Below are 60,948 nucleotides of genomic sequence, written 5' to 3'. Positions count from 1 at the left end.
GTTTCTCCTTCCATCCCAATACCCTCTCCCACACCCTTTTTTTGATTTTTGCAAATACCCCCCTTTTAGATTTATTAATGATGGATGGAAAATCTAGATATTTCTCCAACTTTGCCACCACACGCACTCGTAAAATAGCTGTCATCCTTTCCCTCACTCTTACCTCCACATTTGAACAAAAATCTTTGAACTTTTAAAAATTAACCACCTGCTCTGAGGCTCGTTCATATTGACTAGAATTTGTTTAAGCGTAGGAATCACCCCTTCTGGCGCCTGTAGAAATAGCAAAGAGTCGTCAACAAATAACAGATTGGATATCCTTTGGGCCAAATGCGCCACTGCCACACGAATCTCCCCTCGTCACTCCGCCACTTGTAAATCATATTGAATGCATCGTCACACATAATAGGTAAAGAGATAGAGGATCCTTATGGCTAATCCCTATACGAGGCTCAAATTCCCAAATTGTTCCCCATTCAACATAAAAGATAATGACACCAATGAGAAACACATCCTAATAAGATAAATGAACTCCGTTTGGGACACCAGCCTCTGACATAGTAATTCTAGGAAAGACCACTCATCTATATGTCAAGTTTTAACGCAACATTTCAATTTTTTCCCACCTTTTTTTTCATTCTTTTCAAAGAATGATTAATTTCTTGCCCCACCAAAATATCCGTGATTAACCGTCCACACGTAATTCCAGATTAAAATGGAAAAATTATGCTATTTGATGCCTCCTCAAGATTTACCTTCGGAGTCCAAGAGCAAGGAGGTGGGGCCTGAACCTAATGGCCCAACAGGTATAGCCCAATCGGCTCATGAGTTAGGCCCTTTACCTCATAAAGCCACAATATGTCTAATAGTCTGGCAGACCCAAGAAGAAAACCTATTTCAACAAATCTAGTCATCATACAGTAGGACGACCATGTCATACAGGTGGTTGGCACGTTAGGATACGTCATAGTAAAAAATCTCCAAATAACTCCAACATGCCTTACTGGAATTGACTTTTTTGTCAGCAATTAGCTGCATTCCTATATACCCATGCAGGTTGGACAATGCTTAGTCAAACAATCATATCTTTGTCTAGATAAGTCCAAATCCTATAATTATTCTTTTATTACAAAGCCAACACATGCAGCTATCTAATGGGACCAGATTTGCAGCAACCAACACTTAGAGCTTACTTTACGGATACTTATAAATTAAGACATGGTGTGATTTTGGTAACACAAGCTATCATATTCAAACTTTCATTTTCTTTCATTTTTCTATGTTATTTCCAACATACTTTGACACTTCATACAATTTTATTCACTTTCACAATATTTTCAACCATTGTTCTTACTTTGATTCAAGTTTTCCACTTATTTCTTTAGTTATAACTTTACCGACTTAAGTATTGAAGTGTTAATATTTATTTTGCAGGACTAATTCTCCACTAATTTTAAAATTTTGTGAAAATCCTTCTACCATGATGGTGTTGCTGAATGTTTTCAATCTTTTGCAATCATTTTACACACCAAAGCTGATCGTTCTAATTTGTATAACTGCACCAAATATATGCAATCTATAGAATATTTTCCGACAAGTACTACACGGAAAATGAAATGAATTATACACTAAAGCGAAATAAAAGATCTTATTTTCCAAGGCACGTGTACCAGAAAAAGTGTCTCATCACAATTAGATACAGCTAAAATAGTTTAATTATTCAACACTAGCAACCTACTAAAACACATTAATCCGAAGATTTGAATCTCAATATTAACAACTATGATCTAAACATTTATCATAATTTTTTAATTACGACTAAAAATGTTGATCTTGTTAAAAGAAACACCAATATTCATCATGACATCGTGACCCATTTTCGTTATTCATATAATGAGATCTTGACCAATTCTTTTTGAGATCGTGATCAATTTTCATTATTCAAAATTACTCATCATGAGATATATTCTGACCGATTTTCATCACTAATATTTGTTCTTAAAATATAATAATTATTCATTGATCATTATTTAGATTATAATCTTTTCTTAATCATAATAATTAATACTCACATCATATTATAATTTGGCAAAATCGTCCTCCCATCTGAGCATACTGCTAAGTATTAACGGACATTAAAAAACAAACCTTATTTTCCCAGGCAAAAGAGTTTAAAGACAACTAGAGAAAAGAGGTTCAACATGGTCCAGATCGAATCAAAAGCAGTCAATACGAATCGAACAAAGAAAAAAAGAAAAAGTAAAAATGTAACTAGTGTGCTATATTATACAATCACCACCAAAGTAAAAGCCGTTGTTGATAGAACATCATCATCCGTACATCATGTTACAAGAAAACATTAAAAAAAAAAAAAAACAGCCGGCCAGATTAGATCAGTCAAAAAGCACACAGTTCCCTAATCAATGCTTCTTCACTAATACGCTTCTTGCTCCCCCTGCACCACACATATCAATGACTTCTCATTAATATAAAATTAGTAAAGAAATTATTTTCTCTATTTTCTTTAGTTGTGTATATAATCAATATACTGTCTGTCAGAATTAGTTATCAAATTTCTATCGAGGTTAATGCAATTTTAAACTCCCTAATATTATAAATAATCAATTATTTTTCTACGAAAAGAATTTACCCTCTTATATTTTTAAAACAAAATAATTTATCTTTTAAAATAAAAAAATACATTTTAAAAATATAAAAAAATAAATTATTGTATTTTAAATCAAATTTCTAAAATAGACACAACGTAAAAAAAAAAAAAAAATACTCTACATATTTAATCACATAAACATCATAAAACATAAAATTAAACGTGTCGGCGACTATTTCAAAAAAATCTCGCAAAATCGAGAATTAAATAGGACGAATTTTTTAATTCTAAGATTATTTAAAAAATTATCTTGAAGCCTGAACACAATATTGGGCATGTAAAATACCTTCTTGGTGGAGATGAAATCGACGAACTTGTTTTTGCCTTTGGAGTTGGGGGATTTCTGCAAATGTGGTCCTCCGTATTTCTTGATCAGCTTTTCTCTGACGAATTTTTCGTAAATGAAAGCAGCGCCTCTGAACTGAGGCAGCACCAACCACGCAACGAATGCTAGCTTCACATCGTACCATATGGGGATCCTGCAAATCATCAATGCCAAATACCGACACATTATCACTTTTCAGATAAGAAATAACGATTTTAGTACATTTTTAATTTCTTTATTAAAGGTGGAAACGTACCATTCCAAGAGGGGTTGGAGCAGCATCTCCATTAGAGTGAGAAAGGAATACAAAATCCAATACGCCAGCCACTGTTCGTCATCTAATTTTGAGGTGCTTTCTATAGCCACCACCGATGCATACCTGCCGTACCAAAACCCAAATTAATTATGGACAAAAAACTATTAAAAGAAGAATAATTCAATATTAATATCATTATTTTGATAAGTCGTCTTGCCGTCAACTATTTTTTTTTTCTTTAAGTGGATAATAATAAAATTTTGGTCTGGATTTATGTCGTGTTAAACCCATTTAAAATTTTTAATACTAAAAACTTATTTAATATTAATATTTTAGCACATGATATATATATATACATGTATAAATACAACAGATCTTTAAGTGAAAATGTTAGTAATTGAACATAAAAGAGTAATATGACCATTTAAAGTTAAAAAACAGAAAAAAAGAAAAAACAATCAGACCCATGATCGAATTTCTGAAAATTTAAGGAATTTTGCTGTCTTTTTTATTCATTTATTTTTTCTCAATAAGTTAAATGTAATTAACCCCGTATCAAATATTTGGACCGTGGCCAGTGAGCCAAAATGATGTACTACTTTAATTTTTTTAAAAAAATGGACAAATTTCAAATGATTGGTGGATAGAAGAATAACTTACAATGGATAGAGAAGCATCACTCCTGGCCTGCAAGAACACAAACAAACATGTCCAATTAGTGACGCGGAGAGAGAGAGAGAGAGAGGGAGAGAGAAGAAGAAGAAGAAGTTACCCGGCCATAGAGTGAAGGTAGGTAATCAAAGTCCAAAAACGGCCCATTCTTGCAAATATTAATCAGGTCGAGCGATCTGACCAACACACACACACACAAAGAAGAAAAGTAGTTGAAGGAATATCAGAAATTTGAACAGAAGTAGTGCAGATAGTGATTGCTTTGATTTGTACACTTTGCTTAAATAGCGTTTGGGTTTCAGGACAACCGAATACTGATGGGACGCAGCTTTCTTGTGATGTTCTTTATAGTGTTAGAAACGAGGACACGTGGCGAGATGGGTCGGTGGCATCAGATTCTGCCCTAAACGTGGCGAACTAGGTTTAGCACCGTCCAGATCAGTACTCTGTTTCTTTCTTTCCCATCAAAAGAAAACCCTTAATTTCTTTAATCATATTAATCTCTCATCTATATCTTGATTCTAGTTTCTATGAGACATCAAGCAATTGCTTTTGTACTTTCTCCCAGACACAAGCCACGTGTTGCAGGTTTCCACGCACTAAGGTCGGTGACACGTAGCCTCTCTTTGAGCTACCCAAGTTATTACATAAACAAAGAAAGACGAAAGAATTGATGGTATGTCATCTAATTGCTGGGCTCTGCCAATTGTAGTTTATGTACAGAGAGTTAATGACATTAAGTGAACGTAGGGGGCGGCGACCCACCCATTCTAGCATTGTACAGGTGAAGGATCCAGCATTGCATGTTCATATTATTTAATTGTATTATACCGACACATATATGATGTATATTTTTACTTGGCTTAAATATATTTGTTATTTTGTAATTTTACTACTTTATCGTTTTTATTTTTTTAGAATTATAAATTTTTTTGGTAATTTGTTCACTCTTCAAAATTTTAATCTTTTTGATGCTAAATTTTACGAATAAATTTATGTGCATCAGGTGGTTTATTTAAATTGTAATTTTTATTCTAATTGGTTTATTTTTATTTGGACAATGTCTACATAATCCGACACCAAAAGAACTAAAATGAAAAAATAATAAAAAGTTACAGGACTCTTTTGCAACTTCAGAAAGATAAAGGATTGAAATACTAAAATTGAGAGGTGAATAAGATTTGTTCCGACAACTTCTGCAAAATTCAGTTTCGAATGGATCAAATTTGCGACATTTCAAAAGGTTATAGGACTATTTTGCAACCCTAAAAATAAAGGATAAAATACCAAACTGCCAAAACTATTGCATCAAAAATATATTTAAGCCTTTTTTACTTTTAAGGTAAATTACGATGAGTTTTTTGAGGTTTAATATAATTACAAATATGCCTTATTATTTAAAAGAATTATAAAGTTCTTATGCTTTTTGGTGAAATTATGCAATCCATAGAAGTCTTGAATTGTCATCTTATTATAAAAAAATCGTGGGTGGAAAGTTTTGAAAACTAAAAAAAATACAAATATTTTGAATATAATTTATAGTCCACAATTAATGGGCTAGACTTTTTATTAGACGATAATTAGAATCATGTAGGTACCGATAATTTTTGAGATAACAAGAAACTGTTTGTAATTATTTTAAATCTAAAAAACACTACAATTAATTTACTATTTACTTTAACTTATAGTTTGATTTATCTAATTATTTTTATTTTATATATATATCAATCACATATTGATCTAATTAACACTAATACATAATACAAAAGTGTAATCAGGATCAATGAGATATATGCACACGGAACGACTCTCAAAATGAAACCCGAAATAAAATGTCTCATCTTTTGTTATTTTTGATAGTGATCAATGTATTTATAGACTGTTAATCAAATCGAATCTACCAATCTCATAATTATAAGTTCACATCATTTTGAAGAAAATGTAAGAACGAATATTGATTCTTTTTATTTTTTTTCTACACTTATATATAATATATAGTTTATAAAAAATTAAATGAAATTGCAATTCTCTTCCACGTACATAAAACGAAAGAAGGATATGATCTTGTAGGTTTTTCTATTAATTACGATTTGTAGGCTATACTTTTCTCCTTCTTTCAACTTCGAGGAAAGTTGAATGTAGACATCTACACATGTAATCTACACATTCAACATTAATATCATCAAAGTCAACTTGCAAGGTAACTAAGGGGCTGGCTTAATTCCAACCATGAACGTCTCTCGTACTGGCCCTCACACCTTAGATCATTTGACATCTAGGCCGTTAGACTCAAGGGCCTGCCCTAGATGCTTTAAATTAAATTAAAGCTGTGAGACGATATCGGATCATTGGAAAGTCAATGTAATTTACTTTGTTCTCATAATGACTATTTTATTAAGTTAGGCCTCATTTATTTTGTAAGATAAGATTAAAGTGTTATAAATTAATGGATGATAAATTTGAAATATGTAGTGATATAATCGTCTCACCCACACCCCTAACAATCGATCATCTTAAATGAAGGACAATCCCAAGAGGCTAGAGTCCCACATATATTGTTGTTTCCATTGTGACAGGGGGCATACAACAGAAGAATGTTATCACCTCCAAAACGAAATAGAAAAACTGATCTAGCGGGGACACTTGAAGGAATATGTCAACCATAATCTATAAGGACGCCAATTTGACTGCGTGCCAAATATGCCACCTCAAAACTTACTACCAGGAAGATTCAAGGAGTCTATAGCCGGCATACCCCCTATCACTCTAGAAGAGCTACTCATGCAGTTACAAAACTATATTAGGATCGAGGAGTCCAATATTTTAGACACTTCTCTTGGTGGCAAGAGGCAGGCGGAGAGGATGAAAAAGAGCTAAAGCAGAAAGAAGAGTGCAAACACTTAGCGCTGACACGGTTCACTTATTCCACCCCCCCTGAATGCATCCAGAAGTAAAATATTAGTTGTGGTGGAGCAACAATGAAAGACAATCCCAAGAGGCTAGAGTCCCACATATATTGTTGTTTCCATTGTGACAGGGGTCATACAACAGAAGAATGTTATCACCTCCAAAACGAGATAGAAAAACTGATCTAGCGGGGACACTTGAAGGAATATGTCAACCATAATCTATAAGGACGCCAATTTGACTGCATGCCAAATATTCCACCTCAAAACTTACTACCGGGAAGATTCAAGGAATCTATAGCCGGCAAACCCCCTATCACTCTAGAAGTGCTACTCATGCAGTTACAAAACTATATTAGGATCGAGGAGTCCAATGTTTCAAACACTTCTCTTGGCGGCAAGAGGCAGGCGGAGAGGAGGAAAAAGAGCTAAAGCAGAAGGAAGAGTGCAAACACTTAGCGCTGACACGGTTCACTTATTACACCCCCCTGAATGCATCCAAAAGTAAAATATTAGTTGTGGCGGAGCAACAATGAAAGACAATCCCAAGAGGCTAGAGTCCCACATATATTGTTGTTTCCATTGTGACAGGGGGCATACAACAGAAGAATGTTATCACCTCCAAAACGAGATAGAAAAATTGATCTAGCGGGGACACTTGAAGGAATATGTTAACCATAATCTATAATGACGCCAATTTGACTGTGTGCCAAATATGCCACCTCAAGAGCTAACACCAAATCCAACTCCTCATGATGATAATCTTTTCACATATAATGTTACTTACATAATGTTAGTTTTTCAATTATTGCAATGTATTTCCTCGGATTTATTACATCACATAACATTGTTGAGGGAAAATTGGAGAACGAAATTAAATGAAAAAGACCTTTGCAGATAAGAAATAAATAATAAATTACAATGGATTTTTTGAGTTTTGCTATAATTATAAATATTTATTTATTTTTGAAAAAATTATCAACACCTTCTCAAAATCACAAGGGGTATTTGTACTTTCATGATAGTATTTGTAACTTTTTAAAAAACGAAAATATATTTGTAATTTTTCAAAAAATAAGAAGATATTTATAATTATATAAATTTCAAAAGAGCCCATTTTTTGAATTTTGCTATAATTATAATATTTATTTATTTTTGAAAAAATTATCAACACCCTCTCAAAATCATAAAAAGGGGCATTTGTTAGTATATTTGTAACTTTTCAGAAAATGATAATATATCTTTAATTTTTAAAAAATAAAAAAATATTTATAATTATAATAAATTTCAAAAGCCCTTATAATTTATGGGAAAAATAAAATGGTTGACAACAATTGAAATGAGAGGGTAAATAATGAGAAAATTGTCGCAGCATTCTCGAATACTGTAGTGCATTTTCGGCGGAATAAAAGGTTAATTACTAATCGGTTGAGCACAATTGGAGATGCGGGGTATCGATCCCCGTACCTCTCGCATGCTAAGCGAGCGCTCTACCATCTGAGCTACATCCCCATTTGTGTGTTGAATAGATTTCTGAAGGTTTTCACATTCTTTTTCTTTACTTAAGTTTACTAATATTTTCTATTTTATTGAAGCTCATAAGTTCATTTTGTATATCAATAGCGATAATTATATTTGCATGCAAATAAATACTCATATGCTATTTTTATTTTAATTAAGAATAAATTAAATAAAAGTGAATAAATTTAATTTGTCAGTGTAGGTAATTCCATGAAATTAATTTTTTATAGGGATGTGATTTGAGTAGTTAATTCAATATCATTAATTGGGAAATATGTTTGTTAGTCTTTCATTTCATTTTTATTTTTTAGTGGCAAATATGTACTTTTAATTTTCCTTAGGTTTTCGTATGAAATGAGAATGTGTTTAGATTAGATAATAAGAAATTATGTTTTATATTAAACTGCAGTGTCAATATAATATATTTTTAATAAAAATAAGTACAAATAAGCATCTATACTAATATATAAGAGAAGGTCTTTTTATCTGACAAAGGTCGATTATGACACCGCGTAATCAGTTTTATTGTTGTGCAGATAATGCCTTGAAGTTTCTTTTTCCTTTGTTGCTTTCTTTCTTTTATTCTTTTTATGAAAATGTGATGTGTTGGTGTATATATCTTTTCTTATTCATAGTATACTTTAAAATATAAAATATTATTTATTATATACACGCAGGGACAACTTGCCACAATGACTAGTAATATATAATGATAATAAGCATTTTTTGGCATTATAACAATTTGGTGCAGTAGTATCCAAACTACCACTTTGAGCCTAAAAATCCTCTTTGATAATAGTACTAGCAGTACGGCACATGGTTCTTACGTGCATATAATAAATAATTATTTACGCTTTAAAATATATTATAAATAAGAATAAGATATATAAACCAACACATTATATTTAAAAAATAAATAAATTAAATAAAACTAATTTAGGGATATTATCGACAAAAAAAAATAGTATGGGTGAAATTTTCATTTTAGTATAAATCATACCGATGAGAAGAATTTGAATAGGTGTGGTTGAAAATACAAAAGGACGTTTTTGATAATTTAAAAAAGTAGTGTTGTGATATAAATAATCGTTATTTGTGTGTGAAAATTGAGTTTTTTTTTTTTATTAGTATAGATAAATAACAATATAACGGTGTACGTAGATCGAAATATTGGAGAAAGATTAAAAAGAAAAGTTAGAGAAAAGAAAGAATGTAGGAGGAAAAATTGCAACGAGAAAAAAAGAAAGAAATTCTTGGTCAGAGCACAAAGCAATCCTACCAATATTCAGTTATCAGTATGACCTTTTTTATTTCAAAAATTAATATTTTGTATTATATATATATTATTTATGTACTATATTCTTTTAATATAATACAAGTTATTTAAATTTTAGGGTAAATTACAACGGTCTTCTTGAAGTTTGGCATAATTATGAATACTCCCTCGTTGTTTGATAAATTAATAATACCCCCATAATTTTAACGGCCGTCTAACAATCAATGCAGTCTCTGTTAGGTTTCATTCGGTTTTTGTGGTAAACTGACCATAATGTCCTAATGGATCAAGAATTATAATTTTATTTATTTTTTTAATTTTTTTAATTTTTTTATTGACTAAGTGAATAATTATTTTGAATCTTTTCATCCACCCCATCCAATTTTTATAATATTTTATTTATTTTTAAATAAAATAAAAAAATATAGTAAGAGTTAGTTGACAATTTCATACCTCCATTCAAAACTTACATAATTTCATCAAGAATCAAGGGATATTTATAATTTTTAAAACAACAAAAAAGTATTCATAATTATGTCATTTCAAAAGGATTAGATGTAATTTACCCTAAATTTTATATGCATAGCATGTAATATGCAAATTGGATATACGGACAATTCGAATTCTCTATTCAAATTAAATTACCTTTTAATTCAGCTTCACACATAAAACATTGATGGAGCATAACTAATAGAATTTAAGAAAATAATAATTAAAGATCTTGTCTTCGATTCTCAAACAACTCGATGTTAGACAAAATAAGTAATTTTATTCGGCCAAAATGCTTTTTTAATCCTATAAAATAAAGATAATTTTTTTTGTATCATAATTATGGTTGGTGTCGCTTTCAGTCCCATAAAATTCATAATCACATATTTTTAGTTCCAAAAAATCATGTGCTTTGTGGTTTGAGGCTAAAAGGTGTTATTTGAGACTAAAAAGGAGTAATTTAGAGTTTTATGCGACTAAAATCATCACCTGCCATAGTTGTGGTACCAAAAACATTCTACCCTTACTTTATGGGACTAAAAATATATTTACCTTAATTTTGTTCTTTAATGAACTGCTACAAACATATGTAGATATCTGAAAGAAGTTTAGGATCTTGTCAGACCGAACCTAATAATATAAAAAGTATAATATACTTATTATGTGATTGGTGTACAATTCAAGAAAAATAAATAATCACATGACAAGTGCTATACACTAGTTACTATGCGATTGATTTGATTTGATCAATCCTAATTTAGATAAGAATTTTCCAAAAAAGAATACTAGCCTATGTTAACAGGCCTCCAAACAAGCTAAATTTTTAGGAGTAAAAATTATTTTGGTACCCGAGTTTCAGTGTTATCATCAAATTGATACATGAGGTTTTCTAAACGATGTAACGAATACGCGAGTTTATTAATAAATATCAAATTGATACATGAGTTTTTGCACTTGAATTTATACTTGAGTTTCTCCATAATTATTGAATAAATACCTATGTCTATTTTAAAATATTTTGTAATATAGCTTCAATTTTTTTTTCTTTTATTTGAATCAAAATCAGTCCTAAGTATTTATTTATTTATCATGGTACATTGTATGACTATATAAATAACATCATTTTATTATAATAATAAAAATATTAGTAAATAGTAATATATAAATATTTTGTTCTTTACTCATACAAAAAATTTAAAATACACTTCATGAGAGCCACTAATTTTATAAATAAAAAGCTACAATTTTGAAACTAAAAAAATATAAAATATATGTTAATTTTGATTACTTTAAAGTTACACTATGTAGGAAAAATAGTAGAATAATATAATTTTATTATTATAAAAAAATACAAAATATTAAATAATTAGATTGAGAAGTGTAAAAATTCATAATTTAAAATAATAAACAAAAATAAAGTCATCTTGATAAGGTAGATAGTTATTAAAAAAATAGAAGAATAGATATAGGAGATGAGATTTTATGTTTAATGTATAAAAATTAGAACTTAAGGAAAAAACTGGTAAAATTATTTTTTTTATATTTTCTTTTTCTTAAAATATTTATTTTCTTAAATTATAATATTTTAGAAATTAAATCCAAAAAATTACTTTTTGCTTAAAGTGTCTTTAACTTTTATTTTTAAAAACATCACTTCCTACCCAATCTACTAAATATTAATTTTAATTATTGAATAAATATTATTATATACTAAACTAATTCATGGGTTATTATCATTTAAATTATTATAATAGTATATTTTATTTAATCATAGGACTATGTTGTGCTATAAATAAATAGATATATATAAAAAAATAAGTTAGATTAAACATGTAATATTTGTCATTATAAAATGTCCTAAATAGAGATGTGAATCTATTTGATTTTTATGTAAAAACTTAGGTACCAATTGGGGTACTTATAAAAACTCATGTATCAATTCAATATTATGAAAAAACTCGAGTATCAATTATATTATTTACAAAAACTCATATATGAATTTATCAACAACACTAAAACTCGAGTACAAAAATAATTTTTACTCAATTTTTTAGGTTATCTCATAAAAGTATAAAACTCGACATGAAAATACTCTAACTGTCTAACATACAATGAATAATCTGGAAAAATGTGAGGTCCAAACACCTAATAATTAATATAAAGGACCTAGATTTAATTACTAGTTAAACTATTTCCAATCCTATATATTTCAAATGAAATAATTGGATCAATACACAAATTAAAACACATTGAGACAATTATTCTAGTATCCCCACATTTAATTAATAAATGAAAAAATTACAAATTTAATCATATAACTATACGGCGATAATTTTAGCCATATACGAATCTACTTTGACAATTTTATTCTGTAATTTTAAAAATTCGCACATTGAAGAACAAAAAAATACCAAAATTTGCTAAATTGATCTGAAAAGTACATGTGACATGCACTTTCCAACGTAATTAGGTGCAGATATTAATTTGCTAATCTCGATCATTTTGATCCTCAATATGCAGAATTCGAACAAAATACTCAAAATAAATTCGTGTAAAACTAAAATTATCATTTTTTCGTACTTACAGAATAAACAAATTCCAATTTTGGCCTTAATACAGTGACAGATATAGATATCATCATAAACATAAAATAGAAGCGGATAAATAGACACTCGTATTTACATATACACACAATTATAATTTTCATACACTTCCCCAATAATTCAATTTACTAAACCGCACAAGTCTCTCTACTTTTCCGTGTAAGCCAGTGAATGCAGAGGTCTCCCAGTTTCTTCCCCACACCAACAAAAAAGTGGTTCAACTGCAAATACCCCTTTTCCCTCCTTTCCACACGTTTGGACAATAACATTAGCTTTCCCATTACTTCCATTTCGACACACAACTTCTCGACGTGCCTAATCTTTCCAACAAGTAGATCACCTACTAAGCTATCTTTGAATGTTTATTACACATTTTTTTTGCACACTAGTCCATCAAAGTTCGGCAGCAAGAATCGGTGATCGATCATGGCCCTCATGCAAAATGCTGCCCTCCATTTCCCCAAAGACTTGTGTCATGCAGAAAGAAACGACGATTTTGTGGCTACGTTCGTGCGTGTCGGTGGCACGAGGAGGCGGGCGGGCGTGAAGATGAAGGCGAGCTCCAAGACTAATGTCGACACGGTTAATGGGAAGAAAGTGAACGGGGTTCACGTCGACGGCCGGATCCCGTTTTTGGATCAAAGGAGTGCTGATTTGTTAAAGGATGGGGAGAGTGTTTATGGCAGTGTGGAGCCGAATCATGAGTATTTGCTGGGTAGGTTTGTGGAGGATCGGTTTGTGTACAGGCAGTCCTTTGTTATTAGGTCTTACGAGATTGGACCTGATAAAACTGCCACAATGGAAACCCTCATGAATCTCCTCCAGGTTGGTTTTCTTTTGTTTTTCTTGGTTGCTTCGTTTTTCAAACACTTATTAGTGTGTCTGCGTGCGTTACAAGAAATATGAATTCTTATAATGATAAATTATTATGTTCAAAAATAAAAAAATATGTTAAATATTAATTAATTATAACTGCACAACGGCAATTAGCGCTTTATATGAGCCAAAAATAATAGTGGTAGCTAAAAATAATGGTAAATACTCTGGCTATAGCTGAAAAGGGAAAATTACAATTTTAGTCTTGTAGAAATTCTTTTTTGTAATTTGAAAATATTCTCACATTGAAGACAGAATTGAAAGAAATGTTCTAGCCAATTTCGACAAATTTTGGACACTTTTGTCTTTATTGTGTGAAATCTTTAAAATTTCAGGACAAAATTCTCAAAAAAAATTCGAACTAAAATTACAGCACTAATTATAAGTTTTACTGGCTAAAAAGCGATGAGAATTATTGATTAACTGTAACAAAAACTTAAATTTTCATAATAATTTTGATTGACTGTGATACACAGTATTAATTTATTATAATTTTTAAATTATAATTATTTATAATGTAAGAAAAGTTGACTGTTTTTGTAGCATTAATTAGTTGAATCTTGATTTCAAGATTTGGACATGAATAAATAAAGATGGTGCAGGAGACAGCTTTGAACCATGTGGCGAGTGCAGGGGTGGCTGGAAACGGGTTCGGAGCAACCCGTGAGATGAGCATCAGAAAACTTATTTGGGTTGTCACTAGGATACACGTCCAAGTCGAGAAATACAGCTCTTGGTATTTTTCTCTTTCCTCATGCTTCAATTTTCCTCACAGTTTTACATTCTTAAACAGGGAGATAAATTACTCTATTTTTCAAAATATATAAAAAATAAAAAAAATAAATTAATGTTTTTCTTCTATAAGGGATAATTTGATCATTTTCTATGATAGGTGGTAAATTGTATTAAACTCATCATAAAAATAACGCTAAAGACTTTTCCGTTTTTTTTTTTAGTGTTTGGGTGGGGGAGTTAAATAAGGCTAAATTGGATTGAAGTTGTTGAGACTATTAAAACAATTTACCCCTATGTGATATTAAAAATAAGCACATGACCCCCCTATGAAAAAGATATAGCAATTTACCCCTTCTATACAGGGAGATAAATTGTTTCATTTTAAAAAACATAGGGAGGTAAATTATTGTATTTTAAAAAATATAGGGAGGTAAATCTCTATTTGTTTTTTCCATAAGGGGGTAATATACTCATTTGCGATATCACAAGGGGTTGTTTGTATTTTTTTTTCTATTTAAAACCGTAGCCCAAATCAATTTGACAAAACTGAATCAATTATATGGTAAGTGTAATTTAGAAAGAATAACCAATCACATATATTGACAAACTCTATGTACTAAATTAGGTCCAAACTCATAGCATTTAAGTATAAACAATTTGACAAAATTTAAATTAAAGTTATCATATTATTAAATTCTTTTGCTTATGCATAGTAAAGCTTCAAGTTATATATAATGCAGAGAAATTTTGTTTGCAGGGGAGATGTTGTGGAGATAGACACTTGGGTGGATGCAGCCGGTAAAAACGGAATGCGTCGGGACTGGATCATTCGAGACTACAACACTCAGAAAATCATAACAAGAGCGACCAGGTTCAGTTCCTTTTATTAAGAAAAAATTAAGTAGCAATTTAGATTCAAATACACGAATACTACTATTCTGCTATTTGTAAAATGTACCTCAAGAGCGTTTGTATAATATTTTGCTCTTCGATAGGGGTGTACTTGTAACTATAACTAAAATCTCTATGAGTGTACTTGTAATTTTTAAAAAGTATAGGGTCTAATTAAATTGCATTGACGACCCCAGGGATTGGGTCTAATTACACAATCACACCCGCTACCGGCCTTTGCAAAATTTTAAGTACACCATTTGAAGGGGTGCTAATGTAATTTATATCAGGGGATGAATTTGAAAAAAATTGTCCCCGCATAAAATGTCTCAATGGGTGTACTTATAATTTTGCTAAAAAATATAGAGTATTTGTGTAATTAGACCCAACTTGAAGGGTCTTGATGTAATTTAAGAATAAATTACACTAATAACCTTTAAGTTGGGTCTAATTACACAATTACTGCCCCAACCTCTTTGAAAAGTTACAACCTTTGAAGGGATGCCAATGTAACTTAGCTTAGGATGTACTTGTAAAATTTTATCTCTAAATAGAGAGTATAATTGTAATTACAAATATAATTATAAAAAAATATACTTATAATTTTATAAAAAATATAATATATATATATATATATATATATTGAGATTTAACCTTAAGCCGTGTTGATATAATTTACTCTAAAATTTTTTACTGTGCAGTACATGGGTGATTATGAATAGAGAAACAAGAAGGCTAAGTAAAATCCCAGAGGAAGTGAAAAACGAAGTGCAGCCATTTTACCTCAACAGAGCCGCAATTGCAACAGAAAACACTGATAGTGAGAAGATCGAAAAGCTCACTGATGAAACTGCTGAGATTATCCGAACTGGATTGGCTGTAAGTTCATCTAAGTATTTATTTTATTTTTTCCATAGTATAATATTTCTTGATATCTAATTAATAATGAAAAAAATCTGAAATGTTCATATAATTATTGCAGCCGCGGTGGAGCGATATGGATGCCAATCAACATGTAAATAATGTCAAATACATTGGATGGCTTTTGGAGGTACATTATTTCAGTACTATTAATTAATTTATTTATTTCTCAATTATGAAAATTTTCAACTCACCTGGAGAAATATCACTTATCTTTATAATTAATTATCGTAAAAAATCGTGACAATACTAATTAATTATAATTGCACAATAACTATTAGATGTTGTTCTGCAAGAATATCAAAACATTAACTACAGTTGAAAGCTAATTGCAAATGTTTTAACCATATGTAATGCCGTAGCAAACATCGATTGGTCGTGGTCAAAACTTTTAAATTTTCACATCGATTTTATTTGACCGTGGTGAATAATACTCATTCGCCATAACTTTTAAATCCTAGTGATTTATAGTTTAGGGAATTATGAAGAAAAAATGATTAATCGGTAACTTTATATTGCTTTCATCGAAATAGGCCAGAATGCTGATGTTACTTCTCGGCCAACTTTGAAAATTCCGATCAATTTTGTCCTAGAAACACGAAATAAAAAGGGTGAAAGCCTATTTTACAACCCTAATAACTTACACTTGTAAAATGGCAAAATGCAATTAAATCTTTATATACCTATCCACTTTAATGAGAAATGAAGTTGTGGATGTATTTGTGTGCAGAGTGTGCCTATAAATGTCCTGGAAGACTACAACATGACAAGGTTAACATTAGAGTACAGACGTGAATGCCGTCAGTCGAACGTGCTGGAATCCTTAACCAGCATGAAAGCCAAAACAGGTGAAGAAGAAGACAAGCAATTTACTGAGAAAAGTGGCGCAGAGGATTTAGAATGCACACATTTGCTGCGCATGGAAGCAGATCAGGCGGAGATCGTCCGAGCAAGATCGGTGTGGCAAATCAAGCAACATGATAATCAGATGACCTGATCTCATTCCTTTCGATGGGTTTTAGAGTCTTTTCTTCTGCTAAATAATTGATGAATATATGTTTATTTTGAGTTTATGTATGCTCAAGTGATTGATTTTTTTTGTTTTTTTGTATCATTTATTCATATTTTTATGTTCTTTTCAAGATTGTGTTTGGTTGTGTATATAGTTGGGATGATGTAGAGTAGGACATCTTAAATCTATTTATTTGTAGATAGATTTTGAGTTGGAATCCCAACAACGTGTGAGTTGTTGCTTTACTTTAATAGTGGTGATCTGTCTAAGTACCTTAATAGAGGTTGTTTATTAGTTATAGATATTTGATACTGATGGTTATAGTTGTTAGTGATTGATATCACGATGTAATTATAATCAATTTTACTTAAAATAATAATGTTTTTGTATTTCTTGAGAAAAGCTTTATTATACGACTCAAACAATGTTTGATTTTTTATATCTTATTTTTCTCGATGCAATTTCGTCGTAATTAGCCGGAATAATTTAAGAATGCTCCCCGTGTGTCGGGACAAAAACCTAAGATGTACATTAACTAGTGTCCCTACAGAAAGGAGCTGGCGGGATTGGGTTTTCAAGTAAGCTTGGAGGGTAGCAACTAGCAACACAACCAAAGAGTTTGTTGCACCAGAATCTTTGACATAGATACTTCCCACAGACGACATTCTTTAATGCTGAAATAAGGAATAGCTCTCTTTTTCAGTCTAGGGGGATTTGCTTATTGGGACAACAACTCAGTATCCACAACTGGAGTGCACTGGCTTCCGAGGCCTCTATGTCGAATCAAGAGGGTGTTTGTGGATCTTAGGTACTGATCGTTCGATGGGCTCTAAACAGTTCACCCGAACAGTGAACTGTTCAGGTCCCCCAACCCTTCACAATTCCAACATAGAAGATCATATGATTCCCTAGCCAGCAATTGGGGATGGTGGGGTAGACGTTTGAGAGCACATGCTTTGTTGCAAAAACAATTAACAAGTCCACATATGTATAATCATAATGCTAATGAGGAGTCTAAATTCACATCATAATGCTATTCAAGTCAACGAATTTTGAGAGGCAATGAACAATGCTTCTACCAATAAAATGTTTTGCTTATGACTCTAAACTCTACAACGCACTCACTCCATTCATTCAACTAACCACTACTAATCCAATGATATTGAATAAACCATAATACATTTAAATTAAATATATGTATTATTTGTCACTGAACTCTTAATTGGTACGTCTCATACTACATTCACTAAAACTCAGACAATAATATATATATATATATATATATATATAAAATTAAGGGGTGAATAGCAATTTATCCTCATGTGATACTGAAAATGAGCACATTACCCTTTTTCATGAAAAATATAGCAATTTTAACCCCCCTTTATTTTTTAAAATGAAGCAATTTACCTCCTTATACAGGGAGGTAAATTGCTTCATTTTAGAAATCGTAGAAAGATAAATTGTTGTATTTTAAAAATACAGAGAGGTAAATCATTATTTTTTTTTTCATAAGGGGATAATTTACTGATTTGCAATATCACAAGGGGTTGCTTGCATTTTTCCCTTAAATTAATTAGTAACGTTATTAAGATCATTACTAGTTATATATATATTAAGTGAAAAATAATTTTTATATTATTATTATTATAATAACTTTAATAGTTTCAAGAGTGATAAAAGTTGTACACAAAATTGACAATATGAATAATTAATGACAAAAAATGTGTACATTTATCACTATAAACAACTATTGAGACATATATATATATATATATATAATGACAATGTAGTGAAAATAAGTACAATGGTCATTGTATTTATATGGTTACTTAATTGTCATTATAAATATATCACTAATTGTTTGTAATGATAATTTTATGTATAATTTGTATCATTAAATTAATAAAACAAAAATTATTTATCTTTTAATATATATTTTTAGTAATAATTTTATGATTATCATTTAAAATTTTATTACTAATATTATCTTTATTAACAATAACTCAATTCAATAAAATTAATGCAGTATAGACCATGAATTATTAATAGAATAATTTTACACTGCTAAACCTCTCCGAGTACGGTCTCTACTTTTTCTTTTTATCTTCATGTCATTCATTATATCACTCCATCTTCAAATTCAAATACTAAATATATTGATAATTTAAATCAATAAATATATTTAAACAAGATAAAAAAAATATAAAAAACCACTATAATAATAAAAATACATTCATATTTATAAAAGAGTAAATTACATTTTGATATTCGAACTATACCCATTTTTACACTCTGCCATCAAAATTTTATTTAATATCAACTTACCATCTCAACTTTGCAAAATTTGCATTTTGCCATATATGACCTTTTTTTTTTTGTTTATTTTTCTATCGAAGAAATATCACATGTTGTGTATATATAAAAAATGTCAAATCACATAACCGTTAAATATCACATATGCACTATATGCGATGTTTTTCTACATAAATGACAAAGTGCAAAATTTCATAAAATTGGGACAATAAATTAACCCAAAAAAAAAAGAATAATGATCAAAATATAAAAATAGTTATAATTCAGAAATTAATTCTTAATGAAATTCAAATTCCCAATATTTTAATTGTGATATGAGATCTCACCGATGAAGCCAAGTTGTAATTAACATCTGGTACCTACTTGTTCCCCTTTGTAGTTATACTTGCAAGTAAAATATTCGTAAGAATCAAAGGAATTGATGCGACTGTGGAACAGAAAATTTCCCACTTCATGTATTATAATATTCCTACATTTCTCCACGTAACCACTCTTTTCTAAATTCCAGTTTATTTAGTATAAGTCTACGTAACTCAGATTCTAGCAGACCCACGTTGTAATAACACTAGATACTTATGTAGTTTCATGATTATTAAAAAAAAAAAAAAAGGAAAAAATTATTATTTGTTAGTATACTAAAAGTTATACGAAATCCTAATGAGACATAAAAAAATTGTTGAGCTTTTAGAGCTCCCTTTTGTAATTGTTTTTATTAATAAAATTTACCATATACCCAAAAATCTCAAAAATTTTCTTTCCAAATTCTGTTTTCTTTGTCTAAAAATCCTGTAAAAATATTCCCCACCATATAAACACATGTAAGAAATTCCCAGTTTATTTATTTGAAAGAGAATCATACGTATGAATTATATAAGTATTTAATGCAATATTTTACTATACAATTAATAATAAAATTTACAATAAAAAATGCAATCCGACACACACTGGACCAGGCAAAGAGCAAAGCTGTAGACCACAAAACTAAAATATTATATATACCATACCTTAGTATATATCATACTATTATTATCCATAGTATATGACAAAGATTATTATATAAGATTAAAAAAAAAAACTAAAATCAGTACAAAATTCTACAACTCTTCTGTAGATTTATACTACCCACCACAGACAATCCCACATGTAAATCACACACCAAGACCAGAAGGGCTCTCTGGGACACCTTGATTTACCCATTGTGCCCCTCACCTTCCTCCAAATTTACATTACACTACATGCGTTGGGGTTCTCATCGCTGAAGATCTGTGGAGGATAAGCATTCATCTCTTGGATGAACCTCTGAGGGTACAACTGGTAATTCTGTGGGTAGTAATAGTAGAACTCGTTCTTTCTCACCTCCAGCTTCGGGTCCTCCGCCTCTGCCTCCGCTTTAGCCGGTGGCTCTCCGCCGCTTCCGCCACCGGCGTCACCGCCGGCTTCCTTGTTTTCTTTGGCGGGTTCTTCTTCCCCTTTCTTGGCTGCTACCTTATCGCCTTCGTCGGCTTTCTTCTCTTCCTCTTTCCCTTTCTCCTCTTTCTTCTCGGGCTCGACTTTGATAATCGCCGCGTGTTTGCCGGTTCTCTTGTACACGTACTCGGCGAGTTTCTCAGGCTCGAACACGCCTTTGACATTCACCTGTGAGCTCTTGAGGTCCGGCTCCGCACTCTCAACCCCTATCATCGAAACAAGTGTTAGTGCGTTAAATGCGATTTGACCATGTTTTTGAAAAGAGTATTCAAACAGAATCTTGAGGATTTTGCAATATTATATTCAAAGCATGAAGAATGTACAGATTGTCACAGGCTGAGAACACAGAATTATAAAAAGCGCTTTTAGAGATGCAAAAGAGATGGAAAACAATCGTCTTTGCAGATACAGCTGAAAAGGGAAAATAATGGCATAAAGAGCATAGCAATTATATCAAAACAAAAGACCATAAAACTCGCCAGCTTCATTTCATTTCAAGTAAACAAAAAAGGCGCAGAAAAGAAAGGAGGATAAAAAATCATACCTTTCATTCTCTGAATGCGCCTTTTGATTTCTTGAGCACAAGCTTCACAATGCATGTACACTCCCAACACCACAGTAATCACAGGAGGCTGCAACAAGAACAAGAAAACACAAATTCCATCACGTTTAATTCAATCCCTCCACATCTCCGGAGCGAAACCCCATTCAAACGAAAAATCAAAACCCTCATACAACACCAAAAACACAGCCACAGTGGTCAGGCTTGCGAATCAACCAGTGTATTGGCCGGCTTACAAGGCCGTAAAAGCCTCAAGACTCCATCCTAAAAATGCCAATCGCTAGGGGGAGGAGCCCTCGGGCTTATTCGGCCAACTTGGGACGTTTATATACATCAAACAATACTGGACAAAAGAAATAACAAACCTCCTCTTTTTTCTCTTCAGGTTTGACCTCCTCCTTTTCTTCAGGTTTCTCTTCAGGCGGAGGTTTTGGGATTGGAGAGATGAGTTCGACTTGGCGGTGGCTCTTTCTCTGAACCCTCTCATATACCTTCACTGGATCTGCTTTCTCGCCTTTCACCACCACTTTACTCGCCCGGCAATCTGTTATCACATCCTCCACTCCTGAAAATCACCCAGAATTAAATAAAAAGGAAAAATCCATATGCTCACATGCAAAAGTGGTACATATCAAGAACTGGGCCGTCAGTTGAAAGAATCTTTTTTCTTTTCCAAAAAAATTAGAATAAAAAAAATAGTTTAATTAAATAAAGACAAAATAAGATACAAAAACCCCAGGAAGAAAAACGAGTTGTATGAATCTAATTTTTGTTACCTGGAAAGCCTTTGAGGCATCGCCGGACTTTTCTAGCGCAGCCCTCACAATGCATGAAAACTCTGAGAACGATTTCTTGCGGCGGAGGAGGCGGCGGCGGTGACTCCTGCTGCTCTCCCTTAGGCTCCTCAGATTTCTTCTCCTCTTTCTTCCCATCTTCGGCCGGCTTCTCAGCCTTGGCGGCAGCTTCCTTCTTCTCCCCCTCCGCCGCCGCCTTATTCGCTTCCTCCGGTTTCTTTTCCTCCGCCGGTTTCTTTTCTTCCTGCACAAAAAACACAGATAAATCACCAAGAAATCACAAAAAACTGAAGAGAAATCGCAGATATACAGAGAGAGAGAGAGAATAGACCTCTCCCATCTGTTCTCAGACTCCCCCTTCCTCTAGTGGTGAAACGAGAGCAAGAGATAAAATAGATAACTCAGACGAACTCGTGAAGACACACAGATACACCCTCACTGCGTGTATTTTTCTCGACTCACTCACACACAAGTGAATATGCAGTCAAATGTTGTCTTCTTAGTAGTAATAGAGGGGCGGGGGGGGGGGGGGGTTGGGTGCTTATCAGATCTAGAGGCGGGCAGTGAATAGAGGCGTCATCACACACAGTGACGTGGCTGCTATATAGTAGGTGGCACGTGCAACTGGAGGCGTGTGTTGGCGGAAGAGCGCTTTCTTGCATACGACGCCGTTCGGGTAACGATTTCTGTGCAGAAGAATAATAGTCTTTGGGGATAACTATTTTTGGTACTGTGTGCGGATACTTTCTCTCCTGACTTACCTGCTGAATGCGTTTTCTAGTCTATATCCAGAAAAATAAAATCCCAAATTACTTTTACTGTTTGACTTTTTATGCTTTAATATTTAATAGGAAAATAATAATTATATATATATATATTCATATTTTACAAAATTTTTCATTTTTAGGAAATTATTAGTAAATTAAATTGAGACAAACTACATTTGAATTGACGGGTTTTAATTTGAGCAAATAATTTCAAATGACTCTGTATCTGAAAATTTTGAAATTAATTTAAGTTTAGAATAACAGTGTTTTCAGCCTGATTTTTAATTTTGAGGTTTTACAAATAATTTTGATTTGTTCGTGTCCCATCGAATATTTAAGTATTTATCTCACTTTTATGTAAGTTTATTGCATTTTATCTTATAATTTTTTATTATATTGATTTATTAATAGTTATCGTTTCTATTAAAGGAAAAAAATATTCTGAGTCAAAGAATTTGAAATTCTTTTGACCTGGTATTACCTAATTGGAACCCTTAAATTTAAATCTACAAAATTTCAATCTTATAGTAATAAATCTATCAAATATCTGAACTTTTATTTTTGAATTTTATTTTATAATAATGTATCGGATTTTAAATTTATTTAATATGGCCTCATTTGAAATCTTTACTCAATCCAGACTAATTATTTCCTGAAATTCAAATCCTTTTATTTGAATGTAGTCAAAACAAATACAAAAAGTCAATTATAATAATTTAAAATACATAATTTTAAATCTATCGATCCAAATACAATCTGAACAGTAAAATTTGAGGAGAAAGAAATTGGTATTTTTTTTTTTTTTACTCTAAGTAAAATTCTAGTAATAATTGAGGAGAGAAATAAATAGTGGAGCCTGACATGGAAATTACTGTAATTGATGTCATAAAATCAGAGGGAATTAAAGTGATTTTCCAACTGTCAATTAGGTGTAGAAATTACTACTGAAAATTGAATGCTGTGGATTAGTGATAAATATGTCTATTATGGGCAAAAGACAAATCTTTATTTATCATCCTTTAAAAAGAGGAATAATTTTTCTTTTTTTTAACTTTAGTTGTTAGCAATTTATTCATAAATTAAATTTCTTTTACACATAAGATGTGGTTGTCATAGTCAATCAGGCTTAGTTTAGTTGACGAAATTGAGACTTCATAACCTTAGAGGTTATAGGTTCGAAATCCACAATGTATGTCGGATGTTGTTCTACTGCATAGTAGGAGTTGTCTACTGTAATAGTAAGTGTTATTTAGATTTAATTTATATGAGATTGTTGATCATGGAATAATTGTTGTAATTGTCTTTATTAAATATTTATATTCGATGAAAATAATTGTAATAATTTTATTAAAATTAATAATAATTTATCGCGTTTAATAATAATAAAAAAAACTGTGGTTGTGAACAAAATGTTGTAAACTCAATCTTAAATGCGCTTTTAGAACAAGAAGTCTTTTATTGCCTTTTTTCAACTAATATTAAAAAATAAATTGTTTACTACATTATAAATCATCATAACCCAAAAAAATAACAATAAATTTGATGAAAAAAAAAGTATTTAATTTGTAATAAATTAAGAATGTATCAATAGAGGGTAAATCCCGATTTTCATTCAATTATTTTTCTTAATATTTACAAATTAAGTAGATTTTGAATAACAGATGGACTTATTCATTAGACAAAAGAAAACTTTAGAAGTAATAGATGTAACTTTTCAAACCATAAAAAATTTACATGTAATTTCAAATTTCAGAGGGGGAGTGCAATTGTCCCTAATCTATACTAATATAAGAGGAAAATGCCCCCCACTCTCAGCGATTAATGACATCGTTGCACCAATTTTTTATTAAGGTGAAAATCCCTTAAATTGATAAGATAATTAACTTATTCAACTTTTTAAATTTTACATTAATTGATAAATTTATTTATTTATTTATATATTTATTTCTTTTTTTTAATGCAATGTATTGAGTTATATTTTTCTCCTATTTATAGTATATTTTAAAGTGTCAAAAATATTTATAATATGCATACAAAAACGACGTGCCGCAACGACTGGTGACAAAAAAATATAAACATCTGTAAAATACACTACACGAATTCTCTCTCAAATTACAACGACCTCTCGTGAGGTTTAGCATAATTACGAATACCCCATCGTAACGGCCGCCTATCAATTTAACCCACTCCGTCAGCCACCGTCAGGTTTCCATCAATTTTTGTAGTGAACTGATTTAAATGTCTTTGTGGACTAAAAATTATAATTTTATTTACCTTTCAAAAAAATTTAATTTTTTTATATATCCATCTAAAAAAACATAATAATCGAACATCAAATGTATTCGTAATTTTTTAAACAATGAAAAAATATTTATAATTATATCAAATTTTATGAGACAGTTGTAATTTACCATTTTATAAAAGATAAAAGAAAAATATGTATAGATTTGAACCTAACATAACAAGTAAGAACCTAATCTCCCAAAACATAAAAAACTCATTGTACGTAACAAAATTATAGGACGAGTACAACAATAAGTGAGAAGTGAAACTGACAAGTCTCTGGAACCCATGTGGGGCTGAACAACCAATGTCCATTCGCCCAATTAATATCACTTCTTCTTTTGTATTACGTTTTGCACTGAAATGCACATAATTACTAACCCTATTCTTACATGGCCATAAATTACAATGAGTTTTTTTTTTTTTTTTTAAATATAATATAATTATAAATATTTTTTATTATTTATAAAATTATCAGTATTTTTTTAATTTTAATAATTATCTAATAATTAGCCTAATCGTTTATTTTTTTTAGTGAACTGTTCTTGTGGTCTATAAATAAAAAATTTATTTTTTGAATTTTTTTCTGATTAAGTGGATATTCTTTTAATATTTTTTCATCCACTTGGTCCAATTTTTTTACAGTTTTTTAGTTTTTTAAAAGAAAAAATAAAAATGCATATCAAGGGCAAAATTGATAATTTCAAATATCCATCCAAGAATTACATAGTTTCATCAAATATTAGGGGGTCCTCGTAATTTTTCAAACAATGAATGGAGTATTCGTAATAATTGTCAAACCCCATGTGAGCTCTTTGTAATCTATCGTATATTATAAATAGAATCAGTTACATTAGTATTATAGATCCAATTATGCAAATATTTTTTAGTTTTTATAAAATTATAAATACATCTATTAAGAATATTGTAATTGTAATTATAAATATATCCATATTTAATCATGAAATCTTACACAAATATCCTCGTTTAATTTACACCTTTCGATGAGTGTTTTTATAATTTTATAAAAAATAAAAAAGTATTTGTATAATTAAGTCTCACGGCAGACAGTATCCATATATATTACCCTTATAAATGTTAATGTTAAGTATTTAATTCTTTTGCAGGGTATTTTGGGTACATACGTACTGCTCCATAATTATATATATTTCACCACATAAATTCATCCCTAGAAAAGATAGGATTTTTGTGGGAGGACCACCATGGTTGGATGATTGCCTCTTTTTTTAATTATTATTGTTTATTTTATTTCACGCGGAGCTTATTAAATTCATATTAATTATTTTTATTTCGATACTTTTTTGTTAATATATATATGTGGATAAATATGTTAGAAACTCTAAATACTAAGCAGTGAAATAATAATCACTATTGGTTCTAAAAATGATCATGTTGAATCACTAAAAAATACGATAATCGTACATACGAAAGTGTACCTGAATCCATAGCTGTAGGGAACTCCATAGAATCTTGTCAACAGCTTTTCAGATGAACACGGTTTCACAGAGTTTCCTTTAGTTTCTTTTCTTTCTAAAAACTCTCGAATATTGAGATGTCAGAAGATATATTGAAGTCACGTGTAATATGGGACCATGGCATATATATATATATATATATATGTAAAATAATATGTATTTCAAATTCTGTCCATCACTGAAATTGAAATTATCATCAGTGTCTACACATTAAAGGCCCACATCCTATCAAATACATTAAGATCCTAATTACTAAAATCTTATTTGATCATTTTATTGGACCTAAATTTTGATAATCTATACTACATAATTATTTTATATATAAACCCAACATTGGATTAAGAATCCAATACTATTGTATTAATAAATCCAACAAAATATACTCCAATTGTTAAAATCTTATATTTGAAATTTTTGGTATTTTATATGTTATTGTGAAAGATTAATATGCCGAAATTCAATTACATGTCCTTCCCATCTTTTGTTTTTATATATGAAAAGTGATACTAAATGTGTCGAGTTTTTTCTTTTTTTTTTTAATTTTAGGATCATTTTAAAATTTTTATAAGAAAAAGAAATAAAAGTTGAACCTCTATCCCATGAAACTAAAACTGTAATTTTACGTCCATTTTTAACATGCCAAGACTTATATTTGACTTATTTGGTATCAATACATTACTTTAAATCATATGATTGTGAGTTTGATTTCATGTAAAGACCAATGCAGAACTGTATCAACGAGTAATGTATAAGCATTTTATAAGCAACTTTAGTCCTACGGACATACATGGACAGTAGTCGAGGCCAGAGCCAAAACCACCAATTTAAGTCTCGTCTCATTAGTAATATAATTTTCAATAGTTAAATTTTAAATATATTTATAGAAATAATTTATTTATATAAACTACCACCAACCATTGCTTAATTATAAAAATCACTCATAGTATTTAAAAACAATAAAGATAATTTATTGATTTTTTAGAAAGTGTATATGTAATTTTTAAAAAATAAGAATGATCTGTATGAATAATATTAATATTTCTAATAAACATAGATATGATTTTCTAAAAGATATAATTAATTTATATAAATAAACCATATGTGAAAGTGATGCACTGAAAATAGGTAGTAAAAGTTGAAATGAAGAGAGAGAGAGAGAGAGCGTAACAATAATATTTATAAACGTTAGTTGTTATTTTTATGACCAAAGATCTAAGTGCGGTGGTCCTATTTGAGGTACAATTTTCAGTCTCAAGGATAAGGCCTATTATTTTATTAACGTTTCCTCACGTACCCAAATTCTATGAATTTGCACCATACATGTGCCCCTCGTACACTTACCCTCAATAATAATAATAATAATAATAAATAATAATAATAATAATATGACGACGACATTGCGTCGTTAGAAAAAAATGTTTGTTGGCTACAATTTTAATATCTATAAACTAAAAATCATAGTAAATAATTTTTACCAGTTAAATAAAATTATTTTTCATGGCTAAAAGCTATGGTAAAAATATATCATGGCTCTTAGCCACGACATATGTTTTAGCCACCTTTGCAAATACCCCGACCAACAACCATTGTATGGTCGTGGTCAATGACTATTGGCTACGACTATTTTAATCTTAACCATGGCTATTAGCCATCTCTAAATATGCCTTTTTTGTATTGCATTACGAGAAATATAACATTTAACCATGACAATTGGTTAACAATAAATAGTCGTAACAAATAGTTATTGATCACAATCGTGCAGTTAAACGGCCATCCAAAGATTGTTGGATGCGATTTTTGCGAAAATGTCTATTGTCATGATTAAAAGACATGACAAATATTTTTACCATGACTCTTAGTTATGACAAATAATTATTGTTTTGGTGAAAAAACTAGTTTTTTGTATCGATTTTATCCAACCATAATAATAATAATTATTTATCACGATTTTAACTATCATCATTAATATTATAGTCAATAATAATTTTTATTCTAATAATAATAATGATGACGACGACCACGACGATGAATGAGGTCATTAGAAAAACTTGGACACAATTTTGCTGCACAATAAAACTCAAGATAAAAAATATTTCATGTGTTATAAATATCACTGCAACCAAACATTATATTAATAAGAGAATATAAAATTACAATTTTAAAATTGCCACAAAAGATATACAAAATTTGTCAGTAATTTTGATCTTCTCACTAATTAAAATTATGAATCTGATTACTTCAACTAGAGAGAAAGAAATTCAATAAGGCATTGCTTCTTGCAAAGTTGATGAAATCTATGTGCAAAGTACACTTAAAATGTGTAGATGATGAGATAAACATGAACCAACATATTTGTCGTGTTCGATGAATTGTTTGTATTCAAAGTACTTAGGTTTAAGATGCAAGCAAAGGAAAAGATTTGTTGCAACTTATGCTTTCAGCAAGCTTTGAAATTTTTCCATCTCACCATCCTAAGCCTTTTGGCTTTTAGTTGTCATGATTAATAATAAATAATTACAGCAGATGATAGTTGGCCGTGGTTTTAATGAGAATGGCTAAAATATTTGTCATGACTCTTAGTTGCGGCAAATGATTTTTTAATATTGGAGAAACTAATTTTTTATATCGATCTTATTGCACTATGGTTGATAGTAGTTATTTTTCGTAGGTTTTTAACTATAATCATTATATAACATTGTCACTATATATATTTTTTTTTCTAAGAATTTCTAAAATTTACTTATTATTTAAAAAAGTTAAAATCTAATCACGTAAAAATCAATACACAAATCATAAACTAGGTTTGAGCCGTAGCGTCCACATAATTACTTTGCCTCAATTATAGGTTAAAGTAGACAATCCATCTTGGACTGGATGTCTGATCATACATACAATCAAGAATATATCATATTGAACGAATACGAGGGATCTATCAGCTTTTTGAAATAGATAAGATGTTTGAAAATTTATATGATGTCAAAAATATTCAATGATTTTTTAGATAATACTGAGCTTGTAAGATTTAAAAATAATATGTTGCGAGCACCATTATAGGATTTTCGGAAAAAAGAAATAAGGAGTCATTAATTTACTTTTAAAATTTTGATAAATTCCTTTAATTTTGAAGTATAAATTATAAATTTATTATTATCTATATCCTATAAACTGCATAATATTATGGGATAATTACACTCTTTTTTTAAAGTTTTGTGTAATTACATGTAAATTTTTTGTAGTTCGAGAAATTATATCTAGCACCTTTGAGGTTTGCTTCCGCTAACAAATAAGTTCCTCCGTTTGTCAAAATTCACCGAATTTGTTGATATTAATAAAAAAAAAATTATATTTACCTCTGATTGAGGAGGTATATCTTCATTGTTATAAGGGCAGTTTAGTCCAAAAAGAATTATTTGATCTGCATTAAGTCAGTAATAAATCAATCAATGGTAAATATAAATTTTCATTCAGTTTTTTTGGTAATATCAACAAATTCAGTAAATTTTGACCAACGGGAGAGGGGGATTTATTTGCTAGATGAAAGCAAACATTATGGGTGCTAGATGTAATTTTTTAAACTTTTGGGGAAGGGAGTGTAATTATTCTTAATTTTATTTATTCAAATACTTTAATAACTTTTTATTTCTAGAATATCTTACAAGATAGATTATAAATAATTTATTCAATAAATTTTATAATCTATTCAATAAATAATAATTCATCCATTGCGACTTTCACTTTCAATTTATTATTTTTTTTTTTAGTTTTGAGGATATTGTTAAGTCATCAAAATAAATAAATATAAATTTTCAAAACTCAAAATTCTGATAATGGAAGTGGGGCTAGTCTAGATAAGAAGACATAAGCTTGAGGGAAATCACTTTTTGCCGAAATAACATGAAACCATCCATCAAATAACATGATGGGGTTGTGGAGGAGAGTGAGCCAATTAGGAATACAACAAACCCCGATCACGCTTTCCATGATTGGGGCAGGATTATTGGAATCCGATTGTTTCTGAACCAAAACTCACTTTCCCTCTTGTCTCATCTACCTATCAATTAATGGCTCTTGATTTTCCATTTTCGCCAATAATATTTTGCTCCATCCATAAGGTTGAACTATTATAATTTACAACTATTATAATTTAAAGGACGTGAATTTGAGTTCCATAATTATAGATATGTGTTTACTTTTATAATAATTTATTGAAAAAAATACAAGAAATCCTCTTGTGATATTGCAAATGAGCAAATTATCCCTCTATAAAAAAATAAATAGCGATTTTCCTTCTTATATTTTTTAAAATTCAATAATTAAATCGCTTCATTTTGAAAATCATAGGGGGGTGATGTGCTCATTTTCAATATCACAGGGGGATAAATTACTATTCACCCATAATTTATTATTTTCTGTTATTTGAATTTTTGATGAACTGAATCAGTTTTTGAATTTAAATGTATTGGATAATGTACTGAAAAATGAAAAAATTGTACTTACACCCCCTAACCTATGTTTTGTTTACACAAACAACTTCTGTCTTTTAGATAATTACCACGTATCCATTAGAAACATCAAAGTCATTTACTCAAATCACTTTAATTTTTTGAAAAATTACACATACATCCCCGAAATTAATGTCAACATCGTTACACAAACTGCTCACACTTTTTTGTTGTCAGGAGTGATTATGTAATTATATAAAAAAATATGAATAATTTATGTAAATAAACTAAAGATTAGGGGGTGTAAATGCATTTATATCCCTTGAAAAAGATTTTCAATTTTCCACGTCAACTGCTTTAAAGTGATCAATTCAATTTTCCTTTCTATCTTGAAATAATTGTAACCCAATAATTATTTGGATTACGGATTGAAGGCCACAGCCTTCCGAATAAAGTGATTGGCAAAATTATAGCAATTCAAAAAGATGATTTTGGTGAAGATCCTTTTCAGTTCCTAAAAAGCAAATTTGTGAAAAAGATAGATTTTCTACCAATTCATATATTTTGTATATTTATTAAATTATTCCCTATATTATAAAGTAAGCATATTTAAAAAATTATTATCAATTAATATTATTTATTACAATAAAAGTAATTAATGTGAAAACTTAAATTACGGTAAAGTTATATTTTTGGTCATGTAACTTTAGGTTATTAGCACTTTTAGTCATGTAACTTACTTTATTTATACATTTAGTTCTTTTTTTTTGACGAATTTAGTCCTGAACATATCACATCTGGTCCTTTATTGGCAAACTTTGTCCTGTATTGACAATTTTGGTTCTGTAACTATGAGTCGTTAGGACCAAAATTATTAATAAAGGACTAAATTTGTCAATATAAGACCAAATATGAGATGTTCAGAACTGAATTCATAAAAAGAAGGACTGAACATATAAAAGAAGTAAATTACACTATCAAAAATGCTAGCGGCCTAAAGTTATAGGACCAAAAATGTAATTTTGCCTAAATTTATTTACCCAAATTAATCAATATTTATTATAATTTGAGTTGTGATCCAAATATTTTTATGATTTCTAGTTATAATTAACATTTTAACCTCACCTATTGGAGCAAAATCATAGTAGCTTTCTTTCTTTCTAGTTCTTATTTTTTTTTAAATAAGATTTGATTTACTATTGTGTAATTTATTATATTTAAATTCAAATATTGATTCAACACATCGAAAGTTCTAAATCAATAGACTGCATACCTTCATATATATGGGACTCGGACCCACAACTTCTTAGTTAAAAATAACTGGTTATTAACAAATTGACGAATCAAACAATTTATCCTATTTGTAATTTTCTTAAGGTAAACTACTTTAATTTCCTATTATGTCAGATCCAAATAAATAAACACTCATTGTCTTTTGTAAAAAGACTACTTCCCTTAAAATTGTAATTGTAATTACAAATACACCTCTTATTTAGTTACAAAGCTTAACAAATCCCTCCCCCGATGATTCTACAAATGACAAAGAGCGTTTGTGTATTTAAATTTTAACTTAAAGGGGTGTCAATAAAAATTATAACTATCCACACTAATACAAAAAAAAAAAAAAAAAAAGAGCCACGTTTCACTCGCAACTAGAAGTTTATGACACCACAAAACCAAATTTTAAAATACCAATATATATCTATAAATATTTATACCGATATAATGAGTTATATTTATTTTAAAATAATCCACGTCTTCTAATCACCACTATACTATCATGTTTATCTTTTACTTTCATACAAATTCATCACTTGTTCCGTGTTTATATTTTATTTTTAAAATTAGTGTGGTATCTACCGAATTATATAAATACAAATATTACGTGCCGCAACGACTAATCATAATAAAGGAAAGAGTAGTACAAAGAAAAAGTGGGGAGCCCTCGTCATCACACGACTTCTATGGGGAAAAAAGGACAACAGCATACAAGTAATGAAGTTTTAGTCCAAGTTGTGAGCAGCCAGTTACAAAAACGTGGGGGTTTGGACTTCTAACAACTGATGCTTACTTGCACCAAAATTTGCTGCATTCGCGGCGTCAATTTCAGCAGATGTATGGATCTTTATCTCACTTAATATGAATATATTGTAACGAGTATTATTTTTATTTAATATGAGTTTATTAATCGAATTGATGCGCTTGTCAGTTTATTAATATTGACAGAATATGTAATCATCGTTTCTATTAAAAAAAAAAAACTTTAGCATATTAGTTCATATCCAAATAGGATTTATGAAGACAGTCTTCGAGATGACTCGTTAATAATTGAGATCTCAATATTTTATAGTTCATGTGTTGGATTCAGAATTCATTAAGAGTGTGCGGAAGTAAAACAAACAATTAGAGGATTTACTAATTTCGCCGGCCCATTTTTGTAATTTCAAAGTTTTCTCTTTGCATCGATCGTTTATATTATCTTTTTGTATTTTTATTTGTTATTACCTTTTTTTTGTATTTGTCACACTCTCACAAACTTTTACTTGTTTCTTTCTTCCGCTCTCCAACTTCTATGCCTTTATATCTCCTCTCAATGATTTCTCATTTATACTAATATAAAAAATAAATGTCGTTTCGTTAATAATCGATAGTTTATGAAACCACAATACTAATTCTTTTTGTTGTGTCGATAATATTTTTAAATTAATTTTTTATTTTTTTTATGAAATGTGATATGTTGATTTATATATTTTATTTTTATTTATAATATAATTTTAAGTGTGAATCATTATTTATTATATACATAAAGAGCACGGCACAACGGCTAGTTAACATATATTTTCTTTCATTTCAAAAACTTGATTTGATCGATACAATTGCAATTAATTAACAACATCATAACTAATTTTTTAAAATAAAAAAAATTAAAATTAAAATATCAAACAACTATGTTTTTCTATAATTTAATTAACGTGCACAAGCAATTAGATTTATGAAACATTCTAATAGTACCTATACTATATATTATTAGAGACGGTCCTCTTTGTGTCCTAATTATATTTATCATTTATTTTTATTTTTTTTAAAAAATAATTAATTATTTTTTACTGTTCTATTTATCATGCACAACTTGATCTAATTTAATTGATAAAGTTGATGTCCCATAACTCTAATCGTGGGTTCGAACCCCATCAACGTATGGGATATTTCTACGTTAATAATAGGTGTTGATTAGATTTATAGTTCTTCGATATTGATGAATAGTATATGATTGTTATTGCTGTTAATAGTTGTTAGATATTGATATTCAATATTTGTAATTATTAATTCAAAAAAGAATAATAATTCATCGTTTTTACTTCAATTTTTTTATCTTTATCTATGCCGTTAATTCTGAAATATATAAATAAAGACGTTACAAATGAGATATATATGTTTTTGAATGACCAATCGTCAAAAGTTTCGACTTTTACATACAGATCTCTGCACGATTATCTCAATTTTTATAGTAAAGACAAATGTAAACTTAACAAAACAACGAGAGAGGTAGATATTTAACATTACGAATTGACAACAAAGTTGTAATAATATTACCAAACAATGAATCAAGACAAAGCAATCTATACCTCCCTAGGAAAGGAAAATAAAGGGTTTTACACCTTTATGAACTGTGAATGATATTTAATTCAAATTTGGAGAAGATGTAAATGTAACATAAGGTAGGAAATTCCCTGTTCATACAAGATCCTAAGTTGGAAGCAAAAAGTGCTAGTCGACAAGGAATTCCCATCATTCGGTTTTTATCAGCAGGGTCGCCCTTACCTACTTGTTGGGAAAAATGAGATGGAGTAAGGTCTTGTATGGATGGTGGAAATCAATGGACTAGGGGAATCTAATCTTATCCAATGTCTACTTGTTTATATTGGATGTAAGGTCGAGTTCTTAGATTTTTTATTTTGAGATATTCGTGTTGAAAAAAATAAGTTTGAAATTTACAATAAGGGTATGAAGTGTTAAGGCCACTTTAGCGTGCGAAATCACTCCGACTGTCAAATTAGGGACGGTCTTAGGCCAAACGGTTTAAAATAAAAATAGTAATAGAACATATGAAAATCATATATATATCTGGACATTTGTTATGGGGTTATTTATAGTTGTCCCTCATTGTACGATCGTCATTTTAAAGTTTTTGAATCATGCCATGCGTCTGCAAACAAGGGCGTAGATTCTAAATCATCGAGCCGAACATGGTTGAATTTGAATTACCCGTGTAAAAAATGATGGATCCTCTCCCATTTTTTTATAGTTTTCCAACTTTAAATGGAAAGGAGGATATGTTAGGCATTTTACCCATATCATTAGATACTAGAAATAGAAGACTCATCAATTACCAGATTTTGGGTAATAATGAAGAATATAACTTAGATGGAAAAAAAGTAATGTTTTGTAAAAAATATTAATTGAAAAAAGCAGCTCTAAAAGATTTTAAAATTCTTCACCTAAAAATTATCTTAACAAAGGTTAATGAATTTACAATTTTGAATTTTCAAATATTTAAATCCAAACAGAACCTTTAACGGGGATGCGAGTTTGCATACTTTAGCTCTATTAATCGAAGTAATGGTAAGGATTAAGTATTCTTTTGTTGTTTTGATTAATTAATAAAAGGTAAATACTAATAGATAGTATATAGGGTACATATTCTATACTTTTTTTTCTGTTTTTTTTTTTCATAAAGTACAAGTATTTGTAAAAATTAAAAATTTCTGATAGATGATGATAAAACATAATGTTTGGGGAAAAAAGGTTACCATAAAAGAATTAATAAAAAAAATAAAAAATGGGTTAAAAAGTAGATATTCGTGATAAAATCAAAAGAATTCTCTCAGAAAAAAAATTTTACAGACAAGTTTCCGGCACCGCAAACTCGTTTTTTGTTGAGTTTTTTCTTTTTCTTTTTTTTTTTTAAATTTTTAATGAATTTTAATTATATTATTTAAAATATATTTTAATTAATTAAGATATTTTAAATAATTATAATAATTAAATATTTTAGCTAATTAAGAATATTTATAATAATAGTTATTGTAATTAAATATATATTTTAATTAATAAAAAAAATTAGATTTAATAATTATAAAATTATTTAAATTTAAATATAAATTATTAATATTTAATATTAAATATAATTTAATATCTCAATTTAAATTATGAAAAAAATACAAAAAGAAAAAAAAAGGCATTTTAGTTAAAATTATCTAAGAAAAAGGTCGAAGACAGTTAAAAAATACCCACACATGCACAAGGAGCGCGTATAATGCACCTTTCGTTAATTACTAATGGAATGGGTGTTTATTGCTGAGATTTGCAAAATACAGGGGGGGTTTAGCCTATTTTTAAAATAGAAAGGATTTTTAGACGATTTTTTAAAACACAGGGGAGTTTTATGCATTTTGTGCTTATATTTACCTATCTCTTTATTTTTGGTCCATAAAAGTATATATGATCCATAACTTTAATCCTAATCCTCAAGTTTTATTTTTTTTTTGGTTAAATACAATTACCACTTCCAAAGTATCCACCCCACATCAATTATCCTCTTAAAGTACCTTCAAAAAACATCCTGATATTTGCTCTTTAAGTTTGAAAAGTTCATTTTACTCTTACAAAAATTGCTTTGTGAAAAAAAAAATAAAAAAAGAGATTTTTAAAAGTACAAATTACTATTTGTCAAATTCTAGTTTCACTTGTTCATCGAAGTCTTTTTATTTTGTAATCTTAAAGTACGTGTGGCTGATTTTATTTTAATTTTACTTGTTTATCAAATCAAGTTAAACTAAATTTATACGAGCATAAATTTACCACATATATATTGTTATCCTATATATATATATATATTATTTTTATTAGTTCATTAGTTCTTTTGATCTTATTAATTATATATTTGTTTAGGTAAATATAAATATATATATATATATTGTATAAATTTATTTTTAATTTTGATTTTAGAAGTAAGTGGAATTGAAATAAAATGAGCTCCAATATACACATGATTACACACTGAACTTTCAACTTCGTAATCATAAAAAAAAAAAAAAAACCCTTTGAAATGTATATTGAGAAAAATGCAAGCAATCTCTTATAATATTGTAAATGAGTAAATTATCCTCCTACGCCTTCTGAATTTTATAGTTAACCATCAACGAGTTCTAAATTTCATGGTTTCCTTGAGAGTTCGACATAAAATTTGCATGTTCTCTACGGATTTTAACTTCGTTTTTTCCACATTGATTGGACATATATCAACGTCAAAAATACATTTTGCTAAACAATTATTCTTTCTAATGATCAAAATAATTTAAATTTTTACATGATCAAGTGAAGGTTTAACATGGTAGGAAAGACAGGCCAAACAAGAGGTTTTAAGTTAATTCTCATTACCACTTATTTATAGAAACAAATGGTTTCACATGTTTATGCCAAGAGACTGTATTAAAAATGTTGATAGTAAATTATTCTCCTTTTTAATAATTCAAAGGGTTAATTACACTTACGCCCCCTCTGGAAAAAAATTGTATAAAATTTTAAATTTTGTTCCTCATTTAATATTTTCACATATAATTTTGTTTTTAGTTATATATATGTATATGGAGTAATGTTAACATTACTATATCTTTTTTCCTTACAAATACAAAATTATTACATAAAAATATTAAATAAGGGTAAAAATTAAAAAATTATGTAATTTTTTTGCTAACATTAGTATTTTTCATTCAAATTATAATGAAAATAAGTTAGATATACACAGTAACATTTCAAAATAATATAAGTGTAATATTGAAACATTGTTGGGAGAAAGTGTAATTTCATACTTTGAAAGCATAATGTATAAATGTAATTGATGCTAATTTAAATTATTGCGTGTGATATGAATATTTGAGGGACTATTGATGTTGCCCATATCACTGTCAGTTTTGCCTATCTAATCATATTGTGCTTTGCTAGTAATGTCATAAACTATGTGACATGTCAATGCAAAAATGTCTGCATTAGGACAACATATTGACTGTTGATTGAATTGTTAAATCAACAGAAAATACTACCAACCATTTGAACATGTGGCCAAGTATTTTAGGTTCTGTATTAAATTATTAGCAATAAATTTCACTTTGCTTAGACACTTCCCGACTCAAAAAGACAGTTTTTGCTCTGAGAAAATTGAGGCCCTACTGCTTTTAAAACTCAACAATATTTCTTGTTTTCTGGAAGATCGCATGAAATGTCCACATCCTGATTTTATGATGGAAATGATGATGAATTTGCTGTTATGATGATGGGCAGCTGTCTGAATTTATTGTGCTTCATAAGTCAGTTTATATGTCCTGGATCATATGGTATGTGTCGAATGTTGTTCTACTGTATAATAGGTGTAATTTATTATAATATTAGGTGTTGTTTAGATTTCGTTTATATGATATTATTGATCATGATATGTTTGTTGTAATTATCTTTCTTGAATATTGATATTTGGCAGAAATTACTATAATCGAGTTATTTTAATAAATAATAGTTCATCGCTTTATATAAAAAAGAAAAACAAAAAAAAAGTCAGTTTATGTTTCTTTTGGTAATGAAAAGGTAGGGCTACAACAATGCGTGGGTATTGGTCTAATTTAATTTTAGTTTGGGTTTATTGTAATAGATATCGGTTAGTTATTTTTTTAAGTGAGAGCGATGAACTATTTGTTTTCTTTCTTTAATAAGTCGATTACAATTATCATATCAAATATTTATACCTAATAACTACCAATTACTATAACAATTATATATTAATCAATAATATCAAATAATTATATCTAATCAATACTTAATACTAAAGTAGAATAACATCCCACACATTAGTGGAGTTCAAACCCATGATTTTAAAATTATGAGGCCTCATCTTCATCAATTGGGCTACACCTCATCTGTAGTTATTGGTTAGTTACACAACTTAATATTAGTAACTGACGTATATCGATTGTTGATTATTGGAATTAATAATATAATTATAATTGATTAATTTAAGAAATGAAAGGACAAGCTCCTGGCGGAAGCCCGCCAGATTGAATTTTCTATTTCAAATCTTAATATCCTCTATTTTTGTTTACTATATAAATGTACATAACTTTTACTTATATAAAACAGATGATGTAATTTTTAGACACATCGTATTCATATATTAAATAAAATAAAAAAAAAATCAATTTGATATCGTGACAGCATCTGTTTCGATACAACCATAAAAGTTCTTGGATTCAATTAAATTACACACACATATATATAATTATATATTAAAAATAATAAAAAAAATAGAAGTTTTCGCATAATGTCCGAAATATTGAATACTTCTGACATGGTAATAATCGTAAACATATATATGTATATATTAACTATAAGTAGGCATTTCTCAGCCGACATCACACAGCTTCAGACCATGAAATCATTTCAGTTCATATGGTTATAATATCAACATATATATAAATATAATCTGAAAATTTTCAGAATTTGTTAATCACTTGGTTCCCAACATGTTGGCGACTGAGACAAAGCATAAATGTCATAGTTGCTGGATAGAAGTGCGACATATCATGGTACAATTATTCTATTCCCCATCTATTATTCATTACTTTAATGGCCCACCTTTGTACCACAGTTGCCTAACAAGAAACTGATTGCAAATATATGTATATGTGCAAAACAAACTATTACTTACCTCATATACGTTAAATATATTTTTTATTTCGTAATTTAGATCATTTTTTATGTTTTTGCCTTATTATTTTTTAAGGTGGTATTTTGATTTTATAGTTTTTTAATTTTTGTGATTTTAATTTTTTTTTTATTGGAGTTCACGTGTCCTCATGAATGATGATAATTATAAATATATATATGATTCCGTTAAATGCTTACATATAAATTAAAATTTAATTTGTTTGAAATGAGAATATTTGATATATAATATCTTAATTAACACGTTCTCTTTCTGTGCAAGCCTTTACATGCACGTAAAAAATATTTATTTTTATAAATGAGTATTAGTAATGATATTCGAATTCAAAATTTTTAATTTAATTTTATTCTGATATTATTTTAAACGATCATCACTTCTGAATATTTAAACTTTTATGGGAAGAATATTAACATTTAATATGTTAGGAGATTCCTTCTAACTCCAAAAGAAGAGGAGATGGACATGAACACATGCATGACATTATCTATATATAATATATATATATATATATATATATATATTATAGCCACCGACGCTTCAAAATTCAGCTGAAATCTTAAGAGTGGTGTGATGTGTTTCTGTGCCAATTATTAGGCTAAAAGAACGTAATTTGCAAGGTGGAAAGTGGTATTTAAAATTAATTGAATCTAAATTCTTAATTTTTTTTTATAAATTTAGAATTTAATGGTTTAGATAAATTAATTAGATTTATAATTTTTATACGCAAAAAAAAAAAAAAATCAACGACCATTAAAATAAAAAATAGTATATAATAGATAAATACATCAAGGTCACTTCATCAAAAAATTAACACAGTTGATTATATTTAATGGAGAAAGGTAACTGAGCAACGGTTAAGAAAATGGGAGTGATTTTTAATTGAGCTTCGAAAATACGAGAGAATTTTATGCTATTTAGCCGTTAAAGAATTGCTAGGTGGAAAGTGGTATTATAATATGTAATTAGATCTATAATTTTTATACACTAAAAAAATGGAAAAAAAATGCAAACCACCCTCTGTGATATTACAAATGAGCAAATTACTCCCTATGAAAAATTAATAGCAATTTATTTTCTTCTATTTTCTAAATTACAACAATTTACCTCCCTATATTTTAAAATGAAGCAATTTACCTCTTTAGACAGGGAGGTAAATTGTTTCATTTTAAAAAGTATAGGGAGACAAATTATTATATTTTTTTATGGGGATAATTTACTCATCTGTAATATCACAGGGGGGTAATTTGCTCATTTGCAATATTCACTGAAAAAAAAAAAATTCAACAATCATTAAAATAAAAAATAGTATATATTAGATAAATGCATCACGGGCACTTCATCAAAAAATTAACACCGTTGATTATATTTAATAGAGAAAGGTAAGTAAGCAACATTTAAAAAAACGGGAGTGGTTTTTAGGTGAGTTTCGAAAAATACCAGAGAATTTTATGCTATTTAGCCATTAAAGAATGTAATTTGCAAAGTGGAAAGTGGTATTATAATTAGTTGGAATTTTTGACCACATGATCTGATTCCTATCATTGTTTCTTCCAAGTCATATATATATAGTAATATTAGCCGAAAGATGAGAATGCATGTCAACAATTCGTACAGCATCAAACATTAAAATCATAGGAAATTAATTAATATGTATTATTGGTCAATCATTAATTAATAGTCCAATAATAGAAGGCTTAATTGTCAAGCTCTTAAGATTCTTGAATTGAACAATGCAACATTACAATAAATATTTCGTGGGTTCAATTCTCGCTGAACGTGTTGGTATTTATTTATTTATTTTATTTGAATTTATAATAATTTATTATTCTATTATTATTTATATATTATTTAAATGTTATTGAAACACATATTGAAGTATTGATTGATATTTTAGAATTATAATGTAATTATTACTTTTTATAAAGAAAAAACATAAATGAAAATGTTATATTTGATTTTATGTGAGTTTGTTATAATTTATTATTTAAAATGCTATTAAAAAATGTATTGAAGTATTGACTAATATTTTAGAATTATAATACAACTATTATTTTTATTACAAACAAAAAAAACATAGACGAGAATACCAATAAGAAGATATTTTGTGATTGTTACGTGGAATATAATATTAGCTAGTGATATTATATCATGTGTAAATATTTAAACTTTTATTAAAAATATATATTGAGTGACATATTTTTATCTTTTTCACAACATAATTATTAATGAGAAGAATTATGTATTAAAAAGTCATTATGGATAACTAGTGGCTTATATATAGTCACTACAAAAAAAAAAATACGTGATTTGAGACGGATAATGTGACCGTTCTAAAAATCGTTCCTAATTGAAACGGTCATTTAAACTCTTGAGGAACAGAATCAGTTCGTTGACATTAGAATCCTATTAAATTCCATAATTTATTTTTAGAACGATCAGATCGTTACTAGAACCGCTCCAGATTTAGTGTTATAAGTTGTGTTCCTAAAGCGTGCCAACTTGTGGCTCATATATAATATGAAGCTCATACCCATACATCCAATAAAACTTGAAATTATCACTTCGAACTTATTCATAAGACCTCAACCATATAACTGTTCTAATATTGATATTTAATTTAATGTAAGAAATCTCAAACAGTTTGCCCATAAAACAACCCACCCTTTATATTGGGCTCTCCAAATCACTATTTTCTGGACTTCAATTATAGTGGTTTTAATAAGTGGGTGTAGGATTAAATACAAATTAGTGTCACTCGCAATATTTAAAAAAATCTCTGTAAAAAGTAAAATGTCATTTTACCCTTTTTATATTTTTAAAAAAAGAGAAAATTACCCCCTCCATCTGACAGTGTAACTCACGCGTCCCAAATGCGACTGGATTAATCATTTTTGTTTGTGCAATGACCAGAATGCCCCCTTCTTTTCAAATAATCCCAAAAGTCCAATTATAATATATTTAGATATAGTTACAGCAAAGTGTGTGTGGGAAGCAAGAAGTGCTACAGCGCGGCCTGAGGGGGCGGGAGGGGGCTAGAGGGAGGGTTTCTGGGCAACGGTAGGAGCATTCCGACGCTGGGCCTAGGGAGGGGTTCCGGCAACTACGGCTCCATTCTCTCTCTATATATACACATCTATATATTAAAACAATATATAATTTTTTTCATATTAAAATAATATATTCTTTTAGATTCTATTTATTTATTTTTAATATCATATAGTAATATATAAAAATATTTGTCTAAATTCAGACCGTTGATTGTATTAAATCTTAGCCGCTTATTTATGACTATGTATTTTGTACAAAAAATAATTAAATTTGAGTGACATTTAAATAAGATAAACTATAGACTATTGATTTAGAAGGGACGTTTCTGTTATTGCACTTTAAGATTCACATTTAAATGTATCAGGGAGGTAGTGTGCTCTATTTCTAAAATTACAGGACGGTAAAATAGTATTTTATTTTTAATAGAAATTTTTTTAAATATTTCAAAAAACACAAGAAGGTAATTTACATTGAACCCTTGTTTTAAGTTGATTAAAATCCCAATTTACATTCAAATTGTTATTTAGTTAAGAATTAATCAGAAACTTGGAACTCTATTTATTTATTTTAATTTATTTAGGCATGAAGGATTTATTGCTAACTATACATTGATAAGTCCATAAATTTAATATTTTTTATAAAATAAAAAGTATTAATCTTATGTATAAATCAAATGTTGTCATGTATGAGGATTGAGGTATTAAAAACAATTCAAATCATATTTTAGTAACACGGGAAGCAAATATCAATACAATTTGGTAATTTTATATCATACCCTGTGATTAAAAATTATGAAGAGCCAATGAAATCATGCCAATTCATCAAGTAATCACGGCTGGAATTTTTATTTTACAACTATAAATAGGGTTCTGCTCCAACAATTCAACATCAAAGTATAGGGACACCGAAGAAGCTGATCAACTACGATATGTTCAAGGCAGATATTAAGTCGTTGGTTGCAAAGATCACCTATCCTAATGTTTAATTTGTGATTGTGATACTAAATCCACGAATTAACGTAATTGAAGAATACGTTATCTAAGAGAATCCTAGTAAAAAATCACTTTTTTAAAATTATAGCGTTTAATTTAAAATTAAGTTGGCAAAATCTGAAATTAATGTTATTGAGGGTATTAGACAAATTATATTTACCGCATGATGAAATTGATTCACATGAAATATTATATATCAATCTTTATTTTTATTTGTGAATTTAATCAAATTTAATTTTTAGTTAGAGTAAATAAATTACTATTAATATATTTTTGATTGATCAAATGATGTCTAATGTCAAATACTATACTATTGGCAAGTGAAATCATATCTTTCAAATCAATCTAGTGTAAGTTTGTGATTTGACTATTGAAACATATCTTACAAAATAAAGAAAATAAATATCAAACGTCATAAAGAATTAATAAAGTCTTCCACCCTACAATTATAAGTAGGATTGTTTATTAAACAAGTCAAGACACAAGAAGACAAACGAAGATACAACCAAGGGAACGTTGAAAAATTCTAAGAATCTCTCTAGCTAAATTCAGGGAGATCCACAGCGTTTACGGCAAAAATTAAGGCATTTACTCGTGAAAATTCATTAATTTCAACTTTTAATTTGGGGGTTGTGGCGTGGATCCTGGAATAACGTTATCCAACTACAAGTCAACCATCTGGCGAAGTTCGAAGTATTGACTCCACCAAGAAATACCTAAATTTAAGTCATCACTTTTCAAGTTTATAATGTTTAATTTGACACTATATCAGAAGACCTTCAAATATATATTTATAAAAAAAAAAAAATTCTCCCCACGCGCACAAACATAGAGTTTAAACCAACACCTTGAAAAAGATCTTGAGGTCCAAAATATTGGACAATTAAATTAACGTTATTGCAGGTTCATATCAATCTCAAAAGAGATTAAATCATTGAGTTCCACGTTCAAAATTTACAAATAAAAAACTACATTCGTGAAGTTAAAAATCGATAGACTGAAATAAAGGATATACCCACAAAAATACATAAATGAAATTTATTTTTTTCATTTGTAATATTTTGTTATGTCTCGTTGAATATGCAAACACAAAATTTGCGTTATTGAAGGATAAAATGAATTCTAAAGCCTAAGTTGTGATGAATAAGATGTATTTTGCATCTAGGAATGGTTCAATTTGAGTTATTTAATTTGAAAAGAGCCCACTTCTACTTGAGCCCGACATGGTTTGATATCAATTAAATGAACTTAGAAATGGGCTAATCCAACCCAATTCGTCTCATCCAATATCGCACCGTAGTCTAATTAGAGGCTCGCCCTAAAATCGATCGTTCTAATATAGCTAGCAGTCGGGCACATTTGATGGGCGTGTCAAATTTTAAGGACATGTATGCATAATTTTTAGAACTTTTTTATTATACTTTGATTTGATTAAATAAAAAAAATCGGATAAAATTAAATTCGGAAAACAAGTTAAAAAGAAAAAGAAATCAAGTAATCTTGCATGTATTTGGAAAATTGATATTATTCCGGATCAAATACTTTTATATCTAGGAATAAATGTGTAAATTCATATGCAATCCCTCTCAAGGGGGCCTGGTGAAATAATAAATCCTATCAAACCTGATGGAATTTAAATCATCTTTTCATTATTATCTAGCATGGGATCGAGTGAGTCTAAATGCAAGTAAACAAGGGATTCGGGTGGATATATATACAAGATACCTAGCCCAATCCCCACAAGTAAACAAGGCTTAAAAAATTAAATATCTTGTGAATAAATTATTATAGAAATAACAATTACAGTTGAAAAAAGATACAAAATGTCTTCAGGTTGAGATGAGGATATCCCGCTCTTTTTGAGGACATTCAAGCCTACTATAGTAAAATATTCTCACTGGTACAATAGTATCACTCTTGACTTATCTATTCAAGATACAACAGCTTGACAATATCGTATTACTCTAACTCAGTTTAGACAAGTTGTAGAGTCTAATTCTCCATTTTCAAAAAATACATTTCTACAACTAATATAACTTTCTTTTATAGAATAACTAGAGTGTGACCCATGCTTTAATTTAATTCTATTTAAAATTATATTGTATAAAAAATTTAAATTTTGGGAAAGTTAAATGAATAGATGTTCTAAAAAAAATTAAATTTTATTTTTAAATTATAATATTTTGATATTAATAAAATTTTTAAAAATTTACAATTAGAAGCATATATATGAAGAGATATATAGATAAAATAAATTTTATTCATATATATAAATTAAAAAATAAAACCATCTTGTAAAAAAGTTCCCAAAAAGAATATGCCCCTTTTTGGAAGTATCATCTACTATTTCAATGTGACTTAATGGATAATAATGTGATAAGTTACAACAGATAGTGGAGATAAATAGCTAGTAGGTGAGCATAACAACAAGTATAGTGTAGTAGTTGGGAGATGGTACTAAGAAGAAAAGTTACAAATATGATGGCCATAAACTTCCACCAACGCTACTAACCTCAACACAAATAGAGGAAAATGAAGGAGCGTAAATTTAAATATTGGATGAGGTGTGTAAAATATGGTTGATGTATTGGATGATGTGGATGGGCCTTCGACTTGCTGATATTGAATTTGGATTAAGTGTTGCCTTGTTAGCAATACGACAAAAACTGGGCTAGTTGGGTTGGTGGTCCTGCAGCCTTCTTACAATGAGTGAGCAAGTAAGATTTGAACTGCTGAAGTTCATCATTTAGGACTTGACTCCATAATTTAAACTAAGCTGGATTTTGCCTACTAAACTCGAAAAATTTTAAACATGTCGTGTAGCACATGGTTAAATTCCTATACTCGAACCACCTTTAAAACTTCAAAAGGACTCAATACCGAAAAATTTAAGAGAATATAACCTATACTTCTCAAACAATGAATTGCATGCATTAAAATGTATATAGAGTTGGGAATAAATGCAAGCACAATTGTACTAAATTAATATGTAACCTACCACTTGGCCATTTTTACTTTATAAAACCTAAATTAACTCAATTTATTTAGGACATATACAAACTAAAATAAGCTTTCAAATTGATGGTAAATACCCAAAACCCAAAAAGGAAAATTACAAATAGGGAAGTAGCCAAAATAGTGTATGGTTTTAGAAGCAAAGTGAAGGGCATTCATATGGTGTGCTTTGAGTCAAATATGAATAAAGTGGAATTTGGGAGGTATTATTATTATCTTGGAGTTCAACGCATTCTAACGCAACTTTGCCTAACTTAGTGCTACAAAAACAATTAAAGTCGTCACATGCACCCTTTTGGTTATGCATTTAAGAAACACGTCAATAGCTTTGTGCGTACGTACGTTATGGGTGGACTCTTGACTCAATGTGGATTTATTATTAGCAACTCTCACCCCCATAGCTATGTACTCAACTCTTTTTTTAATTAATATATATATTTTATGCATATAATTATTATATTATTTATTTTATTTAAGAATTTTTTTTATACAGACAGTATATATGATAAAACAAAAAATCCAATATGATTTCAAATAGAAAATTCGTAGATATATGTTAATTGATCATGATGTCTATATATGTAATTTAGAAATAATTTATATCTTAATCTTATTAAATTTAAGCGACATGAAATTAGTCAAAAATCAGTTAATACATGTACTAATTTATTAATATTTAAAACCTTAAAGTATTTAATTTTGGTTGATAGAGTATATATGGACTTAAATGACTTCACATACTATAAGAATTATAGTCTTTTATTATTGTTAATTATCATGATTAAGAGTAAAAAAATTTATAAGAGATACTAATTAATTACGACTGCATAATAACTATTAGTCGTTGTTTCTACATCGACGTCAAAATATTTATTACAACTAAAACTGAGGTCAATATTTTGGTCATAGATGCAGCGATTGCTGTCAAAACTAAAGGTAATTATGGAAACAACAAAAGACCCTCTTCAATTATATTTAGTACAGCCACCAACATTTGGCTAAGTTGGCAATTTCTTTTTCTCAACGGAGAAGAGGTCCTGATTTCAGATCTTAGTTTTGCTATCCACACCCTACTGCAACAATTAAAAAAATAGGGATAATTAGACCGCACTTCTTGAGATTTTGTGTAATTACACGTAAATCTCATGTCGTTGTTGGAAAATTTACATTTAGGGTCTTTAACTATTGATTTCATCCAACTCTCATCATTAGTCAAAATTTACCAAATCCGTTGATATTGACAAAAAAATTAAATAAAAATTTATATTTATACTCGATTGATTTATTGTAAGTTAAATAAATTTTTTCTAATCAAACTATAAAGAATACCAGATGTAATCTATGTGTAATTATACCAACTCTTGAACAGCGAAATAGGCTCAATCAGCTTACAATAAAGAGCAGGAAAAGTCCAAGAGAACATTTGACATAGAAAAGAGTTAAATTGGAAGTGGAAGTAGTCTAGAAATATAGCATGAGAATGTAATAATTGTCTCAAATTGAACAAAGATAACAGTGATAAACAAAGAGCATTCTTGATTGATTTCAGCATTGCCTTCAAATACTGAAATAAAATCTTTCTTAATATTTTCCTCTATAAACCTACATATTCACATATTGATATACCATTACAAGGCTTCATTTTCATATTATGTTTCGATTTCAATCAATTATACGACAAATATAATTATATTTATTTTGTGTCTGTCATTTTTTCTTCTAATATACAAATCAATTATAGAATATGTAATCTAATTTCATTAATTAAATTATGTCAATTGAATAATTTTTTTTCTTTATATGGAGTAAACAATCTTTCAACTATTTTACAACAATTTAGTTGCCAAATCCAGGTCTACATGTCTCAGATTATATTTTTTATTTCAAATTATATTACATTTTTTATTCTATTAAATATATACATATTACATATATAATATATTTTTTAAATAAAATAAATAATATAATTTTTATATACATAACGTGTATATATAATAAAAAAATATCAGCCCAACTTCTGCTCTACTTCAAAAATCCAAATGCCCCAAAAATATGGTTAAAATTTATTCAAAAAATTCTATAAAATAAGAAGATAAAAAAAATTTCCCAATATTTAAAAAATAATGCACATTGCCTTCCTAATGTTTTTACATTATTTTTTTAATAATTTTTTTACGAAAATTCTCTTTTTTAATTTTTCGAAATTCATACGAAGGGAAATTGCATTTCACCCCAAAAAAATATGCAAAAGGGGGCAACCTCCATGTGAATTTCACAACATCAAATTCAAATGAATTCTTGGCAATAAAAGTCACCCCCCCCACCCCACCCCCACACCCACCCCACCACCTTTGGCAAGTGAATCCCCTTCACATTGTATGCAATCTCTTCACTTCTTTCTCGTTTATATTACTCAAATCCCCCGCTCTCTTCACCCCCTATAAATCCCATCTCAACCCCACCATTTCTCCACCATCACACCCCACAATTTCCTCTCAATTCCCCCCAAGATCTGCTCCTTTTCCTTCAGAGAAGAAAGAAAATGTCGAAGCCAGCGACACCGGTGGCGCCGCCGCTCAAGGACGAGTTGGACATAGTGATTCCGACCATTAGGAACTTGGATTTCCTGGAAATGTGGCGGCCCTTCTTCCAGCCGTACCATCTGATCATCGTTCAAGATGGGGACCCGACTAAGACAATCAAGGTGCCGGAGGGGTTCGACTACGAGCTCTACAATCGGAACGACATCAACCGGATCCTGGGGCCAAAAGCCTCCTGCATCTCCTTCAAAGACTCCGCCTGCCGCTGCTTCGGGTTTTTGGTCTCGAAGAAGAAGTACATCTTCACCATTGATGACGATTGCTTTGTGAGTTCTCTTTGTTCTTTACTTTCCCTGCTTTTTTTTTTTCTGGTAAAAAATTCGATTCTGTGTGAATGTATGTGGGTTTCTGAGTTAAACCGTGAGTTCTGAGATCGAATTTTGACTCGGATCTGAGTTTGTGCGGACTCTGGATGAATGTTCTTTGTCTGCTGGGTTGATGCGTTTGGTCTTGGGGATCTGGAAAGTCAACGGTCCATGAGAAAATCTCTGTTGAGCGGGAGAAAATGGGATGTACTAAAATAGATGCCGGTGCGCGGAGAAAGGGTGGGCCCATATTTTTTATTCTGACACGTTGCGTATGCCAGTGGTTCTTGTCCTTTGGTGGGGCATCCGCAATCATTTTATACGTCTTTTGGCCCACAAAAAGACTCTAATATAGATTTAATTTGCAGCAATGCTATTATTTTCCACTCATAAAATCTAATCTGATTAAAAGTTCACTTTATACTTTGTTCTTTTTGGATTTTGTTTTTGTTTTTGTTTTCTTGGTATTTGAACATGAACAATTAAGAACGATGTGGTATTGATCCGTTTCTTGTGCTCTGCCACTCAGTGTTAAAGTTGCTTTCTCTCGATCTGTGGAGAAGTTGATAGATAATTATGTACATTATTTCTTATTTGATGACAGAAACTGGTTTCATCATTTGTTCTAGTTTTCATCTGTTGATTTACCAAGTGGCTTGTGGGTATTTGAAGAATTAAGAAACCAAATTACTTGTGTATGTTTGTGTGAAATTTTTGATGATATAACTGAAATGGGAAATGATAGGTGGCCAAAGATCCAACTGGAAAAGAGATCAATGCTTTGCAACAGCACATACAAAACCTGCTTACTCCATCCACACCATTCTTTTTCAACACATTGTATGACCCCTTCAGAGACGGTGCTGATTTTGTCCGTGGCTACCCATTTAGCATGAGAGAAGGAGTTCCAACTGCTGTCTCTCATGGACTCTGGCTCAACATCCCTGACTATGATGCCCCAACTCAGCTTGTCAAACCCCTTGAGCGCAACACCAGGTTATTTTAAGAGTTGCCTATGCATTTTAATTGTGTATGTTGCTCGGTTATGATTAATATGTAATTTTATCATCTCATTCAGGTATGTGGATGCTGTACTGACGATTCCCAAAGGAACCCTGTTTCCTATGTGTGGGATGAACCTTGCATTCGACAGGGAACTCATTGGCCCTGCCATGTACTTTGGGCTAATGGGTGATGGCCAACCTATTGGGAGATATGACGATATGTGGGCTGGCTGGTGCACTAAGGTGACTTTCCTTAACATACAATTTCACGCAATTGCATTATATTTACAGCCAACCAATTTCTACATTTTCAGAATAACGTTGAATATTTGATAAATGCCTTAGTTTGCTAACCACTAGTAGTACTGGTTACAAGGATGAGACTTAACAATCACCACGAGGATGCTATTACTGCTTGCAAATTTACCACTATTGAAGATATGTTGTGCTCTACTAACTAGACATGAAGACACACATATAATGGGTTATAAAGATTAATGGCATGGCTTTTTCTTTTTGCAGGTAATCACAGACCACTTGGGTCTTGGGGTGAAGACTGGGCTGCCATACATCTGGCACAGCAAGGCTAGCAACCCATTTGTGAATCTGAAGAAAGAATACAAGGGCATTTACTGGCAGGAGGACATCATTCCGTTCTTCCAATCTGTAACTCTCCCAAAGGAATGCACAACCGTGCAGAAATGCTACACCGAGCTGTCCAAGTTGGTCAAAGAGAAGCTTGGCCCTATCGATCCTTACTTCCAGAAGCTTGCTGATGCTATGGTCACATGGATCGACGCTTGGGACGAGCTCAACTCTCCCGCTCAGTCTGCTCCCGCAGCTGCTGATGCCAAGAAGGATGGATCCTCTTCCAAAAAGAAGTAGAGTTGGTTCAGTTTCTTATACAGATCACATCTCCATATCAATCCTTAATTTCCAACTCTGGCTTCTTGCATCCCGTGTTTTTTCTGTCGTGTCTGTTTTTCCAGTATCGTATTTTAGGAAATGAGATATCGCTATTGACGGTTCAGAGGTCTTAAGTTATTCTATCTGTTGGCTAAAACTTTCTATACATCATTTTTATTATAACATATATGTTTACAGTTGCTGAATGAAATTTTAAGTTGGTGTTATAAAAATACATACTCCCGTGGTTTTTCTTCTATGTGCCGAGACTCTGGCAAAGTCTTTTCTTCCTTCAAATGCATAAGCGCTTCAGACAAAATTATAGCGGTTAATTCATAAGTATGCAAGATCCCTCGTCCCTCCACCCAGGGGAACATGACAATCTTTTCACCTGCTGCATTTTGCAAATATATATGAAGTTTTCCAACACTGAGCATGTCATTTGTCCTTATTACTCTTGGTGACATTTCTGTTGACCTTTAGTTAGACATTCATTAGTACGGAAATGACCCAGAAAAAGACAGAATATTTCTTACTAAATGCTATGATAGTCATATATAACACTCCACTCAGATCATATATACCACCAAACTGAGACTTTATGCGCACAACACGTACTCTCCTATGAGGTATAACTAAGATGTAATTAGGAAATTAAGATCGTGTACATAAGCATATATTGGCTTTTATTATAATTTTAGTCTTGTATTTATAATCATTCGGTATTTTAGTCCTATAATTTGTTGAAGTTGTAAATGATCTTTCATGTTTTTAATTTTGCTACTCTTAAGACAAAATTGACCGAAAAGTTGCATTTACTTATATATAATGTGCCGGTTAAAGATTTGACAAAACATCTTACTTGGTTGATCTTTTGCTGATGAGTCAAGTGGTGGCTGATGTAAAAGAGATGTGGCCTAAGCAGGCACGCTGGCAATATTTAGTCAATAAGATGTGTTTCTTTAATTCTTAACTGGCAACTCTCATGGGGCACCTTCTACAATGCGGGGAAGAGTTACCGTGTGGCTAGTAGTCCGATAGTAAATGACTACTTCCACCTGATACTGCCTGATAGCAACAACTATAGAATTCTTGTCAACACTTGCATTCTCGCCAATTCTTGCCAAAATTTTGCAGTAATATGTAGCCAGAAAATTTTTCTTCAGCACATAATGTAGATTGAAGCAGAGAACAAATTGTATTCTACATATGGAAACTGTCACAGATAAAACCAGTAACTCCCATGAAGTTTAATACTACCAGTAAAGCTAAATCCATACGTCTATGTTGGGACAAGGATCGACTCGTCTCCATGAACATATTTGCCATTACAGCTCATGGAAATAAATCCAAGTGTTAGCAGAATTACCACGAAGCCAAACCAAGTCATTGCTGCCATGTAACGTCCGCCACCCGTTGCCTTGGCACCGCAGCCTCCCTTCTCTGCCGCAATAGCCTCTTGCACCACCGGCTTCTCCTCCTCCTCCTGCCCCACCACCACTTTCTCTTCAGAAAGGGAAGAATCTGAAAATGAACAAGATTGTTTCGAAAAATCAATCAACTCCTGTTCTTCTCCATCAAAGCTTCTTTTGCCAATACTATAATTTTCATTTATGACCAACTCTCTTTCTTCACTCATATTCAACCAATCACAGCATATTTCACCACCAGCGCCGCATCCGTAATTCAGGTCCAGTTCCTCCTCACTACTGGGCGTGTCCGCCGGTCCGAAAAGCCGCCTGCCTTTAAGTTTTCCGCTCATAATGGCTGCCCTTCTGTCCATTAGTATTTCTTGAACTGACATATCACAGTTGTTTTTCAACCTCATGACCCTAACAGAAGGCGATGCCCTCTGCTGAAGAGAAGACATGAGCTCTCTTGGAGAATTGTCCAACAGCTGATCAAAAGAGGCGAGAGTGCCGTCAGCTGACGAGCCTGCTGATGAACATCGACGTGGGCTTCGCTGCCTGTATTTGTCTATGGATTCCCATTCGCTTTCGAGGTTCTTCAACTGCTGGACTAATGCTTGGTAACCTCGACGTTCTTGGGATCCGGCTTTTGATGGTTTTTGCATGGTGGGGTCTGTGATGTTTCTGCTTCTTTCCCCTTTTTGAACTTGATTGATGTAGCGGGGTTTATGCATGGTGGGGTTCGTCAAAGAACGTGGTGTGGTGAGAACATGGGGGGATTATGAACTGCCAAATCCTGGAATTTCTCTTTTCGAAATTTAAATCACACCTTTCAGATGAGTAAACCTCTCTCTCTCTCTCTTGTGAGGATAGATATGAACTAGCGAGGTTAATAAGATCTGATTAGATCAAATCTAGGTTGCTTCATTTTCGTTTTCTCGGTTTCAATTTTCATCTTTTGAAAAATGTAAGATTGTGTTTTTTTTGGTATTTTTAGATGGAAATATTCACTAGAAGAAAGATGAACTTTTGTGATTGTTAATTATCATAATAAAATTAAAAAAATTATGCCGATTACTAATTAATGATAGTTGTACGACGTTAGTACCAAACGTTCTATATGTGAGACTGGAACGTAACCACAATTAATAATTAACCATGATAAATATTTTAACCATAGTTGAAATCACAATAAATGTTGACTAAACCGTGGTTAAATTTAAATTTTTGCATTGATTGTGTATGACAGGGATAGATAGTATTGATTTAATATGATTTTAAAAAGTTGTCGTTTAAAACATAGAGAATAATTTATTTTTTTGTAGTGATTTTTATATATTTTTTACTTAAATTATAATTTTATTTTACACATATACAAATTTTTTAACCATTAATTTAATAAAATAATGATATATACTTTTACTGAAAATTATAAATCAATAAAATACAAATATAAATAATTCATTCAAATGAAAAATACATTATTTTAGTACCATGCACGAACAATACAAAAATACATCATCTCGTCAATTCATATAATCAAATAAATCTTCATTTCTACACCAAAATTTTTGAATAAATAAAGTACAACTTCTCACTCAGAAAGTAATAAAAACATGGAATCGAAGTGAAACCAAACAGAACCTAAGAACAAGAATTTAATGCATATAAATGTTTGTTGTTAGGCTTTGTTAATTGCAGATTAATTCTCAGTATATTTAAGAGCCAGCACCGAAAGAAATACAAAATTAGCTACTAAAAAAATTAGGTAACAATTTTAATAGTGTCACTAATTGTATATAGGAATAATTATATTAATATTTTCTATCTTATCTTATGATTTGTTTACAAAAACCACTTTTCAATTTTGAAGAATTACATATACACTTATAAAAAACGTCATCATTTACACAAATTATTACTGTTTTTTAGAAAAATTACACATACAATCCTAAAAATATCAATATCATTACATAAACTATCTTCGTTTTTCTGTTTGTCATGGGTGATTTATATAATTATGCAAAAGACAGAGGGTGATTTGAGTAAACAGACCATATATAGATTAGAAGGTGTAAATATAATTATCCCTTATATATATTTAGTGACATCGCAATAATTAACATCAAAGTTTTAATAGTGATTTTTCTATAAAAATTGTAATTAGCTGGAATTAGTGGCAAAAGATTGTATATTAAATTGACACTGAAAATAATTAGTGAACTAGTTCTTTAAAAAAAAGAAGAAAAAAGAAAGAGACAATTAGTGAACATATATAGTAACAACAATTACTTATTATCACTATATTTGTGCCGGCACAAAGTTATCACTAATTATCTATAATGATAACTTTATATAAGACTAGTCATTGATGCAGGCTCTCGTGTACATATAAAAAAATTATGATGTCATGAAATGAAGTAAAAAAAAATTGTGAAATGAAATAATCGTGGTGTGTGGGTGAGAAAGAAAGAAACGTGGCATAAGGTGAGAGAGAAAATAAATATTTGTAATTAGTGGATAAAATTATAATTGTAGGATTGTTAAAAAAATATTGAAATTATTATTCGACCTTGTTCTTTTTTTTTGGGGGGGAGGGGGGATGAATTAAAGGATAAATTCGTATATTCAAAAGTTGCTCTTTTATAATAGTATAGTATAGATTATTGTAACTAATTATTGTGTAGTGATGAAATCAAAATTATTGCCATTTAATAAATATTTTTTTAATGGCGTACAATTCGACCAATATATTATTATGATTAAAGATAATTAATAATTTATAATAACTTATATTAAGTAAAATAAATACCCACATAAAATGAGATTAATACCCACAAATCGGATATGCTCGAAAATATTTTAAAAACTAGTCGCCGTAGCACGCCGTCTCTACATGCATATAATAAATAATATTTTACATTTTAAACTATATTATGAATAAGAAAAAATATATATATTTAGAAAAAAAAAAGAAAGAAAACGAAAAAAAAAAGAAAATCAATTTAGGGGTATAACGATAAAATTGGTGTTGCAGTGTTATAATCGTGGTTTGTGAAAGAAAAAAAAACGTATTTTTTTATATATATAGTATAAATTAATCAGTTTCTGTGTGATTACTTTATCTTGTGGAATGATTTTGTCTGTGCTTTCATCATTTCTTTCAACTCATTAGGTATTTGGATTTGTGAAAGGAGAAAGTTGGATTTTGGAAAAAGGAAAACCTTTTTTGAACTTCAAAATTAACATGTATTGTATTCCACAAAATTCGAGAACTCGAAAGATTTTTTATAAGGGTACAATTAAAAATATCTCTCTCTCTTTTTTTAAAATCACAGATATATGAGAGTCCATTCTAATTTATCCTTTTTATAATTGTAATTATAAGAAAAAGATGAGAGACTTTCCGATCAGGTATAAATGTTCATTTTCTCTCTAACACGTCACAAGTTCGAACATTACTAAAAATATAAACTTCGTCATTTTATGTGGTATATTGTGAATGCATGACGGTGATCGATCTATTTTCATCTAATAAAATTATAAAAGATAAGGCTTTTTTTTATCCAATAAAAATTAGTCTTAACTTACTACTTAATAGTATTTTTAGTAAGACTACGATAACCAAAGTGAAAAATATTGGCGGTCAGATTCCTTTAATTGGGCTAGCCACAATAGATTCATTTAACCTAATATTTTATTAATAAAGAAAACCTCGCTTGTTCTCTTACGCCCTAATGTTCAAACCTCGTTATATGAGTGCAATGTTGTTTTCACTATATAGTAGACATTATTTTTACTACATAGTATATATTATTTATTCGTAATAATAAGTTTTGATTATATTTTTCAATATTATTATTGTAATGATTTTTGTTAAATATTGATATTCGACTAGAATAATTTTAAATGAATTTATTTCAATTAATAATAGTTCATCGTTTTTACTTTAAAAAGTAAAAATCCCGCAGATTTGATAGAGTTTAACTGCAAGCGCCGATGTGTGAAAATGATAGATTTCATGTCTTTCCACACTTATTCATTTTTTTTTAAGTGAAAGTGATGAACTATTAAACTTTTTTTGTGAATAAATCGATTACAATCATATCTGATGTGCATAAAAATAAATTGGCTTAAAGAGGCCTAAACGATCAAAAAAGAAGAAAAAAACGAGAGGCCCGTAATATCTTAGGAGGTTTAAGAGGACCTGGCAGGCAACCCTGACGGGTGTCTCTAAAAAAACAGATTGGCAAAGGAAGGAGGCCCAAGACATTCCCTAACTTGGACCATGATCAAAGCCCACCAAAATATTCAGCCAATGACCCATGAAGGACGTAGGAGCCCAAAATGTTTACAGGCTTAGCCGAAAGATATGGCCCAACAAGATGATTCGCCAAGACCCATGCTTACAAGTCTACTTCTTAACCAACATGGAAGGCACGAAGTCGAGGGAGGTTTCCTCTTGGTCAGGAAGATTCCCTAGTGGTTAGGAGTCCTCGCCAGTGAATGATTCCCCTCAGCTTTGAAATATACTTTCAAAAGCAAGATTAATGAAGAATAAGAACATATTATGACTTACCCAAACAATTTTTATCCACTTTTCCTGAGAATAGATGAAATATGCAGAGCCCTATCAAAAGAGGACACCCCCCCTATAAATACATGCTTAGTCTTCCATACGGAAGAGACCTTCTTAATACCTTTCTCACTTTCTGGACGATATCTCTTACGTCCCTCACACCTCTCTTACTCACTAAATCATCTCTCACTCTCTAAATATTCTCTAAACACTCTACAAGCATATTATCATGTGTTATTGCACTTTTCACTAACTTTATTCATCATATCTCAATCTTCAATAACATTTATTTACTTTTTGTTTTATTCAATTTCAATTCCAATATTGACTTAGAAGTCAGAGTGCTAACTCTTTTTTTATAGGTCCCCCTCAGGATTTACATTCGTTTCGATCCAAGCTTTGAATGATCGTCTAGATCCATTAGACTTGAGCATTTTCTGGAAGTATCAATATCAAATATCTATATCTAGCAACTATAACAATAGCACCCCACACGTTGATGAGGTTCAACCATAACTTTAAAGTCATAGGGCTTCAGCTCGCCAATTGAGCTAAGCCCCATTGGTTTACACTTATTTCGTTTGTTAAAATGACTATTTTGATCCTATTTTTCTTTTCTGAAATTTTTAAAAAGAATTTATAGTTTCAATATTTTTATTTCTTTTTTATTTTTCCCCCCTCCGGCCACCACCACCTCCAAAGATGGCGCAGCCGCCGGCCCCTGTTGCAGGTGACGATCAACAATTGCAACCAAAAAAGTGGGCGGCAATATAGAGCAACAGCCGCCACTCCATTTGTATGTTATGATATATACGCACATACTTTATTTATGTATGTATGTATATAGGAATATACTATATTTTATTAAACATTTCATATTATATAACATAAAAATACAAATTTAAAATACAGACCGTTTATTTTTGGAAAAAATTTTATCAGATGATTGCTATTATATGCATCGCTTGTTTATTTATATATAATATATAAATATAGATATATAAAAATAACACATAAATTTAAAAGTTCTTAAAGTTGGATTATTTATGTCCAAAATTTGATATCAATAATTATTAATAATTGATGACGACCAATGATTCTCATTTATCTAACCACTAATTTGTCACTAGAAATAGAGAAAATAAATAGCAAAAGTTTCCCATTCGTCCCGTAAGCAATTTTGTTAAAAACATAAGGTTACAAAGGTGCATATGGTTGGCTAAATTTATTTAAATATCTCATGAAGCTCGTGCATCTAATAAAATATTTTTAAAATTTATAAGATATTATATCTTACTTTAAAAATAAGTACTTGAAGTGATAATAAAATAAAATTATAAAATTTATAAGATACTCAAAAATAACAATATTGAAATTAATACAATTGAAGATAAAAGAATTAGTTAAAATTTTGAATTAACAAAAAATAAAAATTGAAACTTGTTACTTCTTTTTGAGCTTATACATAGATACATTTTATAATCTCTTTTAAATTTATCAAACACTTTTAATATTTTATAATCTCTCAAACATACTATAAAATATCTTAAAAACTTGTGTAAATTACAATCTCCTTTAAGATCTGACATAATTACAAATATTTTTTCATTATTTGAAAAATTACTAAAACCTTATTAATTTTCATAATTACAAATATTCCTTTATTGTTTAAAAAATTACCAAAACCCTTTTGATTTTAACAACTGTGTAACAAGTAACTCAATCCGCTAAATTTTCAGTCTTTTTTATGATGAATTGACTAATACCTTTGTAGATTAAAAATTAAAAATTTATTATTTTTTATTTTTTTATTAACTAAGTAAACACTTTTTTATAAGTTCCAAAAAAATTTCATCCTTCCCATTCGATTTTTTTTTGTAAATTTTAAATTTAAATACAAATAAAAAAATACAATAAGAATAAAATTGACAATTTCATACTTTCATCCAAGGATTGAATAATTTTATCAAACATTAGAGAGTATTTGCAATTTTTCAGACAACGAAAAAGTATTTGTAATTATGATAAACTTTAAGATAAGTGGTTGTAATTTACCCTAAAAAGTTTATAAGCTTACTCCATTAAGATTGACTAAAAGCTCTTCCTGCAAATCCAAGTGCCAGTTTTTCTAACATTACCAACGAAGAAAGTGCAATAGAGAAACATTCAAAGGTAGGTTGATATTTCTCCCTGAACTACTCCTATCTACTGCATAGTATGAGAACATCTTCATCAGCCACCACAGAAGGGGCCATCAGAGAAGCTACAAGAAAAGAAACCAGGTGCATCACTCAAGCTGAGACATGCGATCCACCAGGTCGAACATGAAGCTCACAAGAACACATGCATAGCTCCGTTCTTCACACAACGGTATACTTGTTCTTGTTGGTTCTGACCCTTAAAGGCTAAAGAGAAAGCGAGTGCTATGGGAAGTACTACCACTGATTCACAGGCTAGGTCATTAGTCATTTGGGGATGGGCAATGTAACTGTGGATCCCAGAATGATGAATGCAATCATGATCACCTCAACACTGTTAGCAGCTGGTCTTGCACTAGAATGTAAACTGATTTTTACACCAACTTCAAATACGATAAAGACGTATGGGAAAGAGGAGCCCCAGCTACAGTTATTCATCATAAACAGTCAGGACGTAGAGCAGTTTCTGGAACTCCAGTGAGTTGCAAAATACCGGTCTAATTAACATCTTTGCTGAATTAGGAAGACATGTTCATTTACTGAGGACATTAACATCTTTATTACGGTAATGGAATCTCTGCTAGGAGTGTATCTCCCCAGATAATATTCTAATTTACAAAACAGTAAAAAAAATAAGTTGTATTTCAGTCATGTAAACCATACCTCCTCTTTTCTTTTTCACTCATCCTCAAACTGATGCTACATTACTTTCTGAAAACCAAGAGAAATTAGTTTGAATTACAGAAGTTTTGGAATCATACGCCAATGACCAGAAAGTATTGGAATAATTCATGGGTACTAAAGCTACATTTCAGCCTAGACTAGAAGTTGTTCAAATAGT

The 60,948-nt window shown here is 30.0% G+C and overlaps 5 protein-coding genes and 1 non-coding gene across 6 annotated transcripts in view; 2 read left to right on the top strand and 4 right to left on the bottom strand.

Annotated features, from left to right (window-relative positions):
- Positions 1-2,260: 2,260 nt before the first annotated feature.
- Positions 2,261-4,245, bottom strand: LOC105158151 (HVA22-like protein e). The gene is made up of 5 exons (XM_011074792.3): positions 4,022-4,245; positions 3,910-3,936; positions 3,250-3,372; positions 2,955-3,147; positions 2,261-2,455 (listed from the first exon to the last, which is right to left on the bottom strand). The coding sequence occupies exons 1-5, from the start codon at positions 4,066-4,068 to the stop codon at positions 2,435-2,437; spliced, it is 411 nt and encodes a 136-aa protein (XP_011073094.1). The 5' UTR covers positions 4,069-4,245; the 3' UTR covers positions 2,261-2,434.
- A 4,021-nt stretch (positions 4,246-8,266) lies between these two features.
- TRNAA-AGC (transfer RNA alanine (anticodon AGC)) lies at positions 8,267-8,339 on the bottom strand. The gene has a single exon. It is a non-coding gene; the product is annotated as a tRNA-Ala (tRNA).
- A 4,599-nt stretch (positions 8,340-12,938) lies between these two features.
- LOC105158149 (palmitoyl-acyl carrier protein thioesterase, chloroplastic) lies at positions 12,939-17,540 on the top strand. Its single transcript, XM_011074791.3, has 6 exons — positions 12,939-13,541; positions 14,195-14,328; positions 15,085-15,198; positions 15,920-16,097; positions 16,201-16,269; positions 16,870-17,540. Exons 1-6 carry the CDS (start codon positions 13,143-13,145, stop codon positions 17,134-17,136), a joined length of 1,161 nt encoding a protein of 386 aa, XP_011073093.1. The 5' UTR covers positions 12,939-13,142; the 3' UTR covers positions 17,137-17,540.
- A 2,965-nt stretch (positions 17,541-20,505) lies between these two features.
- Positions 20,506-22,764, bottom strand: LOC105158148 (heavy metal-associated isoprenylated plant protein 7). The gene is made up of 5 exons (XM_011074790.3): positions 22,622-22,764; positions 22,273-22,534; positions 21,862-22,061; positions 21,479-21,566; positions 20,506-21,140 (listed from the first exon to the last, which is right to left on the bottom strand). Exons 1-5 carry the CDS (start codon positions 22,628-22,630, stop codon positions 20,689-20,691), a joined length of 1,011 nt encoding a protein of 336 aa, XP_011073092.2. The 5' UTR covers positions 22,631-22,764; the 3' UTR covers positions 20,506-20,688.
- A 26,685-nt stretch (positions 22,765-49,449) lies between these two features.
- LOC105158147 (UDP-arabinopyranose mutase 1) lies at positions 49,450-52,180 on the top strand. The gene is made up of 4 exons (XM_011074789.3): positions 49,450-49,972; positions 50,757-51,007; positions 51,090-51,258; positions 51,538-52,180. Exons 1-4 carry the CDS (start codon positions 49,649-49,651, stop codon positions 51,898-51,900), a joined length of 1,107 nt encoding a protein of 368 aa, XP_011073091.1. The 5' UTR covers positions 49,450-49,648; the 3' UTR covers positions 51,901-52,180.
- An 8,462-nt stretch (positions 52,181-60,642) lies between these two features.
- Positions 60,643-60,948, bottom strand: part of LOC105158146 (SUMO-activating enzyme subunit 1B-1) — a 4,738-nt gene continuing 4,432 nt past the window's right edge. The window contains exon 10 of the mRNA XM_011074788.3: positions 60,643-60,948. This exon is cut by the window's right edge and continues 233 nt beyond it. The gene's annotated coding sequence lies outside the window, so the exon portion shown is untranslated.

The sequence above is a fragment of the Sesamum indicum genome, linkage group LG3 (genome assembly GCF_026168435.1).
Source record: "Sesamum indicum cultivar Baizhima isolate 11 linkage group LG3, ASM2616843v1, whole genome shotgun sequence".
In the NCBI taxonomy this organism is placed as follows: Eukaryota; Viridiplantae; Streptophyta; class Magnoliopsida; order Lamiales; family Pedaliaceae; genus Sesamum; species Sesamum indicum.
This window is presented reverse-complemented; position numbering and strand designations above follow the sequence as displayed.

Excerpts from the sequence above, each read along its gene's own strand:
- LOC105158151 (XM_011074792.3), bottom strand. The coding sequence starts at position 4,068 with ATGGGCCGTTTTTGGACTTTGATTACCTACCTTCACTCTATGGCCGG. Across the intron at positions 3,148-3,249 it reads CTCCAACCCCTCTTGGAATG|GATCCCCATATGGTACGATG; the intron begins GTACGTTTCCAC and ends GATGATTTGCAG. Across the intron at positions 2,456-2,954 it reads ATTTCATCTCCACCAAGAAG|GGGGAGCAAGAAGCGTATTA; the intron begins GTATTTTACATG and ends TGTGTGGTGCAG.
- LOC105158149 (XM_011074791.3), top strand. The coding sequence starts at position 13,143 with ATGGCCCTCATGCAAAATGCTGCCCTCCATTTCCCCAAAGACTTGTGT. Across the intron at positions 16,098-16,200 it reads TTATCCGAACTGGATTGGCT|CCGCGGTGGAGCGATATGGA; the intron begins GTAAGTTCATCT and ends TAATTATTGCAG. Across the intron at positions 16,270-16,869 it reads ACATTGGATGGCTTTTGGAG|AGTGTGCCTATAAATGTCCT; the intron begins GTACATTATTTC and ends ATTTGTGTGCAG.
- LOC105158148 (XM_011074790.3), bottom strand. Across the intron at positions 21,567-21,861 it reads CTGAAGAGAAAAAAGAGGAG|CCTCCTGTGATTACTGTGGT; the intron begins GTTTGTTATTTC and ends TTCTTGTTGCAG. Across the intron at positions 21,141-21,478 it reads GCGCATTCAGAGAATGAAAG|GGGTTGAGAGTGCGGAGCCG; the intron begins GTATGATTTTTT and ends TTTCGATGATAG.
- LOC105158147 (XM_011074789.3), top strand. The coding sequence starts at position 49,649 with ATGTCGAAGCCAGCGACACCGGTGGCGCCGCCGCTCAAGGACGAGTTG. Across the intron at positions 51,008-51,089 it reads CCCCTTGAGCGCAACACCAG|GTATGTGGATGCTGTACTGA; the intron begins GTTATTTTAAGA and ends CATCTCATTCAG. Across the intron at positions 51,259-51,537 it reads GGGCTGGCTGGTGCACTAAG|GTAATCACAGACCACTTGGG; the intron begins GTGACTTTCCTT and ends TTCTTTTTGCAG.